Raw genomic sequence first — 72,089 nt, 5'->3', positions numbered from 1 at the left:
TTCCCTGACCAGCAGCAGCTCTCTCCCTAGCGCCATCCAGACAGAGAATGATACGAGCAGCACGGGCAGGGACTAGTCTATTCCAGGGTCACCTGATCTGGCCAGCCAACCACTGCTATCGACGTGTAAGGGTACCACGTCATGCTGGGTGGAGTGCAGAGTCTCCTGGCTTGTGATTGGCTCTGTTTCTGGCCGCCAAAAATCACAACGGCGGGAGATGCCATTTTCTCGAGCGGGCAAAGTATTCGTCCGAGCAACGAGCAGTTTCGAGTAGGCTAATGCTCGAACGAGCATCAAGCTCGGACGAGTATGTTCGCTCATCTCTACTAAAGTTCTAAAGTTCTAAAATATAGGAAGCATGTGCATGTTTGGTGTCTTCTTAATCTGCTAACATACAGAATACATTTTTTCATGCTTTTTTATTGAATTGTGTCAACAATTTAATTAAAAGCAAGTGGTGGAATAGCTTTTAACAAATTTTGATCCGTAGCTATTGTGAGACACTGAAGGGGTTAACTGTGGATGGGCGGTATGTTTCCCCTAGGTTTTGCTATTATGCAAGGCCTTAGTGCTGAGGTTTGTGTCCAGCACCTTGGACACAGGTGGTGGGAACAGCCCAATCAGGCTAATAAAGCCGCTCAGCAGAGCTGGAAGTGTTGTCTCTCTGGAAGGAGGCTGGAGAGCACGCAGCCTTGACCTCTGTGCCTGGAGCAACAAAAAGTGTTTTGTTAGTGGTGAGTCAGAAAACCATTGTTTAGTTAGTACCCTGACGGGTAGGATATTATTTTGTTTTTGATGCCTGAATGTGAAGGCTGTTTTATTTTGTTCCTGCTGAAATAAAGGCTAGACCTGTTTTGGACTGTACTTTGGGTGTCACTGTCGTGAACTGCATCACAGCACCCCACTACCACGGTCTCTACAGGGCACTACATCCTGCAACAGTGCATGGCCTGGGTGAAAGCAGCAGGCAAATTGCAGGATACAGCCAAGATGGAGGACTTTATTAAATACCTGCAAGAGGAGGCCAGAGCTAATCGTCAGCAGCAGCAGGCCATGCTCCAGCAGCAGGAGGAGAGGTCCCGCCAGCAGCAGGAGGAGAGGTCCCGCCAGCAGCAGGAGGAGAGGTCCCGCCAGCAGCAGGAGGAGAGGTCCCGCTAGCAGCAAGCCATGTTTCAGCAACAGGAGGAGAGGTTCCGCCAGCAGCAGGAAGAGTCCCGGGCTGATCGGCAGCTGCAGCAAGCCATGCTCCAGCAACAGCGGGAAGAGTCCTGAGCCATGTTCCAGCTGGTGATGGAAAAGTTTTCTGGCGTTATGGCGGCATACTTACGACTACTGAGGGGTCCCATACTGGTTTGCAAGGGTACCCGGTTGTCCAGCATTCCGCACGGGCTGCAGTACAAAAGGCTTTACAAAAGATGACGACGACCGACGACGTGGAGGCGTATCTCACTGTGTTCGAGCCAGTAGCTGAGCGAGAGGAGTTACCAGCTGAGCAGTGGGCAGATGTCCTGGCACCGTTCCTGACAGGCGAGTCGCAGAAGGCTTACTACAACCTCAGTGAAATGTAGGCCCGTGAGTACCCCCAGCTAAAGGCGGAGATTCTCGTCTTGGGGTCACCGCTCAAGCCGGGTCCACCAGTGGGCTTACTCAGAAAAACTACCCCCACGATCCCAAATGTATGACCTGATCCATCTTGTCCGGAAGTGGCTACAACCAGAGGACTGCACCCCAGCACAGATGGTAGAGAGAGTGGTTCTCGACAAATTTACCCGTTCTCTGCCCTCTCGGCTCCAGCGATGGGTTGGACAGGCCGGTCCCACAAAAGCTGTGGAACTCGTGTCCCTAGTAGAGAGGTATCGGGCTACGGAGGACCTTCTACTTACCTCTCCCACACGAAGCAGTGCCAGTGACAGGGTCACCAAACCAGCTGGTAAGGCTGCTACTGCGGAAAAGGGGAGACATGTCAGGTTGGGAGGGGGTTCATTGGGGGGCATGGATACCCAGAAACCCAGTGAGGTTCGTGACAGAGGTCATGGCCGTATCCAGTGCTGGCGGTGCCATGAAATGGGCCATATTGCTGCCAACTGTCCACTGTCAGTGGAGCCAATGGACTGCAACCAGACCCGGCGAGTGTCACTGTTTGCCCGGCCGGTTCTGGCGGCCGAGTCAGTCACGGATGCAGAACCCCAAGTGTGCATGGTCACAATCGGTGGTCACACAGTGGAAGCCTTGCTAGACTCAGGGAGTCTGGTCACCCTGGTGCGGGGAACTTTGTTTGATCCTGGACTATACAGTGGGCGGAGAGTGGGAGTGTTGTGTATACATGGGGACACTCGCGAATATCCCACTGTCATCACCTTACATACCCCTTGTGGTACTATTGCCCATGAAGTGGGGGTGGTGGAGACCCTGTTTCATGAGGCTACTATCGGCAGAGACTTACCGGTGTTTTGGGACCTCTGGAGACGAAGACCCACCTCAGGTGCTGTTGCAGATAATGGACATCAGGTATGTCCGGCCTTGGCCCCTGAACCCTTTGAGGCCGATGTACCCACACCAGCAGTAGGGGTGACCCCATGTGATGAATTCTCTCCCCTAGAGGTCCTAGCTGGTGAGGTCGAGGGCCACGAGGAGGTGGCCGACATGCCGGACCTTGAGATTTCCCGTGAAAATTTTGGGGCTGCACAGCTACAGGACCCTACCTTGTTTAAAGCACGGGAGAATGTTAAGGTGATAAATGGGGTACTCCAAATACCAGGGGCTGACAAAATATACCCCCGAATGGTGATTGTTGGGGAACTGTTGTACAGGGTCGACCAGACACGGGGTGAGGAGGTTGAGCAACTTGCAGTACCCCAATCTCACCGTAGGCTGGTGCTAGAGTTGGCACACAAACATGTGCTGGGAGGGCACTTAGGTGCTGAGAAGACCCGAGAGAGGATCCTGCAGCGATTTTTCTGGCCCGGGGTGTGGGAGGAGGTAAACCGGTATTTTAACTTACTGCCCCGGTCTCCCACTTCAGGAGTCCTTTGGTCCCGCTACCAATCATAGAGGTGCCATTTGAACGGATTGCAATGGATCTGGTTGGCCCCATAGTCAAATCCTCAAGGGGCACCAATACATCCTAGTTATCCTGGACTACGCTACGCGGAATCCCGGGGCGATTCCATTAAGGAACACCTCCTCCAAAAATATTGCTAGGGAGCTGTTCCAGGTGTTCTCACGCACAGGCCTCCCCAAGGAAATCTTGACTGACCAGGGTACCCCATTCATGTCTAGGGTAATGAAGGAGATGTGTAAGTTACTGCAGGTTAAACAGCTCCGCACCTCTGTGTATCATCCTCAGACAGATGGCCTAGTCGAGAGGTTTATTAAGAGGCCCGTTACCTGGGGTACCGTATTGGGCGAGGTGTCATCAAACCCCAAGTAAATAAAGTAGAGGCGATCCAGCAGTGGCCACGACCTATGAGCAAGAAGCAAGTGAGGGCTTTCCTAGGCATAGTGGGCTATTATCGCCGATTTATCCCCGATTTTGCTACCATAGCGGCACCCCTAACTGACCTGACCAAGGGTAGCAGGGCGGTGATGGTAAAGTGGAGTGAAGAGGCTGAGGGGGCATTTCAGCGACTTAAAACGGTTTTGTGCGAGGGACCGGTACTGGTCACCCCTAACCTCACCAAGACCTTTATTGTGCAGACTGACGCTTCTCACGTGGGCTTAGGGGCTGTCCTGTCCCAAGTAGTGGAGGGTGAGGAACATCCTGTGACATTCCTGAGCTGCAAGCTCACACCTCCTGAAAAGAACTATAGCATAGTTGAGAGGGAGTGCTTGGCGATAAAATGGGCTCTGGAATCCCTGAGGTATTACTTGGTAGGGTGACAGTTTACACTAGTGACTGATCAATCTCCCCTCACCTGGATGAGTCATGCCAAAGAGAGTGGTTCCTAATGTTGCAGAATTTCAAATTCACGGTGGAACATCGAGCAGGAAAGCTGCATGGGAATGCCGATGCCCTGTCTCGTACCCACTGTCTGATGGCCAAAAGTGTTCGCCCCCACAGGGTCAAACAGAGGGGGAGGGTATGTGAGACACTGAAGGGGTTAACTGTGGATGGGCGGTATGTTTCCCCTAGGTTTTGCTATTATGCAAGGCCTTAGTGCTGAGGTTTGTGTCCAGCACCTTGGACACAGGTGGTGGGAACAGCCCAATCAGGCTAATAAAGCCGCTCAGCAGAGCTGGAAGTGATGTCTCTCTGGAAGGAGGCTGGAGAGCACGCAGCCTTGACCTCTGTGCCTGGAGCAACGAAAAGTGTTTTGTTAGTGGTGAGTCAGAAAACCATTGTTTAGTTAGCACCCTGACGGGTAGGATATTATTTTGTTTTTGATGCCTGAATGTGAAGGCTGTTTTATTTTGTTCCTGCTGAAATAAACACAGGCTAGACCTGTTTTGGACTGTACTTTGGGTGTCACTGTCGTGAACTGCATCACAGCACCCCGCTACCACGGTCTCTACTGGGCCAAATCCTCCACACTATTTTTACCCTAAAAATTAACCTATTGGAAAATTCAGCTCTTACTGAAGAAAACAAGCCCTATTATGTCCTTGTCAAACAAAAAATAAAAAACATATTCCTGTAAGAAGTTGAGCATGGAAAAACATAAAAATCACAATACAGTACAGTAAACATGATAACAGAAAAGAAAGTCCCAAATCTTTTCAACAGATTTCAGTAGAATTTTTTTTAAATGCATAAAAACATAGAAGCAACAAAATTAATTTGGTATCTGAGATTATACTGATCCAAAGTATAAAGTGGAGGTGTCGTTTGGACATTATTGAATGCTGTAATAACAATGCCACATTTTTTAGCCAGTTCCATCCTGGAAGCCGATTCAGTAGAAGGGATGGCCAGATCACTGCTGCACCTACAAGCTTGTTTGCTTAGAGAGATAAAAATATATGTGTTGGAAAGACGGAAAGGTGCATCTGAAAGCAAGAATGACGTTACTGATGGGGTGTACACTTGCACGGATGTGGTTTAGGGAGGTGCAAAGTTAAAACTACTGCTGGGCGAGAAGGGGGGCTTATGCGTATTTTGCGGTGTGGTTTTGGACCACCATTACACCATGGTTGCACCATTGTAGATCACTAAAAAATACTTTAAAGATAAGTTAAGATAATCCTTTATTAGTCCACAGTGGGGAAATACCCAAAGTTACAACAGCAGAGAGAGTACAGAGAGTACAGTACAAACAATGACAGAATAATATTAGGGATAAATAAACAAAAAAAAAGTGATAAAAAGATATAAAAAAGAAGAAAAGCAATAATTGGCAGTTTGGTAATCAGTTTGCGGATGGGACCAGCAGGGGCTGGTTAGGTGGGGGCACAGCTTACTTCCGCCTGGGCCTTAACAGAGTGATTGCAGCAAAGAGCAATGACTTCCGATACCGCTCCCTTTGAAATTTGGGGTGAAGCAGTCGGTCACCGAAGGTGCTACCCAATGCTACATGACTCATGCATGGGATGAGATCTATTCTCTAGAATAGATTTCAAGCATGGAATAGGTCTATAAAGGATGGTGACATTAAGGTGTCAGCACCACATTTACCTTCTTAAATAAGATTCTAAATGTCTCCCAAGAGGAAAACTTGACAGCTAGTCCCTAAACCTTATTATTAGGTAAATCCACAAATGCATCCTAAAGAGTAATGGAATAATTTATGAATGTGGTTTCCTAAGTGTGAGGTCACATTATGTGATCCGGGACACATTCAGTCTTCAGGAGCTGCACATACCCTCAATTTTTTTAATATAATTTTGGTTGATAATTGTATTAAATCCTGCACTTTTGGTCGTTTAATCCTCCTCTATTCAAAGCAAACATCATTGAGACAATTTTTGTCAAAAGATAAAGACAATAAAAGCTTTTTAAATTTTTTACTTGACTGTTTTATCTGCCATTCACCTGCAGTGTTACAGTATATGACTATTCAGACTATTCAGGAAATATTGTGTGTACTAGAATTGCCTGGGGCATCTTTATAGCGAGTCAAACACAGATTCAGGACATGAATTAACCAACAGTGTGCTTTAACTTCTCTCCTGGTGATAAGATAATTTTTTTGTTTCTGCCTATGAAATAGTATATAAAACAGTTGAAAATCAATTATTACTAATAATAATACAATTTTATACTGATTATAATAATTATTGGTAGTAGTAGAAATACAGGGCGACATTTATCAGGGCTAGTACCAAACAAGCCCTGAAATAATCGTAACGCCTAGTATACCACCACTAAGTGGTCATAGAGGGGCGTGGCCAATGGCAGAACACCCTCTCCTGTTGCACAAAGCGCCGGCATGTAATAACAATGACAGAATTAATATAATTATAATGATAGTGATACTGTTAATATTATTACTGAACCTAATAAAAATTAAATGATTAAATTATAAATATTTGCTGAGATACCAGTAACCTTGAGTTTAATACTGGTAATTTTTCTTATCCAGGGGTCCCCATAACTAAACATCTCCAACTGTTCTGTACATTTTATGGAAAAGATTTCTTTGTGCAGTTTTCAGCATCTGTGGGCAAGTTTGAAATCTATGATGAACAAGTGATTGACTAATAGTAATAAAAATGTAATAATAGAATGTAAATAATATAGTATAAAACACTACACTACTATAAACTAAGACTTATAGTAAAAAGTTAAGATAAACTAAGCACAATAATAAAGGTATCAATCAGAGGAATAACACCAATAGCATGATAGAAATCATGTTTACAACAATAATGGTAACAATATTACCGTATCTTTCGGACTATAAGGCGCACCGGATTATAAGGCGCACCATCAATAAATGCCTGCTCAAACGTCTAGGTTCATAAATAAGGCGCACCAGATTATAAGGCGCACTTGATTATGAGGATGAATGACCAGCAGATGGCAGACCTGTGCAAGGTTCAAGGCAGCTGTTGTCTGTAAGTATGGTTCATATATAAGGCGCATTGGACTATAAGGGGCACCTTTGATTCCAGAGAAAATCAAAGGATTTTTTGCGCGCCTTATAGTCCGAAAAATACATTAATTATAATGAAAGGACAATTTAAGTGTTTTTACTAGAATTGAGCTTCCTTGACTTCTGCAGCAATTCCAAATACAATTTAATAGAACCTATGGGCCACATTTATCATTTTAAATGTTGTCTAAGATGGTTGTTATTTTACGCTACTAATCACACTGATGAATTTTAAAAATTTTTTTCATAATCTAATTGCAAAGGTGTTTTTATGTCATTCTTGCAAATGTTACTAGGGAAACTCATTTATCATGGCAATGCCGTGTAACAGTGGATGTATCTTTGCAATTTTTAAAAATTTTGCACAAAAAAGTCGCAAGCTCCCGTCCTGGCGTCTGGGCTGCTGTGATTATTTTACTTCTCTTGCAATTATTTTATGATTATATAAAACAAAATGTATTTAAGGGCCAATTCCACTTTAATTAATCTGAGGGGCAGCTGAGCTCCAAACGCAGACATAGAACTATCGCAAGGAACCGCCTAATGATAAATGTTCCCCTATGTGTTTATAACATGCTATTATGTGACACTTTATCCTAGTTTATGCCTTGTTAACAAATGAAGTATTATCCAATGTAGCAAACGTACTGAACTATAGTGTACTAAAGTTATCAACATACTATAGCCGGAATGATGGAAACTGCTTACATGGTATTGAAGGTTTCTATCACAGAAGACAGACTGGTGTATTGAGCTAGTCAGTTCCAACATGGAGGTTAGGAGAAAGCTTGGAGATGATCATGTGAAGAGGCAAGAGGAGAGCAGCAATGGAGGTCTGTTGGGGAACTGAGACCACATATTGGGAGGTAATGATAGATAAGATCATAGATAAATGTTGGGGACATCAACACTGTTAATATTCTGAACTAATTCTCTGGGTAGTGGACAGTCGTTGGAGGAACTGGTAGAGGAGAAAGGCCAAATAGTGAAGAAGGATAAAATGGATTGATAAAGCAGCAGAGTTGACAGTGGTTTGTTGGATGGTTGCAAGCGGTGTAGAGGAGAGGCTACAGAGAAGAATGCTGCCGAAGTCTATGCAGGAGATGAGTTCATCTTTGTTGAATCAACTTTAGAAAATAGTGTTTTTTGAGTTGACAGGAAAATATAACTGGTAGACAACACAGGTTTTGTACAGTAGGGAGGTAACATTTGGGCTAGAGAAGTACATTTAAATGTTCTCTCAAGTGGTTATGAAAGCCATTGTAACCTGCAAGCTGTCCGAGGGAAAAATAGTAGCACATGATGGAAGGGAAGATTTAACAAGGATTAAAGCCGGTCTACTATCCCTGAAAAACTAGGGCTAGGAATTGATACTCACAACCCCAAGTGAGTGGGGAGGGGCACACAGTGGACCTTGCCAGGCTGCACATTAGATATAGACTGCAACAGCTCCTGATGAACGTAACAGCGCAATTCTCTGCACGGTGAGCACCCAGATATACCAAGATTATATACAGTACTAAGTGCACCTGCAGGGTTGGAGGAATGATGGCATACTATAGTTATCAGTATATAAATTATGCAGCCATCTTTAACTTGATGTCAGATATCAAAAGTTATTGAAATGAAAGAAAAAAGGGCAAGTTAAGATTGGTTGCAATATTTTACATAATTCGTTTGCTGTCAAATTATACTTGTCTGCATTTGTATGTACAGTTGTTGTGGTGGGCTAGAGCATAGTTATAATGGATGGAAAGGGGGTAGCTGCATTTGTATCCTGATGCTTATTGCACTCTCAATCCCCATTGTCACATAAGAAGAAATCAGTACAATAGGTAGCCCATAATTACACCTCTGGTCATGTTGTCCATGTTATAGGGTATGTGTGGGATGACAAAATCCCTTTAATGGTCTGTTCTAAGTAATTTGTATCCCTTGAGATCAGTTGCAAATTTGCAAGCCTGTTGTTATAACTAGAGTGTCAAGAATCAATGAACAACAATGAGTGAAACAAACATGTAAAAAAATGCAGAAACACCTCTGATATAATTATTATAAAAAATATAAGGACTAAAAGACATATTTGGATCAAGCTTCGAGTGACGGGGACAATTAGACATAAACAAAACAGTTTTTGCACTGGGTTTGAAGTCAAATTAATTATTAACCAAATTTTCCACCTCTGTTCTACCTCCTGTTAAAATTCATAGCGTCTGCACTCATCAAATATTGATTTTTTTTCTCCCAACCAACGCGGATGTCTTCTCCCTTCAACATTATTATAATGAGGGATAACAATCAAATTGTCCTTGCTGAAACTCAATCATTTCCCTATGCCATCTGCATTGATCTTTTTTGGTAGCTTTTACCATAAATTATTCCATTCAATTAAGTGAACCTGCTCCGAGTGGCATTTTGCAAACTAAATAATTTATTGAGTGTTTTGGAGCAAACAAAAAACCGATCTGCTTAATGCGTATGTTTCCTACAGGCATTAACACCAGTGTAAGTAAGCACCTCTGTGGACATTTGTCGCATCCTTGGGTTATGGAAGGAAATCACTCAAGGATGGGAGACACCAGTGATTAACAAATTAAGGGAGTATAATGATGTCATCTCGAGAAGCTTCATTACTGGCATGAAGACAACTCTATAGTTAAAGGAGGTAGCAGGGGTTGGGTCCTAGTTCAGGTATGCCGAACCCATAATTTTTCATCAATCTGTGACATTTGTAGATACATGTGTGACTGCTGTAGCCATTTATTGTCTACATGGTCATATGTCCGTGTTGGAAACTCATCACTGGAGTATATGGTACAAACAAAGAGACAGGGACTTCAGAAGTGCATGTTAATGAGATGGTAAGCTACATAGGGCCTGATATGGCCACCAAAAAATTAGGTATAGCTATTACTTAGAAGAAGCATAAGTTTTCTCTGGGGTATTGAATGTAACAAGTACCTACCAGCAATGCCTGTAATAAGTGGTTTGACTGACACTAGTTCAGTATGAGACACTCCCAAGGTTACAATGCCTTTACTTATCCTATTGCTCCTGTCAAGGAAAGGACATGTTAATAAAATAGTGAATTCACAATATTTAGTTGAAGGCTCACAAGGGTTTCTGACCACATAAATGGCTCATGTCAGTATAACTAGCAACATTTCTAGGGCCATCAACAGTCTAGAGTTTGTAAAAATCATGTTAATGCTATGCGCGGATAGAGATGCTGGCCTAGTCTCAGACACAATAATGTTGTGTATTACATTAACATACACATAAACATATATAAAATAACCATAAGTGGTGTTATCCTCAGAGCCATGGGTAGCCTTACCTTCACTCAGTTTACACTTCCCTGTCCAAGATAGAGTGACATGTTTGAACCCTTGAGATTCTGAAGGTATTATGAAAGTACATTTCATATCGGCCCCACTCCTCCAGTTATGCCCTTATATTTGTTACTAGAATATTGTAAAAATAAACCACCAATAATAAAATGTTATATACAGAAGGGTTTGTGTTAAACAGAGGCAAACTGATCATATGGCACCCAAGGACTTTAATTCTGTCCATTACTTATAGAAGGCCTTGTGTCTTAAGTTCTCTTCCTGGTCATTTTGGAAAACCTTAGGGTGGCCTGGACAGGGGTAAAATAAAAAGAACCCCTGCTTCAGCTGACTAGACACTGGCATAGTGGGGCTCGTTTATTAAGGGTCCCACGGCAGCATTTCCATCAGGTTTTCCGACTTTTTAGGGATAGCACCGCCGGGACAGGGATTTAGAAGGGCATTGTGTTGCATGCGATCGGATTTTGGCGCAATTCCGCGGGCTTTCATGTGACGCAAATCGGGGGGCGGGCCGCCGGACGATCCGACGGATTCGGACAAACCGCGGGATTAAACTTTAAAATTGTGTTACAGCCCAAGCACTTACATGCACCGGAAAGAATATGGGGAACTCTGGTAGACCTGAGTGGGGATCTTGGCAGAGTGGGGATTGCGCAGGGACCGGGTAAGTAAATGTGCCCCATTGTCTGCTTCATCTGTTTTCGGATTCACTGTAAGGTCCCTTGTGCACAAATGTATGCTCATCTGGGCCGTAACCCGGGTGAGTATACACCCACTTATAGAAGAAAGCGCTACTCAAACCCTCTCCATTGTAAGACGATTAGCCGGCGCCATGATGCAGCAAAATATAGGACATGTCACGTGGTAAGACAGTGTGTGCTCACTACACCATGGCAGTGTGCCATAGACATCTATGGGGATCAAGATCCGTCTGCAAAATGTGTGGCCGGATATCCCTCCCCCTCACATCTGTGTGTACGGGGCCTAACTACAGAAGCACCTGTTACTGCTTCAACCATTTATTGGCCTCAGCAGTCACCTGATCAACGTTGATGTCACTTCTGAAAGGCATTGGATGGAATTTATTAACACTGGCGCTGTGAACTCCCCTGGCATACTACAGGCCAGATATACTAGGAAGCACTGGCCTCTTCATATATCTCGGTGTGATCTCCTCCAGTATTGACAGGGACTACCCTGGTGGAGATTTCAGCTACAGTCTCCACCGCTTTTCCATAAACTGAAAACTGGTGACCAATTGTTTTTTCCCATGTGACCACTGTATGAGCCAGTGATTGGTTGTAGCAGTCATGGGAGCTTCTGACACTTCTGGTCAGGCCGCCAACATGAACAGGCAAAATTATATTGGAGCCAGGATATTTATCTTTTATTTTAGCCCTACATTATTACAATTAGAAACCCTCTTTGAGTGGTAAGCAAAATCTCACTTTTGTGCATTTATTTCCCAATATGGAGTTTTCTCCACCACATTCCCAACATGGAGTTTTCTCCACCACATTCCAAAAAGGGTGCCTCATTAATAATAAATGAATTTTGCTTTAATGCTATTGTAAAATATATCTTAAGATATATAAAATATCTCTAAAGCTGCACATGGGATAAACCATTGATGCGTACATTTTTTTCTAAATTGTTCTAATTTATATACTTTTACAAAACATTTCCATCTTCTGCAGGTCAGGGTGAACCTCCACAATTTTTTATGTATCATTTCTTTTCTATTTCCCCTGAGAAGTCTGGATTTATTAGGTGACTTTTTTTTATCACCTGTGGAGATTTCTACTTATTCATGCACATACAGGGACAATTTGCCAGTGATGGGAACATTACGTCTTGTTGATGACCCTATGGTGACACCAATGTGTAAGGTGAACCTTGCTGATGTCAGGTCACTGATGACCCCAAGCCTCTATCTATGAGAAGGTAGAGGGTTTCATTTCACTTTCATCTCTGGGCATTTAACTGTTCATTTCAGACATGAAAGGCAAATAGAGTCTCCATTTGTGTATCTGGAGTTAAAAAAAGGATTCCTTCCCTCTCTGGAGTGGAGGATTAGAACAATTCTTCGAAGGAGATTGACAGCCCATTGATGTCCTCTGCCTTATGTCCCAGTTTTTTTTCTTCCAGGAATTCTTAATGATGCCTTATGCTAAACAGATTGTTTTAAGTTTTAGACTGTATCCCCCCATGGAAGCTATTATCTGGAGCTGTTACACCTTAAAGACTAATATGTAGGAAGATGCACTAGAAAGACTATCTTACATCATCTAAATGAACCGACACATCAGTCAGAGATGAAGGAAGCTCTGATGCAAATATTTACGCAGCATGCGACCCGTGAGCGTGGGTTGTCACGATTGTACATGAATGGAACTGGAAGATGTTTTTTTTTAATTTTATGGATGGAAGTGCTGTACCTTATTCAGAGTAGCTTGATAGTTCTTAACGGATATCACTACAGATGGGAATATTATCATAATAATAATAATTTGGATTTATTCCCAATTTTTTGGCTGTTACTACTATGTGTCAATCATGGTTAAAGGCAGCTCCCCTCCAAGTCTCATCATGCTGTGAAAGTTTTACTGAGCTTGGCTACAAAATACTTCATGGCTAATGGGAAGAAGCATAACCTGCAGCTTCTGCTTCCTAATGCTAAAGCTGCTACATGGTCCCAAGCTACCATACAGTGAATCAATAATCTACTCATATTAGGCAAAAGGACATTTTGGTTTCACCTCGGCATCAGGTTTTCTATAGCGCTTTCAATTAATAAGAATACAATGGAAACAAAATATGGATTAGATCCTCGTAGGGTTCATTGCGCAGTAGCATAGCTTCCATCATGTTTCCGTTTTATTAGAGCAGATAAATACAGGCTGCTGTGCTATTCTCTCTATAAATAATATGAACTTAGACATAGACTTAGAGTATTCATTCCTAAATTTATATAAACTGGCATTACATCTGAATTGTGTTGTTCTACAGGAATGTGGATAGATGCCATAAATTGGATTTTCAGGTCCCGGTTTAGATCTAGCTCAACCCCACCGCCGGTAACGTGGGTGGTAACATCTTAAAAAGAACCTGTCATCAGAAATTGGCCTAATGAACCACTACCAGTATGTTGTCAAGCAGCTGAGCAGCTTCTAGATGATGTGTCTTTCATGGCCTGGTGTGGTGTCATCATCCAGAAAATCAATTTTGAAGTGACAAGGGGTTTTATGAAGTCAAGGAGGTGGAGAGTTTAACACTGGAGTCAAGCTTTTTCCTCCCTTAAAATGCCCCTTCACTGTACTTAAAGTCCTGCATAGATAGCAGTGATAGCTTGACTTCATTGTTAAATTCTCCACCTCCCTGACTTTATACATCTAACTTACATCTCACTTCAAGTTGATTTTCTGGAAGATGCCAACATGCTGGGTCATGAAAGAAACATGACAGAAGCTGTTTAATTTCTTGACAACATACTGGTAGTGGTTTATTAGGCAAATTTTTTAAGTACAGGTTCCCTTTAAATTCTGCCATCAAATCCGCTACCGGCATAGATCCTCCCCAAAATGGCAGCATGCTGAATTGATTTAAATGTTGGCAGCATTTAAATAATTAACATCTGTGATCAGGGGCGGCACTGATTGTGGGTATTACTGGGGGTGTCACTGTTGCAAACCTGAACCTGGACTCGAAGAGATTTTCAACTCTTATGGGTCACTTATGATTAGTAAACCCATGGGATATAGGAATTCCGAATAGCAAAAAAAATAGATACTCTGTTCTATCTTCCTTTTTCCATGTTGCAGCCTCTGTTCTGGGCCTGTTTAGCTGGAGGAGCTAAGGAGTCAATGACTGCTTTGGCTGATCAATGCTCCAAGCTGTCACACGAGCCATTATAGCAGCGATGGTTGTCGTAGCACATATGGTCAATGGGAACCCAGAGCGGGTCAAGTATATTTTACCCTTGTCCTGGCCTACAATATACCATAAACGGTTCTTCAATGGGTCACCAATTGGTTGGGATACCATGTCTCATTTGACTCCTCTAAAAAGTAAAGGACTGGTAAATCTGGCAGCAGTCTCCATATAAGTCAGGTCGTTGGTGAGTAAAAGCATTAGCTTCACAAGCATAATCTGATATGGATGTAACTAAATAATTAGAATCAGTAGAGTCAACTCTACTCAGAAACTATAAGCTCTTGTGAGCGCCCTGCTCACTCCTGTTGTTCCATATGACTGTTATTACTCTGTAATGTATTATTATAATTGTATATTTCCCCTATGATTTGTAAAGTGCTACAAAATATGATGGCGCTATATAAATAAAGATTATTATTACTATAATTACATTATTAATAAATATATTATTACAGTCTGACAGACCATATGGGGTAATCAGTGTTATACTTATGGGACCTGTGTATAGAGTGGTCCGCACAGACCACTAAGTGGCTTCTAAGTCTATAAAGGTCCTTTAGACACAGTTGACTGCATTTAGCTCCCAGCTCTACTGCTGTGTGTGGTAGAGGCCAGCAGATGAGATATTCTGGGTCCAATTGCTAAGTTTGCTATTGGGACCCAATAAATTCTAGTTGCGCCCCTGAGAACAATTGTCTTCTCAATGCCAGACTGTGGGCCATAAAGCAATAGTTAGCATTTACATTTTTAGTAAGTTTTATATAAGTTTTATTTAAATATTCCATATACAGTTATTGTCAGTTCTTATAATATTAAGACCTTTTGGAAGTTGGATCTTCTCAGTTTGTAAATCCTCCTTTTAAATCAGTATATTCCGATATTGTTAGTAAGCAGCGGAAGATGAAATTCCCTGTAAAACCTTGATTCTGTAATTTCAGTGCATGAAGTAAATCTCTTTATAAAAATCAGCAGTATAACCAATCACCAGCGATTAATGTCGGGCGAAAGCAATCAGCCTTATTGCAGGAGGACGCGCGCTATTTTATATTTCTTAAATAGCGCAGAGAAAAAAAGAAATGTGGTCGCATTATGTATGAATGGGCAGGCAATTATCTGGGGAATTGCTCAGATTGATTTCTCAATGAAGGGATGTGCTTAGTGCAGACGTTTAATCTCGTGTTACAGGCTATATCATGAGACATACAGATGCCTTCCGAATACTTTATTACAAGAGAAATAACCAGCAGATTTTCTTTGATCTTTTCCTGCAGAACTTGAAATTGTCTCCTTGTGTCTCTTTCTTTTCATTTGACTCCACAGGTTAATAACAAATATTTATTACTCAAGGGAAATCTCCCTAACTATGTAAATATGTATGCACTAGATAACACATTGGATTAGAGCCCTCTTTAATTTACATGAAGGACCCAGCAATGTACAGAAGGGATGAAACCAATATATATGTACAATAATGCACAAAAATATGTATAATAGAGATAAAAAAGCTAAAATCAGTTCAGTTGATGATTGTGTTGTCTAATTATCATATTATTGGTATACAACATTGGCCAAACACAATGGGGCTCATTTACTAATGGTCGCGCTGCTTATTTATTAAGGGTCGCCTTTTTGGGGGATTGCACGGCTTGTATAGGTATTTAACAGGTGTCTGCGCTAGGATTTTGGTGCACATGACTGCTTTTTGGCGCAACTGCGCTGGCTTCCATGCGACACAAATTGGGGGTGGGCGGGCATGCCATTGGACCATCCGACTGATTCAGACTGACCACAGGATTTAACTTTCAAATTGTGTCGCAAGCCCAAGCACTTACATGCCCCACTAAAAAGATGGTGAACTCCGTTGGACCTGAGTGGCGAAGCGACACATTCATTATATCGGGCGCACAATCTTAGTGAATGGCGCCTCAGTGCATTATCGTCGGACATCGGTGAACTCCATCGGACGGGTAAGTAAATGTGCCCCAATGTAACAGAAACAAAAGACAAAAGCAATGGGACTGACTGACTGTGGGTTATTTATCATATGTAATATGATGTTATATGTCACGTCATGATACGTCACATTAAAAGTTGCTGGCTTTTTACTACTGACTGATAAAAAGTAGCATCAAATGTATGTAAATTTTAGGTGCTGGATGGTATTTTGGGACGTTTTCTGACTTAGGTAAAAAAGAGTCTGGCTTAGTAGGATATAGTTTGTATTTGAATGACACATTTTTGAGCTAAAATTAACAAGTTTTGCACATAATAGGCCTACCAATTAATGTTAGAGGCAGTCAGTGCGCTTGATTTATTGTACTTTCTCTGTCCCTAAATCCACAACATTTTCATACTGCTGAACTGAATTGACACTTTCCATTATTAAAGACGTTTGGCAGGGTTCACAATATTGATTACCGCTCCATAAGGATAGATCATGAATATTTGAGTGGGGTGCAACACTGGCCCCCACCGATGTCCACTTCAGTAGACAGAGCCAGAAGTAAAAATCATTGTTCTTGGTTTCTGCTCCATTTGAAGTGTTTTGGGGTTTGGAGGCAAGGAGAATGTTGTGTTGAAATGTAAGTGTAAGAAGGGGATACGTTTTCTAAATTAAATGGTGATGGACTTTTCAGACAGTTAGGTCCCTGCTGAACAGCAGATCTTAGGGGTAGCTAAAATCAGCCACTATGAATTTGGTGATAGCAATGTTTAATACGTTGGACCCTATGGTGTCTGTAAAATCAGATTAATTATCATTGATTCTTAATCATTCTCATTATTTGATAATAATTATCAAGTTATCTCAATGGGACCTTTATAGCTCTAAAGTATGGCTTGCAGTGGTATGTCTAATTCATGTAATCTCCTCTTTAAACTTACAATAAAATACAAATACATTAATAAATAAATAAATAAAATTATTAATCTTTGCTAAAAACTGAAAATAATTGTCCCGCAGAGAAAGGTTCTGCTTAGTAAACGTCCTCTGGCCTTGTCTAAATCTATCTTATCCCTGTCTACAAATCTTTCGCACAGCCACTGTGTGAATACAAATATTTCACAGTAGCTTGGCGCACAGCCGGTGCTGTTTTTGGAATTGAATGCCTCATGGATGGATGAATGGATGTCTCTTGTCCAAATATTTACTTAGGCCCAAATTAATCCCATGTCTGGAGTCACTTCCATGCACTAACATCTGGCACATCTCTTTTTAATATGTATAAGATGAACCTCTCGAAGACATTTGGGCCAAAGAAATGTCTTCCTCTAGAGGGAAACCCCACTGGAGATACATCATTTTCTATACTGCATTGTTATTTATTGGGATGTAACACTCCCTGTGATTTGCCGGCTGCTATGTGCCTTCTTCAGGTCTCAAGTAGAATTGGTTTCATCTGGTTTACAATACCATTTTTATTCAAGGAATTACAGAATTTAGATTTTTTAGAGGGGCTTTCTCATCTGATTTGCAAAGAGTCTTAGTTGAAACTTTCAATAAAAAACTGTATAGTGCCCTATTCTATGTGGTGGTGGTGCAGGGAAACTGAGCACTTGCTACACCAAGTTGACCTGTATATTACAGCTGGTTGCGGTTGGTGCATATGACCATCTTTTTCTTTAGAGATCATATTGCAAAACTGAATTGCCAAAAATAAACAGTTTCTCAGATTGGACCAGGGAAAATGCAACATTCAGGAACATTTAGTATTTTTTTTCACATTACATAGAATTCACTATGATAGATAGACTCTTATATGCAAGCCAATTCAAGGGCCATCTGGTGTAAATGCTCTTGTCAATTGAGGTTGTATAGACAGGTAATTGTGATGTTGTATCTTAGGAGCCCACATGTAGTATTCTGGATCTAATAATGTTGTGCATACCTCCCAAGTTTTGGAAAGGCAAAAGAGGGATAAAAATTGTGTCCTATATAGTATGTTGCAGAATCTTTTTCAGTTCACAATCCCCATCCCTAGCCTCACCCTCTAAGGGTGCATTCACATGCTCTAAGCCCGCCGTGCAGGCATACCCCCGTGTGCTGGAGAGAAGGAGGAGGTGACCCCCTCCTCCCTCTATAGGAAACAGCGGTGCACAGCCGCACACACCAAGGAAAAGATAGAGCATGTTCTATCTTTTCCGAATGTGCAGCGCGGAATGGTGCCATGCCGCCATTGCCATCTATGGGGGCGTATATGCGGCCGCAGATTTTCGGCCGCATGTATGTCCCCGCAGATGACTGTGTAAATGCAATACCAATAGAGGCATCTAGGACAACAATCAATCCCAAACACAGACCAAAGACCATTTGTTGGGAATGAAATAACAACAATCTTTATTATAGACTATATACAGCAATCAAGACACATAATGTTAAAAACATATAAAATAGTCCACAAGACACAAAAGAGTGTGGTGGTGGTCCAAAAGTCAATCAATGTAAATACATCTCCACTACAATGGCCCAATATATAAGCCAAATTTCATTCCAAATACATATTACCCACCCGGGCGTGACATGATGAAACAATGCAGGAGAGAGGCTTGATCACCACCACAGCACCCCGACGCACGTTTCGCCGTCGAGTAATGGGAGACATTGAAAATTCGGGACTACCTTGCTCAGTCAGCAAGCTGGATTACAATCACCATGGATTCTGCACGGACAATCATTAAAGGGAACCTGTCACCAGGAGACCCATTTTTAGCACTCCCCCAGTCCCCACAGAGCATAATACATACACTGCCAAAGTGTTTTTGTATTAAAAATTGGTTTTACAGAAAAAAAGATATGTTATATTGTACCTTTCATTAGCATCTGCTGTGTGACTAGGCAGTTGCCGTTTGGGAGGAGCTGAAAAGGAGCAGTTCCCCCCCACCCTTGGGGAACAGCTTCTCCATGTGACCTTTTCAAATATATGAAAACACCCATCACTTGGCTTAGCGACACCCCCTGCTCCTCTACAGCCAATCCCGAGTGAGGGGAGTTATTCATATATTTGAAAAGGTCACATGTTTCCCAAGGGTGGGGGGAACTGCTCCTTTCCAGCCCCTCCCAAAAGGCAACTGCCAGTCACACAGCAGATGCTAATGAAAGGTACAATATAACATATCTTTTTTTCTGTAAAACCTATTTTTTATACAAAAACACTTTGGCAGTGTATGTACTATGCTTTGTGGGGACTGGGGGAGTGCTTTAAATGGGTCTCCTGGTGACAGGTTCCCTTTAAATTATATTTGAAATTTCATATAACTCATCAAATAAAATAAAATTGAAAACAGCATAAATCACTATTTTAGTGAGTGTCTTCCAGGGGTGGACATTGTGGTGAGGCACACAAGCTGGATCTGGGTAAATGGTTCCTTCAAAGTGTACTGGCATTGTTTGATTGGCAAGCCAGGGAATGCCATCCCTATTTTGCTGATTGTCCCCCTATCCTGGCACTTAACGGTGATTGTATAATATATATGATTTAAATAAAGCTGTGGCTATTTTGACACTGTATTTTAATGTGTTTCGTGCATTTAGTCCAGAGTCAATGTTTAGTTTGTGTTGTTTGAAAGTAGAGTAGGAGGGGGGCGTTCCATATCCAAGTCATGAAATTAATATCTATTTGAATATTACAGAAGATAAAAGTTTTTTGTTTCCTAAGAAATTTATTGTCCATTCTGCACTGTAAGTGCATTTCTAGGTGATTCATTCACTACATTAAGTCAGCAATCCCTGATGTCTGAGATTTCTTAAAATTTATGTGCAAACATAGACAGCCTGTACAAGGTTACAAGGTCGCAAGTAGCAGTCTGGTAGTAGAAATTACTACAGAAAAGTAAAGCTATGATTATAGTGGTTTGCTGAAGGATTTTTAGCAGTGTGTTATTTGGAATTTCTAAGCCCCGAGAGCAAAATCGGTCACAGTCCTCTATAGTAATGCCTCTGAAGTTTTTTCAACAAAGTAAATCAAACTTTAATCTGTGTAAGTCTCTCTGTTCATGAATGTGTCCAATAGTGTGCCACAAACAAGGGACCCATGATCTGTTGTGTGTTTGCCCCGTGTGCCACTCCTACGACGATCACAGTAGAATAGACTGCCGGAGCCCAAACTCGACCAGGAATAGGTCAAGTTCCATCATTTTAGGCCCGGCCCTGTGCATGAGCCCATAGAAATAAAAAATGAGCGATCCTCACCTGTCCCCTCTCCATAGGAAGCTGTGCAGCCTGGCCTTGCTCTATCTTTTTTCCAGCGATGGCATGGTATGGTGACACGTGTATGCTCATTTGGCCACCAAATACGTCATGTGAAAGGGGCCTAATTCTATCAATAACTATAAAACTTTGCTCAATACCTGTTCTTCCAACCTCTGACAACTTTGTATGTAAACAAATTGGGGCACATTTACTCACAACAATGCAAACTGCACTAAATGCAGTGTGCAGGGTGCGCCAGATTGAGGATTTCTGGCGTACATTCTAAATGAATCTGGCACCCCCTGCGCTGCCCCGACAGAGTGCACCACTTTTTTATTGGTGCTCTTTTAATGACTTTGCATGTAAAATCTCGTGCCTCATTTGACTGAGCTCTGGAACACCCCCTAATTTGTGTTGCATGACATCTAGTGCAGCTGCGCCACTAAAGGGTCACGTGTGATACAAATTTGGCGCAGGCACTTTTTAAATACCTGTGCAAGCAGTTTACACAGTGCAAAGTCCAAAAGAACTGGTGAACTGAGCTTAGTAAATGGGGCTCATTGTATACTGCCCATGTATAATTTTATTGTATGTCAACATGGACATGGATTTACTTTTTATCCATGTGCTGTCCATGACCCACAAGCATATTGGCCAGGAGAGGAAATTCTATGCCATAAATAAAGTCCCCCATTTCAGGACACAGAAGAATATCTCAGCTTCAGTACCGATCTTTGATAGAGGAGAAGGGGGCTGTGACCCTTGGGTGATTACCATCTACTATGCATTGGAAACATAAAAACATAAGCAGGACTCAATTTATTGAGGATGACTAAAGACAATGGGTCTGTCTTTATTGAAGAATAAAAACCCTTCTCCGGACATATTATTTTTCAAAGAACATTTATAGAAAAAAATGAAGGTTTTATTTTACATTTCATTAAATGCTTGTGTGTATTTGGATTTTGCTAAGTCCATATATGTTTGGTTACCAGTCGTATATCTCTGGCACTTATTGTCACTTGAGACAGAGATAATAAACAGTGTTAGATGAGAGAACGTGCTGCTGGACGTCTCTGTCATTCTGTTGACTGAAAGGTTATAGGGTTAATGGTGTGGCTGAGACATGTTTGGGCAACACCTCTCACTTTGTCACCCTCTAAACCAGCAAGTGTGATTGGGAAAAAGGAGCAGTGGTTACCAGATTATAATGTATCCATCACAATGTTACCAGCATTAATTACCCATGTAGGTTACTGTATATGTAGATTGGAATTTTATATGTTTCTGTCTCACATAACATTTTATTCTATGTTCATAAAATAGTTAGACCGATAGGAAACAATTGTTCACCATGATTCTGGGTATAAAGATAGCCTACAGGCAGCACACAGAGTTTCATGCTAGAAAACAGGAGTGCTCTTTCCGGTACTTTCTGGAAAGGTGGTGATGTGTAGGGTATTAACTCCATTACACATTATAAGGTGGAGCAGGACAAAATTGGAGGAAAAGGTAGATATAGAAAAGGCCCTGTGCAGCATGTAGTAATAAAGGGGATTTTCCATCTTATTGATATTGATGGATCCCATCAATTAGCCTCTGGCACCAGGATCCATATAGAGGATGGAGCCAGAAGGACAGTACCATTCTCTTGGTATTGGCTTAGCTGGTTTACCAGAGTGGTGTGCCATGGAAACCTGCATCTGATGGGTGTGGTGTTCACGAAGGGGGTGTCCATTCAGTTAGTCCCCAGATTCGCTGGAAGTCCATAGGAAAAGGGGCGTCACAGGAAGTCCCAAGTCCTGCTGCCGGTGGGTAATGTGCTCCTCGACTCCTATGGACAGAAGCAGGGGCGTAACTTGAGGGGGTGCAGAGGTTGCGGTCGCACCAGGGCCCAAGAGGTTTAGGGGGCCCTTGTGGTGTCACTTTCCCATATGAGAAGACTAGTACTATACACCATACATTATAGTCGGGGGCCTGGCACTGACTTTGCACTGGGGCCCATCAGCTTCTAGTTATGCCACTGGACAGAAGAGAGAGTTCACCAAGGTACGTACAACATAAGGGCAATGTACTTACCCTGGGAACTTTCTTATTAGTCACAAACCTTTTAAAAATAGACATAAGGCAAGATATAATGTAATGATAAGGAACCTGTATGGTTAATAGCGATTGGAAATGTCTATCGTTAAATCATCTGTTTTTCTACAGCTTTAGAATGGCAAAAAAAAAGGGATAAACTCAGAAAGCAGCAAATTAAGCTCTTTTTGTAAGAATCCACAGTAAACCAATGAAAAGGATTATTCTGAATGCGAAAAGCATTTTACAAAAGTAAAGAGTTCATATAATTATGATTCTACCAAACTCATGCACCTTTTTGTGCTTTTTCCTCTAGGATTTAAAGAAAAAACAGCTAAGTGACTGAACATCATGAATATATCACAGTTAAAGATGACTATTAACTGGTTAGACAATGGTTTTGCTGTGTAGATTGAATGGCAATTTGAAAATAGTTATTTGAATAGGGATCATTAATTTTGGAAAGAAAGAAATGTATAGAATGGTAAAACATAAGAATCAGTACATTTTAGGTTTTCATGCTACAAAATTTAAATAACTGCAAAAAAGTGATAAAGACACTTCATACATTGATTTGAACATATTTAAAAGCCTAATTACCTTAAAGGAATTGTCCATGCATTTCATTCATGTCGTACCCTCGGAATAGGCAATTGATATGTGATTGATGGGCAGCCATGACCCTACCCTTACTCCTAACCATTGTTTGCCCAGTAAAACACAGAGCAGGCAGCGGGAGTCTGGTGACATCCTGCTGTTAGTGGTCTTTGTTGTATCTTTAGGCCTGGCTCCATTTCAAGCCTGCAGTTACAATGCCTGGCCACAAGAAAGAGCATGGAGCTAACTTAAAGAGGGAATTCTATCAACAAAAACAACTTCTTTATTGTTGGGGAAGAATTACAATGCCTTTTCCACCAGTTTTCTGGTAGAGAAGGCATAAGACCCATCTCCATTTATTTTTTAGGTCTTTCTGCCCTACATGCCACTTTTGGTGCGATGGGGCTGAGAGCATGGCGTGAAAGGTGGGTCGGGGTATGCGTGTGGACACCTCAATTTGCCATATTTTTGACAGTCTCATCTGACTCCAATGTACCCAGTACAAACTTAGGATCAGGGCGCCATATACCTAAATCCTCATTGTCCCCATCCAGCACATCACTTCAGAATACACATATACTATATATACCATACACACAAACAAATATACACATACACTATATATGCATATAAACATATACAGGCAGTCCCCTACTTAAAAACACCCGGCTTACAGACGACCCCTAGTTACAAACGGACCTCTGAATGTTGCTAATTTACTGTACTTTAGCCTAAGGCTACAATAAGCAGCTGTAACAGTTATCACAGGTGTCTGTAATGAAGCTTTAGTGTTAATCCTGGTTCTTATAACAACCCAACATTTTTAAAATCCAATTGTCACAGAGACCAAAAAAAATTTGGCTGGGGTTACAATTATAAAGTATACAGTTCTAACTTGCATACAAACTCAACTTTAGAACAAACCTACAGAACCTATTTGTATGTAACCCGGGGACTGCCTGTATGCACTTGTACACAATTTACATCCTACCATTACACATACAGACAAATACACTATAACATATATGCTACACACACATACACCGTAATGAAAAAACAAGGAAATTTTAAAAATTAAAGACTTCCTTGGTAATTCCGCCTGGTTCTTTGTTCATTTCCTGTACTGGTTTCCGTTGTAGACCTCGTTTCAATCCTGTGTTCGAAGTCCCACGGAAAACCTATACAGAGTTTATGTACAAATAGTGTGGGGTAAAGAGTAAAAAGCCTTTTATTGTCATATACGTACAAAAGTGGGTTAAAAGCGCTTGCATCATAAAAAATACACAAAGACGGCAAACACCTCACTTGACCTAGGTTTTGCCCTCTCTGGCTTCTTGCTGAGAAAATCTAAGGATTTTTTGTGCACCTTATAGTCCGAAAAATACGGTACCGCGATTCACTAAGATCGTGCGTGCAATTTCCTGTATGTGTTGCTTCCCCGCTGAGGTCCGCCGGAATTCATCTTCTTCTTCCCGGTGCATGTGAGTGCTGATCTTACGACACAATATCATTTTTAAATTCCGCGGTTTGTCCGAATCAGTCGGGTTGTCCGACGGCCCGCCCCCTGATTTGTGTCGCATGAAAGACGCCGCCGATACACCACAATCCGATCGGGTGCACCAAAAACCTGTGGTAATTCAGTGCAAAATGAAAAAATTGAGGAAACCCGACGAAAATGCTTCCGAAGGACCCTTAGTAAATGTGCCCCATTGTGTAAATGGGGCGAAATATGGCATTTATTCCATTGTTCTTTTCTAATACCCAAAAAGATATTTACCCAAATAGGTCATAATACCCTAAAAGCTCTATAATAGCCTTCAAAACAGATATTTAATTGAGAAAGGTTTTTAGTTCAAAATCAATATTTAAGCCGTGGGGGTGCAATGTTCCCAATTGGTATAAAATCCAAAAACCCTCTCTGGTATTAAGTTTTTTGTTTAAATCCTCACCCCTCCAGTCAGATCGAACTATTTCCGGCCGAAAGAAACACAACCCTTTGGGGTTTTGCATATGTTTGTCCCTAAAATGGGCGGATAGGCTATGGGTTTTCAATCCCTTCTTTATGTTTCTTATATGTTCCCCTATCCTTATCTTCATGAATATATATACCCGCACCTCATTTATAAAACCAACATACCTTTACAATATTACAAATAATCTAACTATGAATACATAACACATATAAATATGTACAATCACGGAATACTCTGCACAAATGTCTATAGTGTCAATAAATGTACTGCACTCCAGGGCTGCTATCAGACAAATATAGGTGTCACTTATTCTATAAATTAGTTGTAAATGCTACTTCCTCTCTCTGTGCAAACCTGTCCATTTTGGTCTTAGTTCTAGTGAACTCCTCACATCTAACAAGTCTTCTCCATTAGTTGTAGGAAAAATTCTCCTGGCCTTGATTTGTTTCTGATAAATGTGTCTCCCAGGTGTCTTCAGTTCCTTTCAGTGACTGCACACTGCGCCCCTAAAGATACCATAGTCAGTCACAGTATAGTGCCTCTAACTAATTTATAAACAGAACCAGCGCATCCTCATTATTATGTAGCATGACCCTGCTTCATATGTAGCAAAACTTTCCATAATCAAACAGTATTTAGCACTACAATCCCATTATTTCATATGTAACACAGCATCTCCATCTCTCATTGAAATTTAGCAGAGCACCCTCATTGTTATAAAAGTAGCACAGCAGCTCCCAACCTCATTAAATAATATGTATCTCTAGCAATTAATAGCCGGCTTCTAGATGTAGATGGCCTCAGACGCACCCCCTGTGACTGGGATGGTTACACCCCGACATCTCTTGCATGAATGGGAATTTATTATGTGGAATGCATGGGTTTTTTCTGCTTTTTTGAAACATTTGCTTAATTAAAATCATGTGTAAAACCATATGTGAAGGTTTATGAGAAATAGATGCTGTCTGTAATGTTAATTTATTATAGAACCTTTGTCCTAGACTAATAGATTAATATTAGGTACATGCACACACCAAGCTGTATTGGCCGAGGTCTTGATGTACTCTGTAACACGCACCTTTGGCATAACCTACCTATAAATTTTTCAGTTGACGAGAAATACACTTTGACTTGTAATGTGTTGTGATCAGCGATCAATATCTCTTTACAGTACATTGTCCGTAGTCTCTGCTGAGCTTTTTTATAATAACAGGCAGAGCTTCATAAATCTTTCTATACTTGAGCTGAGAGTGAAATGTGCAGCGTTACTGTGACAGCTTCTTAGTGTTTAGATTGGAAACGGACTGTTTATAATAGAGCGGCGGCCGAGATAAAATATTTGGCAGATGTTTATTAACTACATTGTATACAAAATAGTGAGGACAGGTAATAAAATTCCTGAGGAATGCATTTATTTTATGGAATGAGAGGGTCCATGTACTTCCAAATGGGCTAGGAAATATGGAAGAAGCTCAGTTCATTGTATTCCTATCATGATTCCTAGTGTTTGGTGCAGAAATAGCAACACAACAGCCCACTTAAGTCGCCAACGGCATTTCATTCACTGTGGCACATGCATGACGGTACTAATCTGCCAGCATGTGGTCTGCGGCCATTTTAGGGAAAATCAGTGCTCCCCATGATGTCCCCATGGTCAGTGCAGATCCTACCCAAAATGGCATGCCCCGTGAATTAAAATGTATCCTGTGACTTTGCCGGCAGTATTTAAAGAGTTAATAATAATAATAATTCCTTTATTTATTATTCTTTTACAGATTCCGCAGCGCTACACAGAGCTTGCCAAATTAGTCCATGTCCACAATGGCAAACGTCTGAAATTGGGGCCAGCACTAACCATGGGCATTACCGACAGGAGTTTGAGCAAGTTTGGGGCACCCGAATTATTGGTACAAATCCAACCTTGGCTGTTTGGCTCTGCTCTTCTCTAGTTATGTCTAATATTGTAGCTCGGTTTTATTGAAGTTCAGCTGTAGTGCCATGCACAATATGTGGATAGTTTGGTCATTGTTTGTAGAAGACATCTTGTACAACCACTTATTTCCCCCGCTCAATAAATGCAGGTTCTCTGTTGTCGTTAATGGTGTATATTGCATTAATTACATATCCACATATGTCTGAAATATACATGTGTCTCTTCTAGGGTCCTCAACTTGGGAATAGGAATTCCCTTACTTCAGTCACGCAGCAGGAGTCAGTAGTAGGTGTGGTTATGCATATGTTACTTTCTCCATTCACTGTAGTTGTAAAAGATTCCTATAATAGACTCTAAATGCATTAAAACAAAATAATAGATGGTTCTCACCTTGTTTTTCATTCATGCAAAACCAGCTTTGGAGTTCTGCCAAGGCTCCAGGTCCTTGTCACAGTGTGGGAAGTGGTCGCTGTACACACTGGTATATACTGGTTTACATTGCCATCCCATAATGTTGGTAAGCCTGGCATGTGACACCTCAAATAGTCAAAGGGGTTGTCCACTTTCAGCAAATAATTGATATTTTCCAATCTACTTTTTGTATCAATTCAAAGTTTTGATGTATCCCTACTTGCTATCATACAACCGGAAGCCTCATTGTTTACTTCCTATGTATAAACACTGGTCCATGGTCATGAATAACCCTATTGTTCCAATATGACTGTTTGTACTTTGTATATATATATATTTAACTCACATGCTGCCCATTTCCTTCTGATCCTCCTTGAGATGGTTCTACTTCTTCATTGGAGTCCAGCTGTGCTTCATTAAACTGATTGGACTTAATTAGGAAAGGCACACATAGCCCTGTCTATATAAGAGCACATAGTACATATCAGAGTACCTGTGAATCATGAAGTCTAAGGAACTGCCCAAGGAACTCAGAGACAGAATTGTGGCAAGGCACAGATCTGGCCATTGTTACAAAAGAATTTCTGCAGCACTCAAGGTTCCTAAGAGCACAGTGGCCAGGGACAGATTTCTATATACAGAAAGTAAACAATGACAATTCCTGTTAAATAACAACAAGCAGAGATCTAGGAAACCATGTAGAATTGATACTGAAAGTATATTGGAAACTTGTACAACTTCAATATCAATTATTTTCTGAACAAGGAAACACTTTTAATAGAAATAAAAAAATACATAGCTAGGTTTTCTTATGATAGGAGAGTGGGGGCCAAATATGGTTTCAACAAGGGCACCCACCAACCAGGCTTTCTTACAGCTATGCCCTTGGAAATACATTATTTTGATGTATTTAGCCACTAATATGATTTCAGATGTCCTGATGATGTCACTCATCGGTGGTTTAATCAGTAAATGTGCCGTGTCTGGGTAGTAATAGCAGCCATGCCCTATGTAGAATCCAGGTAATTAATCAGTGGTTGGAGTGATCAGTCTATGGGCATCAAGTCATCAATCAGATATATACAATCTCTGGTCATGGGGAAGATTCATGTTATTTGTTGTAGAAATGTCTTACTTACGACATGAAGTCACTCTGAAGGCTTCTCAGAGCAAATTACCGTAAATGGAGATCATTGTGTCATATAAGTGTGTACTAGTCTATGAAAAACAAGCACAAGAAGACAAGCTACAAGAAATAAGTAATGTATTGGTGCAGATTTACTGTAAAATTGCAGTCAAACACATTTTATTTGGTTTTTATTTTAGAGGGAATCCATCAACACAATTTACCTGCCCGATCATGTTATGCAGTGCTATGCCAACACATGTCACCCATACCCTCATTTTTATTTTCCAGTATTTTCTTTCATGCCAAAATGTCATTTTAGAAATATGCAAATTATATTGAAGTGCTTTGGAAGTGCCTCAGGGCTCCACATTTTGCTAGACCCAGGAGTGACGTATCTGAAGGGGGAAGGATGAGAGAAGCTCTTAATGATGGAAGTGCAGCCGGGGGCATTTTTATTGGTACCCTTAGGCGTCTGCTAACACCCCCTTCCTCCTCCTGAACCCCTTGTGCTTCAATTGAAGTTTTGGTAGAGAATGGAGATGGAGAATAAAAACAAAGTAATGGATGGCATGTTTGGGCAAAGCCTTACATAACATAAACCTTACTTTAGATAGGTAAATCATGATGATGGATAACCTTTAACTTAACCTTGCAACCCCTTTTTTTGCATTTCATTCAAAACCCATAACTTTTTATTTCTGCTTATTGCCTGTGGTAGTTTTATGGTTTTGATTGTTCATTCCAAAAACAAATCCTCTTTATTGTTTGGGCCAGTACAATGGCAGGGATACCAAATTTATATACCAATTTTATACTTGGCTTTAGTAGTGGAAGCACTATTGAAAGACCAGTAGGTGGTAAAAAAAAACAACACCGTTGTATGAAGTCAAACTGCGCAAACACCTACCACATTGCCTCGTGGCTACCTTAATAGACTTAAAGAGAAGAAATGAAGAATAACAAAATATGATTTATAAGATGACAACCACACAATGGGAAAATCAGGGCTAATACCCGCAAGAGGAAAGTTGCGCTCAAGTGGGCTTTTGACTACATTGTAAGACAGCCCCCTTTACATATAGCATGACTTTTACAGAAATTCTTCCAAATGGCGTAGATATACTGGTTTGGATAGTATCACACATCAGAATCCCAACTGTGGACTGCACTGTTTCGATGTGGTTGCATCTCTTTAGCACAGTTTAGGGTAATGGTTTGGCTTAGTGAAATGCTTGTGAGTTCAGGGATGTTTTTGGAACAGTGCCTCAAAATGTGCTTTCATGCTTGAATTTCTAGGTTGTGTCCTCCAGAATTGTCACTGACTAGACACCTAGTAGAAAGCAGAGGTTAAAATAAGAAAGGTTACTGATCAGTGCAGTGATCACTAACCACTGCATAAAGCAAAATAAAAGACAGCTGAAAAGTGAAGACAGGACATGGGTCAGAAGTTCCAGCTATATACCACATGAAACTTTAAAGGGGTTTTCCCACGAAGACAGGTTAGGCCCTATAACTTGCTGATCGGTGGGGGTCTCAGTGCCAATCGCGAAAATGTGGGGTCCGACCGACCCCTCGCCACTCCTCAGACTAATGGAGCAGACGGTCGTGCATGACCTTTGTGCTCCATTATTCTCTATGGAGCTGTCGGAGATCGCAGAGCACTGACACCCCCAACTGTCAGCAAGTTAGGCCCTATCCATGGGACTTGCCTTTGAGGGAAAACCCCTTTAACTCTCTCTTTATTAACCCATCCTGTGTACTCCTTGGTATTTGGTGTCCCCTAGACATCAAATACCAAACTACAGGCTTCCTTGCAGTCCCATTGACCTTGGACTCTGTATATAAGATGGCGGCTGATGACTGGTTCAAGTAGCAGCATTTTAATTTCTAATTTTTATTCTGTTCCCTTATAAAGAATGGTTGGACCATTATACAAGCGCTTATGTAATCCCCTTCATCCTCATAGACTGTAAGCTCTTGTGTCCCCCTCATCCTCATAAACTGTAATCTCTTGTGTCACCCCCTCATCCTCATAGACTGTAATCTCTTGTGTCACCCCCTCATCCTCATAGACTGTAAGCTCTTGTGTCACCCCCTCATCCTCATAGACTGTAAGCTCTTGTGTCACCCCCTCATCCTCATAGACTGTAAACTCTTGTGTCACCCCCTCATCCTCATAGAATGTAAGGTCTTGTGTCACCCCCTCACCCCCGCTTGTGAGCAGGACCCGCACCCCTATTCAGGGCCGATTCTAGCTTTTTTGCTGCCTGAGGCGAAAACTGAAATGCTGCCCCCTCCCCCCCTTTAAAAAAAATAAAAATCCTAGCCCTGATCTCCTTCTATATACCGCCCACTGAATGTACATACGCAACTTAACACTAGCGCTGTGTTTACTAACATAGCACTAGTGTACAGAGGTGGGTCTTGGCCCGATCACGTATACGTTTCTATGGAAACGCATGCGATCGGTAACCAGAACCCGGTCTCTTGCAATAAAACAATACAAAACTAAATTAATTTAAATAGTAATAGAAATTAAATAGTATTTACACTAAAAGTACATAAATACGCGAAACATTCTATCTGTACATATATATATGTACATACAACTTACTACATTAACATTCCACATTAATAGACATTTTTAATCTATACATACATCAGCCATATATATGAAATAAACCACTACTCCTATAATGATCATGACTTACCCATTTTTCTTCAGAGGATCTTGCTGGTACATCAGCAGGTGGTAGATGGCGGGGTCAAAAGAGTAACTGAGGGGGTCAAAAATAAGTAAGCAGGAGGACCATACACAGCATCACATACCGCAGGCAGCAGCATACACACCGCATCATACACACACTGAATATACATGCAGCATACACACAGCAGGCAGCAGCATACACAGCATCAGATACAGCATCATACACACAGCATATACATGCAGCATCATATACAGCAGGCCGCAGCATACACTCCGCATGCATCATACACACACAGCAGACAGCAGCATACACAGCATCATACACACACAGCATATACATGCAGCATACACAGCATCATACACACACAGCATATACATGCAGCATACACTCCGCATCATACACACACAGCAGCATACACAGCATCATACACACACAGCATATACATGCAGCATACACAGCATCATACACACACAGCATATACATGCAGCATACACACAGCATCACATACAGCAGGCCGCAGCATACACTCCGCATCACACACACACAGCAGACAGCAGCATACACAGCATCATACACACACAGCATATACATGCAGCATACACACAGCATCACATACAGCAGGCAGCAGCATACACAGCATCACAAACATGAGGAAGCAGCATACACAGCATCATATACACACAGCATATACATGCAGCATCACATACAGTAGGCAGCAGCATACACAGCATCACACACAGCAGGCAGCATCATACACACAGAATATGCATGCAACATACACACAGCAGCATATACACAGCATTATACACAGCATACATACACACAGCAACATGCAGCATACCTGTAGCTTACACACAGCAACATGCACAGCAACATGTACAGCATACACCCAGCATACACCCAGCATACACCCAGCATACACCCAGCAACATACCTGTAGCTTACACACAGCAGCACACATAGCTGCTGATGAAGTTCAGGAGCTCTGAGCTGGTGGGCGGAGCTTGCTCATCGGAGCTTCTACAGCAGGAGCAGAGAGCTCAGCGGAGGATACTTTCTGGCTGCCCGGCTGTGGTGGAGCAGCAGCAAAGTGATAACTCTCCATCTGACTGCTGCTCCACCAGCCAGTGAAGCCTCTGCACAGGCTTCCCGTCTCCTTCATCAGCCCACCGGGAGCCAGCCTTCCCCCTCCTCCTGCCGGCAGCGCTGCTGTTCATGTGCGGACCTGCCGCTGCCTTGATTCCTCACAGTAGCGCTGATGGAGGACACAGGCGGCGTTTGATGATGTCATGCCGCCAGCGTCCTCCATCAGCGCTACTGTGAGGAATCGAGGCAGCGGCAGTTCCGCACTGCTTGTGGGTGATTCGGGCGAGTGCCCAAATCACCTACAGCTGTTTCGCCGCCTGCCTCAGGGCTCCGCATCTGCCGCCTGAGGCGAAATTTTCATCCCGCCTCATGGCAGATGCGGCCCTGCCCCTATTGTTCCATATGACTATGTTTTTTATTTGTATTCTCTTATTTTATTTGTCTTTGTCCACCATGATTTAAGAAGCGCTAAGGAATATGATGGGGCTATATAAATAAAGATTATTATTATTATAAATAGAGAAAAGATTACTCTCCCCCTAAATGTTTTCCTTTTATTGTCTTAAAAATGGTCTACACAATTCATGTCCAATTCTGTGTTTTTATTACTATAGAAGGCAATTCCTCTCACTTTGTGTATTATAATCATCATCAGAAAAAAAAAAGAAATTAAAAAAAGATAAATCTCCCCCTTAATCTTTGTCTCAGGTTATGAGTTGCAGGAACAGGAAAAGAAAAAATGAGCACAGAATTGGACAGATCTGATGTGTCGAGGATGAGCAAACACTTCCAATCAGTGGAAGAAATCTGGAGAGTTCTCTCTGACAAATTAACAAATCAAGAAGGGGCTGGATAGAAGTGTCACGCAGAGTGGGAGCGCTACCGTCCTCCCAGAATCAGGAGCGCACTGTGCACTTGTGCCCTGATTGGTTATGTATACAGTATATAGAACAGGACATAGATAGAAATCACACACTTGTACAGGAACCAAGGGAAACATTAAACCTAAGATGAGTTACTGAATGAATCATTAGTTAAGTTTCACGTTAAAATTTTACATTCTTAAAGGAATACTTGAGAGTGCGTTAACCAGTATTAGACTAAGTATAAGGAGGAGGTATTCAAGAATATCATTGGTTATTGCTGTAATGAAAAACGTAGCTTGGCTTGCTTTCTGAAGATGCTTCTAACACTCACTGCAGGCTGCTTTGTTTTCTTTGCGGAGAAGTCCACGAGAAAAGCCTTTATGGCTCTGCATCAAATTCAAAGATGCTTTATTGGCAGGACAGGTTAGGATTGCAAAATGCATTTATAAAATATTGGATTGTGTGTAATAAGGTGGGGTGCAGGTGATGGGGAACAGGATGAAGGGGGACATGGGGTTTTGGAGGTCATTATAGTGTATGGTATCATATCTCTCTGACATATTTTGCGGCTATGGCCATTGTGGTGTCTTCTTCCCCCAACAGGATGGAGATGTTCTCCCCCTCCTCCATGGAGCAAGAGCCAGGAAGAAGATCTGAGAGTCTCCTGAAGTGAGTGTTGGCACAGTCTGCTCTTCCTGGGCTTGTAAGTCTGTCTGTGCCTCCTGGACTCCATGGCCAGTTTGTGGGAGCACAGTCTGTAGAGGCTCAGGATCTAACTGTCTCTGGGATGACTCTATGATGGTCCTCCAGTCACTGGGACTCCCTACTGCTGCTAGTTGTTACAGTGAAAGGAATTTGACCGCTGTTCTGTAGGTGAGCCAGGAATGATAGTGCCCTCTTCTGGACTGTAATATGTAAAGGGAATCCGCCAAGTTCTCCTCCACAGCCGCTCTTTGAGGTTCTCCGATGGACTTGGAGAACGTATTTTCAAAACTCCAGGTGAATTATTTTGGTTGGATTGGAGTCCCACCTTGACCAGTCTGGGTATGTGTGAGGGCTCCAGGTCTCTCTGCCATACAGTAGGATCAAGGAAATCATGCTGTCAAAAATTTTTGTCCAGGCTGTCACCGGAGGTTTAAGTCCTATCCTGATTGCATGATAGGTTCTGCAGGCCTTGTCTATGGGCACCTGGATGGTTTGCTTAAAGCTTCCCTATTGGTGCATTTCCAGGCCCAGGTAGGTGTTCCTTTCAGTCACTGTCAATGGGCAGCTATTCACCGTAAAGGAGGGTAGTCCACCCACCCTTGCGTTTCTCCTCTGCAACACCATGATATTGTTTTTTTTTAGGTTGATGGGTAGTGCCCAGGGGGTGCTAACTTTCTCCAGAATTTCCAGGTTGTCGTGGAAACCTCTTTCAGTAGGTGACAATATTAGCAGGCCATCTGCAAATAGGAGAAATTTCACCTCTTTGTCATGTAGGGTGAGTCCGGGTCCATAGGAGGCCTCCCAGCCAGCTCATTGATGTAAATGTTGAAGAGTGTTGGATTTAGGCTGCAACCCTGTCTGACCCCTCGTGTTCCTTCCTTTTACCTTCACTTTGCAGGGCATAGAGGTGGTCAGTGGTGCTACAGTTTGGCATGAACCCTGCTTGGCTCTTGCTGAAAACCAGATTGGTACCAGATGTTGCCATTTGGGATATGGAGATTGCTTTCCTTCCCCTCACTGCCCATATGGTGCCATAGTTCTCAGAATGTGTTGTCCTGGAGGGCAGCTCGGTGGAAGTAGGTGAGCTTGGTGGGGATGTGAATGTATTTCTTTTTCTGGAGTATGGACTTGTATTGATGTTGTATGCTGTTGTAGGATTGGCATTGTTTGGGTCTCTGTGTTTCTTTTTGGAGTTCGTTCAGAAAACCTTCCATAGGGATTTGCACGTTTGCCCTTTGACCTCTTGTGGTCGTGTCTCCTTACATCGCACATTTCTGCCATTTTGTACAGTATATGATTGAGGTCTGTCAAGGCTTGATTTATCCCTTGTGGGATGGTTTGTTGGTACACCTGATGTATAGAAGCAGCTGGTTGTGATCTGAGAGATGTATTTGCGGGGTGACTATGAAGGCACCAATATTTACAGTGAGGCCATTTAATATATGGTGGCCGAGTCAAAGGCATATGTTAAGCAGTTTTCTGTGGTTACTTATTTAAGTGGTTTTATTGTCATTCTGATAAGAATGCAGCTTATAGTAAATCTACCACCAGGATCAAGGATTGTACAGCAAGCACACTGACATACTGGTGCATGATCCCTCTGGCAGGGTCCGCTCTTCTGCTATGCCCTTTACAAAAAAAGGCTTTTCAATGTATGCAAATAGCTGTTAATTGATCTGGGAGCCCCTCAGTTAAATTTGAATAATTTTGAAAGCCATTTTTTTTTTTTAAAAATAGGCATAAGAAGCTAAAGGAAGAGTTTATCCTGACAGGGGAGGCACACACCAGTATGTCAGTGGGCTTGGTTTACAATCCTTTATCCTGGTGGTAAATGCCCTTTAACTTAGTGTTTCTTAGGACTTATAAAACACAAATTAGAGAAATTACACCCCTTCTTGATTTGATTACAGACTGCTTTTTGGATGTTTCTCTACTAAAGTGGAGAAGAATCATCTACAGAAGAAAAGCCAAGCTTTTTTAATGAAAAAGTGTCAGGGAAATCATTTTTAAATAAATGAAATACAATAAAATCAAAAACCCTTCCATAGGTCTAAATAGACTTGCAACTTTTTTATTCCGGAGATTGACTTCCAGTAAAAAGTGGAAGCAAATAAGCTATAGGTGGCACTAGAGAAACAGAGGTAGTTTGTATACTTGTACCCATTAAGCATTGCCATAAAAAGGAATCTGTAACCAGGCGAATTGCTTTGAAACCAGATTAAGTATCTTGCATGGCTGGTAGCATGTGTGCTGGACATGTCTTTATAAAGTGAGACTGCTGCCTGCAGCCAGAAAAATGTACTTATATTCAGTCGGTGGGTTGGGGTTCAGGGCATAGCAGTCAAGGCGGCATCTTTACATAACGGAGCTCCTTATCTCCTTGTAATCTCCGTCTCATCTCAATTGTCGGGCATTCTCTGGTCATCTCCAGTCGGACCCTGCATGTACGCATAGGGAGAAAGGTGTATTGCACATGCGCGAGAATTGAGACGAGGCTGCGGCAGGCCAAGGAGAGGACAAGAGGCTAGGAGGCAGGGTGCAGTTATGTAAAGATACGGCCAAGAGGGCCAGCGCCTCCTTGACTTCTGTACCCGGAAATCCACCCCCCTGACTGAAAGTGGACCATGAATATAAGTTAATATTTCTGGCTACAGTCACCATTCTCACTTTATAAAGACATGTCCAGCACACAGGCAACCGGCCATAAAAGGTACTTTCATAAGGTGGTTTCATATCGATTTTCCTGGTGACAGGTCTTTAAGCTCCATACAAAAGCCACTAAAAGATTTACTTTAAAGTAATTTTCTGGAAATATTTAGTAGTTCACCATTTTAGAGGATAGCACCAAGGACTGAGTACTTGATTACTGTAGTACTTTTGACCTTGCGCTATACATCTTGGGCAGAGTTACCTTTGAAATAAATCTTACAGCATATGTTTTACCTTTTCTTTTTAGATTCCACTAAACAATGGATTTATTGACAGCTGCTCTTGTCTATTATGTTTGCAAAAGTATTTTGCCTGGATAAATTATTCTGTGCACCATACAGGCCAAACAAGGGAATCTGTGCCTACATTTTATTATGTGTGCCTGATTTATTTCCCATCCATAGGGAAGCCATAAAACAGCTGTTATGCCGGGGTATTTAAAACACGAAAAACAGTTACTTGTTTTATGTGAAATCCCAACTCTCAATGCTGGATTGAAATATTTATCTAGATAGTCTTCAAGGGACGTGATGCCTGGAGGGGCGGGTTTTAAGAATGCACATGATCAGACGTCTCAGCAGCTTAATCAGATATTTTCACTGCCCTAAAGTTTCCAAAGTAATCAGAATAAGCTTCTTCCCTAGATATCAGCCCCTCTGAACGGATCCGTCTCGCTATAAAATTGACTTCACAGCTGGCATCGCCTATACCATCGGGAATATATTTAACACTCACTAAATACTGAACCTAACAGGTGTACATTTTATTAGCCTTTTTATACAAAGTAAATTAGAGCAGTGAGACCCTAACCGCCACCTGATGAACAAAATAATTGAAATACACACATAAAAAGTAATTCAGAATCAATAAACACGGCTCTAGTTGTAATATTTTAACATAAATATGGAGATTTTACAAGCTATTAGAAAGATTAGAAATAGTAATATTTTGACGATTTTTTCTTAGTTGTATAATAATAATAATTATTATTTTATTATTATTATTTATTTATAGAGCACCATTAATTCCATGTGCTGTACAATCAGTAAGGGCTATACATACATTACATTAAGACAAAAACAGGTACAAGTACAAAATACAAAACTAAAAGGATCAGGAGACATGTAGAAGGAGGACCCTGTCAGTAAGGGCTCACAATGTATATGAAAGAGAAGATGGAGAAATGAGGTGAGGGAGCAGAGCAGTTATCGTGTATTCTAGGGGATCCTGAACAGGGGGGTTTTCAGGTTATGTTTGAAGGTTTGAAAAGTGGGGGACAGTCTGACACATTTTGGTAGAGAGTTCCAGAGTATGGGAGATGTATGGGAGAAGTGCTGGATGTGGTTGTGAGAAGAGCGGATGGTAATAGAGTGAAGCTGAAGGTCCTGTGAGGAATGGAGATTACATGATCAGGGATATATGTAGGGGACGTGTTGTGGATGGCTTTGTAGGTCATGGTCGGTAGTAATAATAATCTTCATTTATATAGCTCCATCAAATTCTGCATTGCTTTACAAATAATTATAGAGAGGTTTCACTAAAAAAAATGTAACAATTTTTGAAAGTAATTTGTATTTCACAGTATATCTATTCCAGAGGGAACAGATTCCCAACTGCAGAGCACACTGTTTGGACCTGGTTGGGTCTTGTAGGCGTGTGGAGACTTATAGCCATTGACGATATACTGGTTTGGTCTTAATCCCGCATCATGTCATTAGGCTTCCTGAAGGTCATGCTTGATGTCATTAATGCTGCTTTACAAGGTAGATAAAAGAGGCAGGATTTTTGCATTACCTATTTGCATATTTACCCCAAATCCCCCTGTGCAGTATCAATAGCTTACTTCCAGACCCCAGCCCTTACTATGCAGTGGAAAACGAAAAAAAGGGCGATGCATACTCTCTCCGTGATAGCCACTAACATGTGACAAGGACATGACTGCATGAACAATAAAATATAACTGCGGAGTTACCTTTCTTGTACTACAATGTATTTGTTCCCCAAACAGTAACATTATAACTTCTTCTAATAGATTTGAAGCTGAATGGTTAACGCCATTCACAATGTCCACTGCTTGATACATGTTTAGCAGTTTGCATGGACAGTTTAGCTCATTTTCATTTTATTAACATCATTTGCATTTAAACCCCTTCCTGCTGTCGCTAAATCCGCCCATTTCACTTGTTGTGAATCTATGGTTGTACTGGGGGCAGTTAAGTAGCGGCCTCCTTCTGATTTTTATTGATTATATCACTAATTGCATCCTGAATTTGCACTTGTTGTATCAGACTCAATATATTAGACATTTTTTATGGCCCTAAAGCACTAGATAACTCTAATTTGTTCTATGGGGAGGAATTTGGATTCAACTATAAATGTGGCGGTAGAAATGGTATGGCACAAATATAATTAATATATAGCAAAGGCTTTGTAGAAGTCCTGAGTGTGAAATAAAAGGACAGCAGCTCATTTCTTACTATGTAATGTGATTAGTTCTGTCTTCAAGATATTGAATGTGAAAGATTATGCTCTGTGGAAACAAGAGTCTTTTGAAAAACACACAGGTTGTTCTTATGCTGGGACCCCATAATCATTAGCTGTAAACTCAAATGGAAACTGACTAGTGTATCATTTTCCAACAGCGCCTCCACTGGGGAAGTAAATAATTACTTGTGTTTTTTTTTTTCTTTTTAAAGCATAACTGTCAATTGAGATTGGTACCTCGATTTGTGCTATACAAGAGACCCCCCCCCCATCATATCGGGGTGTTTATATAGTGCAAACAGATTACCCAGCACTGCACAGAGTTTGCAAAATCAGTCCCTGTCCCAAATGGGGCTCACAATCTAATCAACCTACCAGTATGTTTTGGAGTGTGGGAGGAAACCGGAAGAAACCTATGCAAACACAGAGAGAACATACAAACTCTTTGCAGATGTTGACCCTGGGATTTAAACTCAGGTACCCAGTGCTGCAAGGCTGTAATGCTAACCACTGAGACACCGTGCCGCCTAAACATAATTTGAGATATATTTCATTAAGAAGTTCCGCTTGAATTATAAAGAAAAAAAGTGAAGGAGTTAATCCTCACTGCTAAAAGCAGTGTAAACCAACAAAGGCAGTTTATATGTAAGCTCATAGTCAGCTCCATAAACATACTCTATACAAGCTGGAATACAGATATCTACAAGAGGGTGATCTAAAGCCAGATTTTTTTCAATCTCAGCTGAATTTTTAATGAAGTATTTTAGAAAACTATTCATAATAGCCCCCCCCACCCACACAAAATATTAAAAATTAACTCACATAACGATTACACATCAATCAATAAGCTTTCAAAGGTGGAAAGTGCTGAATCCTCCAGACAGAAAGACACTCTTGACTCTTTTCTGTGGTTTGTTCACTGGGCTGGACTTTTTGTAGTCGGTCTGGGATGTGTGCTTATGTTAGGACTGAGTTCTTAATTTCATAGTAGCCTAGTGGATAAAGTTGCAAATAAATGTAGCTCAAGTTCAACTTATCTGTGTTAGTCTAGAAGCTAAGGACTAGTGGTGTGTCAACTACACACTATGCAGCTCACAGGAGAAGATGCCACATTGGTTTTGATGAGATAATGATAATATGGAACAAGAACAACTTCAATTACAGAACATGTCACCTGTTTCACTGGATTTATGGAGGACTAGTCCAGTTTCTGACACATCCTTGGATTCCCCAAAAAGTTCCCATGTAGAATAGGTCTAATTGGCAATTGAATTTTAACATTGCTCTTGCCAATGAGATTTCAATATGTAGGGTTTAGTTTTGGGACAAGGAGAATGACAACGCTGGAACCAAAATGTGTTTGAAATAGTCATACCATGGCCAGACAGTGGTGAGAAAAAGGATATCTTGGAATATTCATAGATGCAGGTCCCACTTCTGGGACCTGAATCCTAAAAGTGTTGGACCAAATTGATAGTTGCAGGTTCAGGAGGGTCACGGACGGGAGGTGCATAACAAGACTGATTTTACTCCAAAAGTTTAATTAGTGTTATAAAAGACTATAACAGCTAATCACAACGGGTTTCAGGGAACGGGCATCCCCTTTTCAAGTTCCTATCCCAATGAAGCAAACGCTGTTGCTAACACCCGCGATCGGTGCTGGCCCAAAGGGTGTCAACCCTTTGATTGCCGCTGGCAAAGCTGCCGCCGGCATTAAAGAGCCGCCGCCATCTTGGCTCCAATCTTCGCTCCCCATGAAATCATCGGAAAGCAGCGATCTGTTGCCATGACAGTCTCGGGTCTGAGGCTATCACGTTTTAGGCTATATATTACAATGTGCAATTTGCACATTATAATAGATAGTGTGCAAAATCCCCATATACTGCCATACTGTAGTATGGCAGTATATGGTAGGATCAATCAGACAACCTAGAGTTAAAGTACCCTAGGAAGTCTGAAAAATAGTAAAAAAATTAAATAAAAAAAATAAAAAATTTATATTAAAAAAAACATAAACACATTAGGTATCACCGCGTCTGAAAATGCCCGATATATCAAAAGATAATAACGGCTTTTCACTGCGTTTAACCTTGTAACGGAAAATAGCCGGAAAAGTCGCAAATGTCATTTTTTGCATTTTGTAAAATATAAAAAATTCTATAAAAAGTAATCAAAAGGTCCTACAGTCCTAAAAATAGAAGCAATAAAAAATGTCATCAAAAGTCGCAAAAAATGACCCCACCTACAGCTATGTACACCAAATTATGAAAAAGTTATTAGTGCCAGAAGACGGCAAAATGAAGAATTTTTTTTTGGACAGGAGATTTTAATTTTTGTAAATTTATGAAAACATTATAAAACGTATACAAATTTGGTATCCCGTGATCATATTGACCCAATGAATGAAGTAGACTTGTCTTTTGGGGTGCTCAGTGAAAGCTGTAAAAACCAAGCCCACAAGAAATGGCACAAATGTGTTTTTTCATCTCTTTCACTGCATTTAACATTTTTTTCCCGGTTCCCAGTATACGGCATAGAATATTGAATACTACCACTATGAAGTGCAATTTGTTACGCAGAAAATAAGCCATAACACAGCTCTTTATATGAAAAAATAAAAAAGTTATAGATTTTTGAATGTGGGGAGTAAAAAATAAAGACACCAAAGTGAAAAAGGGCCTGGTCCTTAAGGGGTTAAGGTTTAGATGAAATGCAAAATTCTATTAAAAATATCAAAACATGACATCCGGTATGAACAGGATCCATTTCTTTTTAATTTGAATGCACTTGGGAGGAGAGGGGACTTTGTTATCATTTTGCTGTCTCAGTGGACCACCCAGGAAGGCCAATTAATATCATTTCTAAATGATAAACTATGCTCGGATTGAAGCATTGTCAGGAACGTTTAACCTAAATGTCCTAAACCAGCTAAATAATTTGAAACATTTTCCATTCCATTAAGCAAGCAGATAGTAATGGCTTTATTATCTCGTACCTTATAAATGTCTCATGGGATATTCTATAAGTTTATATCACTCTCTTGGGTTTTATGTTTCTTTTTTACTATTATTATTTCCTTTTTACCAATCTACTTTCTTATTTTTATGAAGTGTCAACTTCTATTTATTGGCAATAAGGCAGAGGCTACTAAAAATTGTAGATAAGTAAACTGCCCCAAGGCAAGTGACTAGTCACAGACCCCAAAAATGGACAGATCCTATAAAGCATAAATCTAGGCTTACATCAAGATATCCATTTACATAATTCAACTAAGTGTGCTCTGTCTGAAAGGAAACATTAAAATTTGGAAATGTATTATACACAACCTTGTGACAGACGCGATTATATATAATGCAACCTGAAGAAGGTGATTTCAGACAAGCCGACTCTTTTTAATCTACTTTCCTTGCTTAGTAATAAATTAGAGTCTGAAATGTCAGCTAAAATACCCTTATTCTAATAGAATAAATAATAATAGAAGAAATACAATTTTCTAAATAAAATTTCTGAACAGCAGCTTATACAGATCAAAAAATGGAAATGACATTAAAAACAAATAGTCCACAAGTGTTACTGACACCAGTATCGTCTAAAAAATTACCATAGGCATTTGAAGATTGTGGACCTTTAGTAAAGGTTTCTATGATCTGATACCAACTACCTAAATATGGAATCATATTCAAACATACTTAATAGATACAATACAGGAACCAAGCTTATTCCTAACATACAGTTCTAAAACCAAGCTTACTAAATAGATACAATATTAGAAACAAGTCTACTATATACAGTTCCAGAAAAAAAAGTGTTTACTGCATGGATAGAGTACCAGAAAAAACGTACACATACATATTGTATCAGAACCAATCTAACTACGCAGATATTTCTAGAATCACATTATCTATTATCTAGAATCACATTACGCAGATATTTCGAGAATCACCTTGTTAAAGTTCCAATACTAACTTTACTGTATTTATGCAATAGCAAAGCCAAGAATACTACTTCGATAAAGTTCCAGAACCAAGCTTATTAATAAGATACCATACTAGAATCAAACTCACTTTATAGATACTGTCCCATAATCAAGATTACTACACAATTACAATACCATAACCAAGCTTACTGTATGAGTACTATACCATTAGTCAGCTAACTATATAGATATGCGAGCAGTACCTTACTACATAGATATAGTACCAGTGCCATGCTTCCTACTAGAAACTAAACCAAAACCATGCGTACTACATAGACAATGTTATCAGAAAAACATTTACAAAATGCTTTAAAGATATTAAACCAAATACATATAAAGTATTTAGATACTTAACCAGAAACAAACTCTTTTGATATACAGGATAATAGAAGTCGGTGGTGCCACATGTACAAGATTAGTGGAATTATACTGGACACTGTCTATACACATACATACAGTATCTCTCTCTTCTACATGTATAAATATCTATATATACATACATACAAGGGAGAGTCCTGAGCAGCACAGATGAAGCAGTGAGTGCAGTAACCGATGATTCCTTGGCGGAGAATCCCAAATATATCAAAGTGAAGAGGCAGCACTCCAAGTAGTGTTGAAAGGGGGTGAACCTTTATTCCATGAACCCATCGTTTCGGTGTGAGTTTACACCTTTCTCAAGCATTGAGAAAGGTGTAAACTCACACCGAAACGTCGCGGTTCATGGAATAAAGGTTCACCCCCTTTCAACACTACTTGGAGTGCTGCCTCTTCACTTTGATATATATACATACATACATACAGTATACACACACAGGTGTATAGAAGTTATACACGCAATACTCTTGACATAGAGAACTAGAACTATGCAATGCCTGTATTTACTTTATTACAGACTTGGTACCGTTAAAAAACTGTAAAAAAAAAAATAGTACAACAATTATTAAAGCTTTAGTTTCTCAAAAACAATATTTATGGCCTGCTTACAAGCCAAAGTATTGTGAATCAGGTCAATGGGTTTTAAGGAGGCGTGGGTAACTCTCATCATTATGGCGACAGGGTGTGCCGCTGCAGAATTAATAAGTTAATGTTGTCAGAGATTTTTATCTGGGGCTCAAACCTCCCATTGCAAGGTGACTTTCAAATGAACTCTTTCAGGGCTGCCTGGTACTGGGACGATAGCACAAACCCAAGACTCATCAGTCTCTTAGTGAATGTAGAATCTTCCTCCAGTCTATTAGTGCCCAGTTGCATATATCAAACAGAATATCATCATCATCAAAGGGGCGTGAACAGAAGATATAATACGTCAATACTATTGGCCATAATGAATTTAGCAGGACATTCTCCGAAAAAGTTAACTATTTCTTCTCAGAGGCCTTGTTTGATACTAATACTTCTCGGGCAAGTAAAAACAGGAGATATGCAGGTGCTGGAACAAAAATATAGGACAGAGTGAAGGACAGACTTACTTCTTATTAAACGTCAAGGAGAAGCTGGCAAGCGAGCAAGCAGGTTACATAAAAATGAAGTTTGAATCATGACATTAGCTGGACAGTGCTTGACCCCCGGAATCACCCCCGGCTAATATCAAAATGGTTGCTTGATCCAAAATGGCCGCTGTTTGGTTCTCTTGGTCGCTGTAGAGGAATATATCACTAGCGATGTACATATAAATGCAAACACATAGCAACATAAAGCAAAGATGTATAGCACTGAAATAATGATGCAATTCACTACTTTAATAATTACTCTATATTAGTGTCTACAAACTGAGGTTCTTGGATTACTGTGGTAAGCCCAAGGTATTATCCCTTCTGCACTCCCTATAAAATATACATAGATAGATATCAAAATAAGTTGAATTGGGCCTCTAACAAACACAAAATCCCTTGCTGTGCCCGTCTTACATGGACAATGCTGTCAATATTGTCTAATAATTAGAATAAGTAGATCATCTTTACATGGAAAAAAGGTATAAAAGCAGCAAATCCCCAATGAATGACATGTCTTTCTACGTGAATTTCTGCAAAAGGGGATAGTTCAAATTGAAGTGCACGGAATAAGCAAGAGACCAATTACCGGGGCTCCATCTCCCCCTGATCTGTTTCAGCCAAGATGACACTAGAAGTCAGGAGGATAATGGAGCATAGTCTTTTATTTCCCTGAATAATGAAGCAGACAAAGAAGAGATTTTATATAAATAGGTGATACCCAGAAAATGTAAATCCATCAATTAGTGTCCTCCTCTGTATAACAGCCTAATGAGTCTTCCACATTTTCTAGGTTGCTATAGGGAACAGCTGAGGTCGCACTGTGGATAATGCATCACTAATTTGCTAACAGAATTCTGTCATTTTCATCTTCCCTAAAACTGTACAAAAATACAAACAATTACTGGAGAAACGGCTTCATAATAACTAAGTGTCCAATAGATGACAATATGAGTCCAATCTGTGAATTATTTATTAGCGTATAATTAGGTAGACTAAGAATCAATGATGGATTTGTGCAATTCTCATCTTTAGAAATCCATCAATCAATAATTCAATCAATCAATCAAGCTGTTCAGCAAATAAAGATTTCTTAAGCTTTCCATATATCTTAAGGCTACATTCATACCCATTTTCTCCTCTGCTGTAACTATAAATTAGGCAAGTTCCTGACGGGGTCTTACAACAGAGAGCCAAAATGTATCTCACTCTATACACATACAATGGGATACGTCATCCTGTACATCTCCCTCCCCCTGAAAGTGGAAGGAGGAGTGAACATAGTCAGTAGCCAGAGATTCAGTTATGTCACTGTCCTCATATATATACAGTAACATCACTGGAGACCTTGCTGTGCTCAGCAGAGGCCAGGGGATGGATGCAATGCTTTGCATCTGTCTTATATTGCCTCCAATGGCCTCAACTGAGTGTATTCAGTACTCAGCAGGAGGGAACTGCACGGATCATCTTTCCATCCTGTGTTTCCCACTGGATACCACATATAGTTGTCAGACCAAGGTAAAGATCATCAGCCTCCATCAGCCAGTATTTGTCCTCAGATATGCTCAGTCTTTATGCCAGGAGCGTTCCTGGCTTATGTGTGTTACAAAAATGTGATATAAATATAGCATAAGCTGCACTGCACATGCCTCAAACCCTTGTCACATGGTACATCAGACAAGGCTTGACAAAGATTCATGGCGAATCGAAACATTGCTGCTTTTTCTATGCTGGTGTGAATAAAGGCTTAGTGCCTTCTTCAATTTCATCAGATGCTGTAGCTTTTTCTTGTTTTGTGAGTATCACGGACCTCGTACACCAGGATCCTGGGCTGCGTGCATCTTCCATACTATCGCTCAGAAGTTATACAGGTTGCTGTCTTTTCTCATCTTTTTGGATAATAATAATCAATCATCATCATCAATAATGACTAATTAAGACTAAAAAGTTAAAAGCAACTGAAATTAATTATACAGAATACCAATAAGGAATAATTAGGTGTTAGGTTGATGTCAAATTGATGTCAAATGTTACCACATATATTTATTAGTAGTAGCAGTATTACATATTTGTTTACTAGCAGTAGTCTTAGAGAAAATAAAGTTAATATATTAATATAATTACATATTAATGTAGGTCAAAAAGATAGCACTGAATATGCACCAGTAGTAAACATGATGTATAACAACAAATAATAATATCCACACAACATTGTACATGACGAGGGTTTTTCTTTTTCCGTTAGAGATTAAAGAAAAAAGCGGATGTCCATGTACAAATAACTAACATTTTATTAATTCATATAAATACACAAAGTAGAAACATAAAAACAATTAAAAAGCACTGAACGTGCATACAAAGTACCCTAGTCCCCAGTGCACAATAATGGATGGATATAGAGAGGTTAATACAGGTTATGAAGCGTAATAGTCAAACATGGTAATCTGAATAAATAGTGTGGAGCATAATATAGTTCATATAAAATCCATAATATAGTAAATAACCTGTAAATTACCTAGGTAGGGAGTATCAAGTAGTGACACTGGGGGCACAAGTAGGGTTTTTCTTTTTCCATGATCCTGATTTTCTCCTCCTGTTTAGACTCTGATTTGAATCAGCCTTTTGGTTGACTGCACATCTCCTCTAGTCTCCATATAATCAACTTGAACAGGCATGAACGTTACATTTGCACCCAATCTACCAGTTGATTAGTGCTGGAACTAGACGCTGCACCTGTATGATTTGACCTCTCCGTCCTGACTTGATGTTATCATCATCTGCCGCGGAGAGCGGGATACGCCATCCAGGCTGCAGCAGATCTGATTGCTATCTTTCAATCCAAGGATAGGTCTTGACAGTATTATCTGAACAGCAAGGGTCTTACTTTCCCGGATACTTTAAGAGCACATTTAAGGTCACAGTGGAAATCATTCTACATTATTAAATCTCTAAAGTGCCATTATAATGTTGAAGAGTATTAATATAAAGCAGGATCAAGGTGTGAGAATATGATCAGCCTTCTTAGTCATGAAAGCTACTTGTGTCTTTAGAACAGGGAACAATCTAAAATATCATTCAGACTGCAGAGATTTTATTTTGCAAAAGGGAATTATTTTTTTCGTTACCATAAATACTCAATTATACACAATGGGGCTCATTTACTAAGGGTCCGTGGAGCGCATTTTCGTCGGGTTTCCCGACGATTTCCGTTTTGCGCCAAATTGCCCCAGGATTTTGGCGCATGCAATCAGATTTTAGCATGCAACAGAAATCAGGGGGCGGGCCGTCGTAAACCCCGACAAATTCGGACAACGCACAGGATTTAACATTTAGAATTATGTTGCAAGACACGCACTTACAAGCACCGGGGAGAAGCAAGTGAACTCCGGCGGAGAAGCGAAGGATGCAGGAACGATCTTAGTGAATCGCGGCAGACCCCAATCCTTGTGCCGGACAACACACCGCAGGATCGCGACAGGACCAGGTAAGTAAATCTGCCCCAATGTTTTAGCTGAAAAAGCCCAACTTGGTTTGTATTTTGTTATAAATAATATTGAACTCTGTACTCATCTTTTTGATGCACTCCACAGTGTGTGTGGGTCTGTATTGGCTGATAAGTCCATAGATATATGAAAGGGACAGGTTGGGTTTTGGATGGCTTTGTAAGTCATGGTTAATTTTTAAACTGAATTAGCTGTGCAATGGGTAACCAGTGAAGAGACTGGCAGAGAAGATGAAAAGAAGTGAGGAGACTGGATTAGTAGAGTTTAGGACAGAATGGAGGGACATTAGAGACTTAGATTGGAGACCGCAAAGATGAATGTTGCAGTAGTCCAATTAGGAGATGGTCAGGGAATGGACTAACAATTTTGTAGACTGAAGGTTGAGGAAGGGTCGGATGTGAGAGAAGCTCTTGAGTTGAAAGCTGCAGGTTATAATAATGGCCTTGATGCAAGGCTTATTGTTGAATTATTTTGCAGTCACTATATACTATTGACTGCTAGAGGAAGAAGAAGTCTGACTAAGTAACCTACTGGAAACTTTGGTTACTGCTCCCAGAGAGGGAAGTAAATTGTCCGACTGCCAATGGGTGCAAAAGATGTCTGGGAAGTTTTTAGAGCACTAACGGGGGACATTTATCAGTGATTCTACGCCAGTCAGCCGCTCAACAGGTACACCAGGAGGTCCAAGCCTCTTGATGAATCCAGCAGAACAAGGGGGTGTAGCCTTTATTGTATGCATGAGCGTTGGTGTAAGATAAATTACCCCCTATTTGTCAGAGGAGAAGACAATATTCACAGACCCCAGAGAAGGAAGGAGACTGTTTGGGGAAACACTGCAAACTATATTTAAATATCCCAGAGGGGGGAGAAGTGTCCATATTTACAGCTACTAGAGGGGGATGGATACTGACTGAAATATAGTGCAGGCTCTATTCACTGGTGAAATAGGAGAACAGCAACAGTAAGAGACTTTATTTGTAGTCAGTAGAATAGTTATTAATGAGTTTCTATACATGTGATTTGTATTATTTATGGAAAAACAAAATAAAATAAATAGTTTATGTAGATTTATTATGTTATAGTGGACACAAGTATTTAGCAAAACAGACATCAGCAGAATGTACATCTCCCTTTAAATAAACACTAATTTATCTTATTACATTGTGTTCCACCTATAAAACAGAGAAGGGTTTATCCTCTTAAAATGAATATTGATACATAAGTGTTACACATTATTCTTAACATTTACCCCAAAGACCACAGTCTGAATGGCTCTACAGGAATCTGTATTACTGCTTTGCTCTGCCAGGGATACATTACAGGTAGGAATTACTAAGTAGTCAGAGACCATCTGTCCTCTCAGGGAAGTAGGAGCGGTCCTGATTGACTGACATATGCTTGTCAAGAAGAGCCTTTTGGGAAATTTGTGTTAGGATCACTGAACCCTGAGTAACGTTAGCAGCATTTGAATCTCTCTCCACACATTTTAGAAATTTCTCCTTCTGAAATGAAAAAAATTACTGTGGGTAAACATAAGTCTCCGATTAAAATATGGGGGAAGAGTTGGGGCAAGAAAAACTGTACCTGCAAAAATAAACAGATAAAAAATGCAAATGTACATTACATAAAAAGAAAATCAAGATATGTCTTTATCTCTCTCATCTTATTCCTTGTGATTCTCAATCCATTATCTATTGTCTTTTTTCTTCAGTTGTCCTGGAATCAATCTGTCTGTCTGTCTGTCTGTCTGTCTGTCTGTCTATCTATCTAAGGAGAAAGTCCAAACAGCACAGACACAGATCCAAAATGGTGGGTGCACGCTCAAAAGAACCGGGCTTCAGGTCCTCCATAAATATCCAAAGGAAAAACAGCACTAGCACAGGCAGTAGTAGAAAAGAACATGAGCCTTTTTCAAGCCTTGAAAAAGGCTCATGTACAGGGCCGAAACATTGCACTTTATGGAATAAAGGATCCCCTACTTTTCTACTACTGCCTGTGTGAGTGCTGTTTTTCCTTTGGATATCTATCTATCTATCTATCTATCTATCTATCTATCTATCTATCTATCATCCCATTTATTTATCAGTCCATTATTTATCATCTATCTACTTGATCTATACACTTATCTATATTTCATTCTACGTGCATCACAGTTTACACGGTAAATATATGTAATTATAACACTTTTTTGGGAGGAGTTAAATGTAAGTTTTTTTTGGGGTGTTTGTTCAAGGAACAGAAGCTGTAATGTTATACATATGCATTGTGTGATATAATATTATTAACATATGTGTGACATTTTATGATATGAAAATTTATATAAAGAATTTATAAAAAAAAAAAATTATTTCACCCTCTATTCTTCAATCTATCAAGCTATTACTGTATCTGTCTCCGTGTTAGCCTTAGAATTATCTCCTTATCTGTATCCCTTATCGATCCTTCTTTGTATCTATCTTCCTATCCATCTATCATTCCATTGTTCTATTGTTACATTAATACACACTGTAAATTCATATTTTCAGAAATTGTGCCCTGTATGCAAAATGTCATTAATTTTCAAATGTATTCTATACTTCAGGAACCAGATATTACACAAATTCTCATCCCCCACCTCTAAGAAGATCAAGGGGAATATCTGCTGGGCCGGGACAAAACATCAAAGAAACACCCCAGTGATTTTTAATTTGTAGACATAATGTAACCTGTCTGAAAGATCTCTTTGGAATTATTTTGCGCTGCACAATATTTCCTTTAGGGTAAACAATTAGTTGTCTAATTAATTTTCATATTCATTATTTCATTCTGTCCTGGGGAGCAGTGTTGTGGTTGATTTGTCGCTGGATGGTCCCGGAGCCCCTTTGTGATTTATTAGTATAGAACCTTTCTCTTAAAACAAAATGCTAAATATATTATTTAAAGTTTACTTACATGGAACATGATTTACTGTATTTGTCATTGTATCGTAAAACTACACACATTAAGAAATCTTAAGAAATTACAAGAAAGGGTGTTTTTAGAAATCAAATGTTCTAAAGGGAATGTACTATACACATTTATTATATTTCATTTATCAACTATAGAATGTACCTGTGGTTAGGCTAAAGAAAATAAATTATATGTACTTAGACTTCCTTGGTGTCTGAGGTAGAAGAAGACTACATTAGTTGGTCATAGACCTAATGCATAGGAATAAGTGGAACCGAAATGCAGTGTTACGGTCTGTGCTGAACATTGCGAGTTTGGTTCCCCCGAACCCGAGCCTGAACTTCAGACAGATCTAAGGCCAACGGCATTGTACCTTGTCACCAGCCCTTAAAAGGTTAACACTGATTTGAATGAGCCCTTTCAGGTACACAAACCAAAATTTCATTCAAAGTTAACCTTAAATTGGCCAACTCCAACTTGAACAGGTCCACTCATCACTAGTAGTACTCACTCCCAAGTATATTTAGGTATCTGTGCCAGCATCATCCTCTATCAGTAATGTGTAGCTTAAGATACGCTTATTGTGTCCTTGTGTTTCACTCTGACATTTGAACCACACACATCTATCTCCTGCAAACTTTACTCTGGTTTTCATTGAGTTAGTCCACTGTGATTGATAGAATTACTCTCCATTCAGACCAGAACTATAGTTTCTCGAATAAGCTCCTCCTGGTCTATTCTCTTTGCAGTTCTAGAGATAGCTCTTGAATATCCTATTATTTGCTCTCTGTATCCTGGTATTTTGACCCTTTTGCCCATATTCAGACTGTCCTTTTGCCTTGTGAATTTTTACTGAGTTTGCCCTCTTTGTTGTGGCCCAGCTCTGGAGACTATTTTTCCTGTTTTTGTATTGTCTTTTCCTTGCACTTTGGCGTTGGAAGGACGTGTTCTAGTTATCTACTCCCTTCCTAGGGTATGCCGAGCAATCACTTTCAAAATACACAATCACAATAGATGAAGTTCAGGCCATATCTCTGATATTTTGGGGTCTATGACCATATACTGAAATACTTTTAGGGTAATTTATCTGCATTACAGAATTGTGTCTTTAAAAAGTTGTACAATAAGGAATTTGCAACATTTTGTGCTGTCTTCCACAAAAAAATGTAAATGTACACTCAATCCAGTTCTAAAAAATGGGTATGGATAGCCTGAGAACTACAAAAACGTACTGTCATCATACCAATAAACAGGTGCCGATGTGCCAAAATCTGATCACGTGCTCCAAAATCCCCTGTTAAATGCGGCACAAAACAGAAATCGTTGGGAAACCCGACGAAAATGCGCTCCGCGGACCCTTAGTGAATAACCCCCATTGTGTTTGTTTTCCTTAGCCTTAACCGCCTTGGTAAATTTTAATAAATTTGTATGGAATACCCAACTTACTCAGACCTTTTAGAATTGAATTTTAGAATTTGTAGCTTCGTGATTGTAGCTCTTCCCAAAACAACTTTTGTTAAGTGTTTGTTTTGGTCACATAGAAAGGTTGGGAGTGACATTTACCAACTGTACCTCACATGTGCCGTCTCCGTTTCTCTTTTCTCTTTTCTCTGATAATTTTTAGGGCAAAAAATTCCATGATATTTTTAATGTACTACCAGAAAAAGCCTTGACATTTGCATGGATGGCCGCCATCCATAACTCAGTGTTCACAGGAAATTCTTGTTTTTCCTGTTATTTACAATTTTTTCAGTTCATTAACTATTTACATATTTTAATAAGGAATACATACTCTTGCTCTTACATACTGTACTCTGTTTAGTTAATCTATTTTTATCAAAATTTTATAAAATAATTAAATAATATAAAGCAATAGAGATTAAAGAAAAGCCCACTATCCATTAATGAAGAGGTCCTACTCCAAGTTAAGTACCAGGCCTACCATGAACACTGAGCCAATTCTTTTGAATCCCAGATTCAATCTGTAAAATTGTAAGAATGTGGCAGAATCCAGGCTGGTCCAGAGGGAAAAAATGAAATGCCCCCCCCCCCCTTCATTTTCCATTTAAAGTAAACCTAGTGCAAATAGAAGCCCTGCACATTCCCCTAGTATACAGGTAGTCTACCACATTCCATGAGTATATAGATAGCCCCTCCCCCAGTATATAGGTAGCCTACCACATTCCCCCTGTATATAGTAGTCCCTCCACCAGTATATAGGTAGCCCCTCCCCCCAGTATATAGGTAAGCCAGGGCATGTCCCCAGTCCCCAGTATATAGGTAGCCCTGCAAATGCCCACAGTATATAGACAGCCCACTACATGCTCCAAGAATATAGGTAGTCCAGCACATGCCACCAGTATATAGGTAGCTCCTCCCCCAGTGTGTAGGTAAACCAAGACATGCTCCCCATATACAGGCTCCCAGCATATAGGTAAGCCAGGGCATGCTGCCAATATAAAGGTAGCCTAGCACCTGCCCCCAGTATAAATATTAGCTTGTACATGCCCTCAGTAAAAAGGTAGCCCTGCACATTCCCTCAGTCAATAGGTGGCCTAGCACAGCAGAATATGTAAAAAATGTACACTCACCTAACCACGCTCCCAGCAGCCTCAACCTTGGCCCGCAATTCTTCACACATGACGTCATTGTCGCTGTCTGTGTCATCGACAGGACACCAGCAGCCATGTCATCACATTTCTGCTCCTGGCATCCTCTCTATGACACAGGTGGCGGTGACAACATCATTGTATAGTTGACCCCGCTGCCTGGGTCGTAAAGGGTGCAGGCAGCGGTAACATCATGCTGCCCGCATCAAGTTATCAGCGTCTTGGCTTGCTGGTCTAACATTAGAGGTTTTGTCACAGAATAGGACATAAATATTGCATCACTAGAGGCCTTACCTCCAGGACCATAGGCAGAGTAATATATACCTTGGCTCTAGGTTGTTTGAAAATTGACGGCCCCCAACTAGTTAATTCTTTACATGATTTGACATGTACTGACTACATGATATGGTAACACGTTTACTTCATATGTAAAAATAAATTCTCTTCTCTTCTATTGGCTTTCCTTTTGCTATTATTTTCACCCATCTACAAAGCTGAAGGAGGGGTCCATGTTTTCAGTGATCGCATGTGGGGAATGTGTTTTTACAAAAAAAATTTAAAACAAGGTAACGTTAGATGGACCTTATGCTTCTTTATGATTATGTAGTAGGTTTTCATGAACATTATGTGATATCACAATGAGATAAGCCCAATGAATCATCTATAGTGCATGTGGCAGACTTGTATGTGTCACTGTTCACAATGTTTGGTGACTTGAAGCAACAATTGACCTCAAGTGCTTAAAAAATTAGATGTGGTATTTTGAACTGCAACAGCACGAGGCAGTGACAAATACGCTGCTGAAAATGTGAGCCCCATATCAATCATCTCGCCTCCCATTATCTTGCCCTTTTCCTGAAAAGATCAATAAAACATTTGCATATTTTCCTATCAATATTTAATGTGATGCAGCAAGACGCTTTTGATGAGTCGGAGTCCTTCTGCGAGGTCCTTTAACATGACAGAGGCTGGAAGCTCGGTGGGAGCTCAGGTGCCGGGGTCACTATGTAGGGATTGTCCCAGTCATAGGATCTGGCTGCCTAAAGACAGGGAAGTGAGCTCTGGGAGAACAGTGATGAATTTTAACGATTTGGGAAGACAAATGAGCCTTGGCTTCACCGCAATTAGTCGGATGTGGGAGACGTGTAGGGTGTAAATGAGGGATATGATCTGCTGTTAACTCCCAGTGTGGTAGGAGCTCCTGTTGTAAAGCTCATAATGAGGAATTTGGATGACACTGTAGACAGGTTGACAGAACAATTAGGGGGGCAAGTGCTGTTGATTCAACATTCAACAACTTATCAATACCATATTGTGGGAGGGCAGGGAAATCCTGGTGCTTAGAAGTGTTTCTTCATGCGCTCCATGTGCCTAAAGTCATGGTCTATTAGAGATGTAGGAGAGCTAGGCTTGATGCATATCTATCTGTCTATCTTTCTATCAAAATCTATCTCTCTATAATCTATCTATCACAAGGTTTATTGTTCTGTTATAATCTGCAATCATTTGCTGTGATGTAGTATAGCCTCTGTGTTCTCACAATTAAAAAGAAAAAGTAAAAAAAAATCATTTTACTAATCATTATCATTTAGAATATATATATATATATATATATATATATATACAGGCACCTATGTACGGGTTACGTACAAGATAGGTTCTGTAGGTTTGTTCTTAAGTTTAATTTGTATGTATGTAAATCGGAACTGTATATTTTATAATTGTAATCCAGGTCCAAATTTTTTTGGTCTTTGTGACAACTGGATTTTAAAAGTGTTGGGTTGTCATAAGAACCAGGATTAACAATAAAGCTTCATTACAGACACCATTAATACCTATGATGCTAGTTTGTAACTAGGGGTTGTCTGTAAATCGGGTGTTCTTAAGTAGAGGACTGCCTCTATATTATATATATGTTATGTATGAATAGGAACTAAAGGTGTCTGATGAATCAGGCAGATGGACTTCTGTTATATTCATTTTATAATAAAGACTTTCTTTATTATTTTTGAGCAGGTCTCCTAAATCCTATTGATACTCCCATTAATAGCAACTAAATGCATGATATTGACACAGCATATGTATCATATTCATGACTAGATACAGCAGGTTAAAAGGAAACCTGATTACAACTTGTGTTACTTTATTCTAATCTGTTTTTATTTTCTGTTTGTAAATATTTTTTGTTTTTCGTTCCATGAGTATGTGCCATGTTCCCTAAGCGCTGGTAACAGCATTTAGTGATGTGCTTTACAGCAGCCTCATGGCTATAGCCATCAATGGTCTGGAGCCAAGTTATTAACGGGGTTGCGGAAATTATTAGAATTCGTAGAAGGGATGGGGAGTTCTTTTTAAAAACATAAGCTCTACTCACCTTCTATGGCGCTCTCAATGGTCTGCACCGAGGTCCGTCCGTCGTCCTGTTTGTTTAAAGGTACACGGCAGCTGCGCTCTGGCAACTTCTGTGTGCCTGGCACGCTCACCTGTCCACGTGTCCCAGCACTTTAGCAGGGACGGACAACCCCTTTAAGATCCTTGGAGAGTTCTAGGTCTGTTCTGTGGGCGGGTAGATATGCTGCAACATCATCTATTGTCTGTAGGGATCTAATGATGTTTTACAAAGAGGATTTATCTTTTATTGTTATCCTGTCTGTGATGTAAATGGGGTAACTGCTGCAAAGAAAATATCTACAGAAGAATATAGTATTAAATACATTCAAGAAAACAGAAAAATAAAAAACCTATTAAGAGGCATATTAATAATAAAAAGATGGTTAAAAATGTCATTTTCTGGTGACACGTTTTATTTGGTTCTTTTGATACATGTAGCCCCCTTTACATAAAGCTCTAATTGAAAAAAATAATATTTTCTACCCAGATAATGCTAAATAGATAGAGTCCAAAAGAGCCGAAATAGATATAAGAACATATAAGAACATATAAACTACATCTGTAGTATCTGGCACCTACATAGTGTCTGTATATGATTATATTAGTATATCTCAGGGGCCTCCTTTGTTGTCTCCCCCTGCATTTGTGTTAGCCAAGGACACTGGGATTCCTTCAGGTCGCACATTCTCGTATACCAGCATCCTCATTTTGGTATGACAGCTGGAAGCGGTGAGTGGGGGTGACAAGGCTCGCTCAGCCCATCAGACCTCTGGGATAGAAATAAAAGCTTTCTTAGAAAACCTTGCGAGTCTCTATTGCCCCCCGGTCTAAATTATTTCTCTGTACTCTGCAGTCAAGCTCCAACCTCTGTCTAGTGTCCCACTGGCTTATTTAATGAACAGTCATTGGTTTAGTGGAAGAAAATCTATACCTCTGCTTGCAAATCTGTCTTTCTCTGCTAAAATAAGGACAAACATGTATGGGCTCTGCAGGAGCTCTGATTCAGAACAATAGCCTAGGAGAGGAATGATGGCTGTCTCTGGAAAGCTCCTGCTCTGGGAGGATTCATGTACCTTCCTATTCCTCATTCACTCCTGTGTAACCTCAAGGAGATGGTCTTTCGATTTAAAGGTGTTATTAGATATCAGCACATCGTCTTCACTAAAGCCCTCATATACTGGATAAGAGACAGCCTGAAGGGGTTTCCAGGAATACATACTGGTACCTATCCGTGAGATGGGCAATCAATGTGCAGTCTATGAGGGGCCACAGAACAAAAGGGCGATGTTACTCACGAGAGCTCTGCAGCACCTAAACACTCATAGAAGACAAATTAGAAGACTTTGTACAATATCATGCAAACTCAGACTGGCCAGTATAATGGTATACAACCTACTGCATATGCCAATGTTTTGTTTCAGTTTTGATACACAATGGGGCACATTTAATTACCCGGTCACTGCGCGATCCCCGATCTGGACTGTCCGACGAGGATGAATTCTGCCACGATTCATGAAGATCCTGCGCCCGATATCCTACATGTTTCGCTTCCCCACTTCCTGGTGTATGTAAGTGCATGGCTTGCAACACAATTTTTAAGTTAAATCCCGTGGTTTGTCCGACAGCATGTCCCACGATTTGTGCTGCATGAAAGCTGGCGCATTTGCACCAAAATCCGCTCGCGTGCGCCAAAAACCCCTTTTAAATCCCTGTCCCAGCAGCGCAAACCGGAAATCGTTGGGATGTCCGACGAAAGTGCAGGAAATCTACCATCAAAATCCATCATGAAAAACTGAGGGCGCTTACTCATAGATCCAGGCACCGTGAATAGAGATGAGTATACTTGTCTGAGCTTGATGCTCGTTTGAGTATTAGAGTACTTGAAACGGCTCGTTGCTCGGACGAGTAACTCGCCGGCTCGAGATCGGGCATTTACTTAACGAAACACAGTGAAGAACAGTGAAGAATACAATTAAAACAGTGAACACAGGATCATTTAAGTGAAAAACACAGTGAAGAACACAGTGAAGAACACATTGCAGATGTTCTGTACATCTGCTAACTTATCGGAAGACACGCGTGCCGAACGGTGTTCTTCACAATAGTATGTGAAGAACAATGGGGTCATTTACTAAGGGCCCGATTCGTGTTTTCCCGATGTGTTACCCGAATATTTCCGATTCCCTGTATTGCCCCGGGATTTTGGCGCATTGGCGCTGGCATGCACGCGACTGAAATCGGGGGCATGGCCAAACGAAAACCCGATGGATTCGGAAAAACCGCATTTAAAAAAAAAAAAATGTGTTGCGGGACTCGCGCTTACCGTCACCAGGAATAGGATTGTGAACTTCAGTGCATTCTGGCGGACTTCAGCGCAGCAGCGACACCTGGTGGACGTCGGAGGAACTACCTTAGTGAATCCCGGCCGGACCCGAATCCACCGCAGAGAACGTGCCGCTGGATCCCGAATGGACCGGGTAAGTAAATCTGCCCCAATATGTGTGAAGAACACATTGCAGATGTATGGAAACATCTGAAATGTGTTCTTCACACATATTGTTCTTCACATACTATTGTGAAGAACACCGTTCGGCACGCATGTCTTCCGATAAGTTAGCAGATGTACGGAACATCTGCAATGTGTTCTTCACTGTGTTCTTTCAATGTGTTCTTTCAGTGAAAAATGCTTGAGTCTCCCATTGACTTCAATGGGGTTCGTTATTTGATACGAGCACTCGAGCATCGGGAAAAGTTCGACCCGAGTAACAAGCACTCGAGCATTTTTTTATTGCTCGCTCATCTCTAACCGTGAACTGTGGTCATCTTCTTACATTTGTTCTTCATGGACAGCATTCTGGTAAGGACAGGAAGTGGAGGGAGAGAGGACTTCCTGTCTCCTCAGGCTGAGATGTGAAGAGACATTGGGCTGTCAATAAATACAATAAATAGAGGGAGAGGGGGAATCACTTGCAGCCTGGAGAAAACATGACTCTGCTCTTCAGAAATTGACTCTTCTCTACTCATTTTTAGATCTGATAATTGGCTGTATTTAGGGTACAGCGCCCCAGTGGCAGATAATTTGGGTGATATGGGGAGGACTGTAACCTTTACCAGCAGGTATTACTGGTGTGAGGGGTAAAGTTATGAGTAGTGTGGGCAGTAGATAAAGGAGAAAACAGGTGCAACAACAGGTACAGCCACTAAGAAGCTCTGCACTATCATGAACCTGAACATTTAACATGCAACTGAGGCCTGCCATGGACATTGTAGAGATATAATTGTATTCTGCATACTCCCATTAAATGGCCTGTCTGAGCCCAGGCTGCAATTCTCTAAACAACCACTAGTAGATAAATGGACGTAGTGTTAGCCAGTCCCTGGAAACAGCTGACCCCCTCCGATTTGAAATTGATTTGTCCTGTAAAACCCTCTTAAACCCCTCCTGCCATACTAATGGATGGATTTAATCTTGGAACAGGAAAGCCAGAATTCACACATTTGTTAGTTTGAAACCTTTCCCAAAGTGAGTTATTGTCTTTGTATTGTTGTGTGCACATAGTGAGCTGCATTGTCCTTTTGTTCTGCTTTATACACCTGGGTTTATATTCAGTCCCAGTCCTGCCCTGAAGATGAGGAATTGAGCTGCCTAGAAAGCTGCAGTAAGTGAGGAGGTGCCCTCTCTTGCCCCCAACTTACATCTGAGATGTTAACACAGCACATGCTGGAATCTTTATGAGACGTATAGCCCCGCTACATATTTTATTTATGTTTAATATGTATTTAAAGCAGTGGCTTCACTTCTCATTTTCTCATACATCTTCCGTTCCCAGCTCTCCCATGTAACCTCCTATTTGTCCACATTAGGATGTCATCTTGTTTTTCTTTACTGAGCTGTCAGCTTGAATGAGGCCGGTTTATTGCCCAGTGCTACTACTACTCACATGCTATTTTCATGGTTGAGTCTCAAATCTGTTTCCTGCAGGCTTACTCCTCCAGGGTATTGGTGATAGGACAGAGAGGGGCATATCGTGCTGTAAAGTAAATGCTTGTTTTGTTTTTGACAGTTCATTTCTGGAATATGAGGTCCTTCATATGTCACCCTAGGCCTATGTACAGAGTGAATGTTACACATGAGGCCTTATCAAATGTCTTATCTAAAAAATCTCAAAACATTATCAAATATTACCATATTGAGCCCTAATAATAATAGTAATAACTAAACAATATGCCACAGAACGTCCAGGAACATGGTTAATAGAGTGTTCCAGCAACAAGAATTATATGGGTTGTCCAACTATTTAAAAAAACTTTGCTGGTGGGTTGTGGAGGGCTAAAAAAATTAAAGCTGTACTTACAGTGGGTACGGAAAAGTATTCAGACCCCTAATATTTCACTCTTTGTTTCATTGTAGCCAATTGGTAAGATTAAAAAAGTTTAGAAAGACAGAAAAAAACTGAAATATCCATATCCTAATTTATTAAACAGGAAAAACTTAAATATCACACGATCATAAAAATTCAGCTCCTGTGCTCAGTATTGAGTAGAAGCAGCTTTGGAGCTAGTACAGCCAGGAGTCTTCTTGGGAATGATGCAAGTTTTTTACACCTGGATTAGGGTATATCCATCATTCTTCTTTACAGTGTCAGGCTCCAGGGGTAGTGAACGTAACGTAAGCCGACACCTGGGACCGGAGTCTAAGTGGTACCCAGTTCACATGAGCCCTCCGCAAAGCGGGTTGGACTTACTTCGTCGTGGTTCCACCAGGTCGTTCCACAGGCGTGACTTTTTCCGCGGTGGCGACTAAGGCGAGGTACAGAGACGTTGAGCAGAATCGTAGTCAGGGACAGGCAGGAGGTCAGGATAGTCAGCAGGAGATCGGAGTCAGGGATGTAGTGGAAGGTCAGGACAGGCAGCATGAGATCAAATCGCAATAACAGCACAAGGCATAGGAATAAAGTTTTCTCTAGGGCACAAGGCATGAAGATCCTGCAGAAGACATAGAAAGGGGCTGGAATTTAAAGAGAATGGGTGGGAGGCCAGCACCAATAATCGGCGTATCTTCCCTTTATATCTCCGTAAGCCGGCGCTCGGGTGCTGTCTTACGGAGACTGACTACCGGAGCCAGAGCTGGATCGAGGCTATATTTCCGTCACATGAAAGCCAGTGCAGCTGTGCCACACTCCCATCATGTACGACACAATCCCTTGTTAAATACCTCTCCCAGCCGTGAAAAACCCGAAAATGTCGGAAAGTCCGACAAGAGTGCGTCCAAGGACCCTTAGTAAATAAGCCCCATTATCCCCACTGCTGTTCTCCCTTACCTTGTGTCTTGATCCACCCTCCCATATAGATTCCACATGGGAAGGGACCTTTTTCCACTTGCATCAGTTTAATTTAGTTTTAAGTCTTTTGTATTGACCCCTACACCATGGAAGTTATGGTGCTCATTATATAAATAAATATACTACTACTACTACTAATAATAATAATAATAATAACAATAGTGTTAATCTTGCTATATAAATAATAATAATATTAATAACAATAATAATAACAATAATATCAATAATAATAATAATAATAATAACAATAATGGCAGTGCTCCATAAATATAAAAATAATAATAATTGTGCTATATTAATAAAAATATAACAAATAAATATAATAATATATTAATATTAAATATAGTGCTCTATAAATAATAATAATAATACAGTAGTATGTAGAGTTGATACAGTATTTTGTAAAATATATGCATAACATACTCTGTACTGATGAGAACAATAGGCAAGCACTGTGGATTAAAGCCTAATGTCTCTGTGACAGACAGCAGACAGTCATCATCCCTGTGTGTAAAGGGATTTATATGTTATATCTTGTATGCTAAAATCTAGATTAGTGAATGTGAGAAGGTGAACAAAGTATCTGACAAGTCTCCACCCTTCTGGATCTATAATGTACCAGGAGTCTTGGGACAGAAAGGAAATGATTACATTAGCATAATCTTGTATAATATCGCACTGGTATAAATATACTATAGTACTTTGTATTTTCAATTGTTTTAGGTATATTTATCTATATATATACATTTATCCATCCATCCGCTATCTATATATGTAACTATTCAAGAACACTTGTTTTTTATTCTTCTACCTCATTTTCTTACCATATAAACATTAATAATCATGGATAGAATAAAAAATCAAGTTACTTTATTCTCCAGTCTTTTTCTCTCTGACATGAAAAATGTGTCCAATAAATAAGACAAAACTCTCAAATTGAAAAGAAATGCTGCTTTTGTTATTACAGACAAATGTAGCTTGCAGAAAGCATATGTTTCTGTAGTGACCACATGCCGGCATAAGGGAGCTGATGGACCTCACTCCAATCACCTACTTCAAACAATTGTAGAGGAACCACCTGGGACAAGGCCCCAGCTATTAGCGGAGACTCGTGGAGATTCTTAATGCCACCAAAAAACCCAAAGGAACAGATGAGTCAACTGAGAAAATGTCACAAGGAAAAAAGCCAAAAGGATAATCAATATCCGGCTCAAGCTTTTTCTCTCACACATTTTCATAGTTTACAAAAATTTGAGGGTCTGAAGGACTTAGGGCCATTCATGTCTGGAGAAGAGGGTTTACCGGAGACCTTTTTATGTTGCAGCAGCTAATGCAAGGATTACAATGAAGGCTGATCTCAAGGATCTGGATTTTCAAAGAGAACTGTTGACTATTGATCTGTAATAGAAATGATAATGAGGTTATTTTGTGGTTAAGCTCGGTAAATTTACCTTGTGAAAGCTGGAGACTTCAAGCGATGATATGCAGTGATATCTGTCATAGGGTTTCCAGTGAAGAAGGGGTTATAATTTCTAGTCACACATTCTTAGCTAAACATACATGATCGGAATACCATATATGTTGCCAGATACATTGTTACTGCAGTGCATTGTGGGAGTACAATTGACCTACGCAGCTAGAGGATAGGTCTGACAGATGGAAGAAACCATACTGCTGTATGTTGCCAACCATGAGAAATGTGATATATAAATTGGTATGCATATATACAGTTATGAGTAGAAAAGGTACACCCAATTATATAGTTTCCAGGTCCCAATAAAAAACAAATATCTACTCAGAAGACCTTTAACCCCTTAACGACTTGGCCTTTTTTTTAGTTTTTTCACTTCCATTTTTCACTCACCAACTTCAAAAATCTATAACTTTTTTATTTTTCCACATAAAGAGCTGTATTACAGCTTATTTTCTGCATGACAAATTTCACTTCATAGTGAGGGTATTTAATATTCCATGGCGTGTACTGGGAAGCGGGAAAAAAATTCCAAATGCAGTGAAAATTGTGAAAAAAACACATTTGCGACGTTTTCTTGTGGGCTTGGATTTTACAGCTTTCACTCTGCGTCCCAAATGACATGTCTACTTTATTCTTTGGGTCGGTACGATCACGTGGATACCAAATTTGTATAGGTTTTATAATGTTTTCATACATTTAGAAAAAATTAAAACCTCCTGTACAAAATATATTTTTTTTTATTTTGCCATCTTCTGGCGGCAATAACTTTTTCATACTTTGGTGTACGGAGCTGTGGATAGTGTCATTTTTTGCGAATTGTGATGTCGTTTTCATTGCTATAATTTTTGGGACTGTGCAACCTTTTGATCACTTTTTATGAATTTTTTTTATATTTTTCAAAATGGCAAAAAAAATGCCATTTTCGACTTTGGACGCTATTTTCCGTTACAGGGTTAAACGCAGTGAAAAATCTTTACTATATTTTGATAGATCAGGAATTTTCGGATGCGGCGATACCTAATGTGTTTATGATTTTTACTGTTTATTTATATTTATATCAGTTCTAGGGAAAGGGGGGTGATTTGAATTTTTAGGTATTTTTATTATAATTTGTTTTTAAACTTTTTTTTATATTTACTTTTACTATTTTTCAGACTCCCTAGGGTACTCTAACCCTAAGTAGTCTGATTCATCCTATCATATACTGCCATACTACTGTATAGCAGTATATGTGGATTTCACTCCCCATGCATTACAATGTGCAATTAGCACATTGTAATGCATGGGTTAAAACGAAGTAGCCTCGGGTATTCGGAACACCTGAGGCTACCATGGCGACCAAACGCCGCTCCCCGTGACGTGATCGCTGTGAAGCCGCCGGCAGAATTGCCGGCGGCGATCGAGGTGAAAACACCCGAGATCGGTGCTAGCACTGATCGCTGGTGTTACCGGTAAGCCTTTGCTGCAATTTGCAGCAAAGACTTACCGGCTATGGAGAGGGCTCGGCCCGTGAGACCTCTCCATGCACCGGGACCCGGCGTCCGCCGTACTAGTACGGCGCGCGTCGGGAAAGGGTTAATTTAGATAGATAAACAAGAACAAATTGCATCACAAAGTCATTTTATTTATTTATTTTTTTGCCATTCAAGTTGGAAGAAAGGTCGGGGGTTACGGGTTGGTGTATGCCGAGTCTTTTTTTTATTTTTTATAAATACAGACAATTTGAAATTGTGATACTAGTGTTATATAAATTTTTTAATATGTTTGAATAATTGTAAAATAACTGAAAAAATAATTTTCTATAAAAAAACCAGACACTGTCGGTGCTTACCATGTCCTTTAATTATCGTATATACTCAAGTTTAAACCGACCCAAGTATAAGCCGCGGTACCTAGTTTTAACACAAAAAACTGGAAAAAATTATTGACTCGAGTAAAAACCAAGGGTAGGAAATGCATTGGTCTACCCTCAGCATACAGCCAGCCAGTGCATGCCCCCCAGTATATAGCCTGCAGCACCTGTCCCCCAGTATACAGTCTGCAGCCCCTGCCCCAGTATGCAGCCTGCAGCTCCTGTCCCCCATTATACAGCCTGCCAGCCCCTGTCCCCAGTATACAGCCTGCAACCCCCAGTATACAGCCTGCCAGCCCCAGTCCCCCAGTATAGAGCCCCTACCCAGCCTATAAGGAAAAAAAGGTGTACTTACCCCCCCACCCCACCCGGGAGGTCCTCTTCAACAATGCTCCGGCTCCCTCTCTCTGTGCGAGCTGTGACGTCAGCAGCTCGTTCTAATTTGTGCGCCGCCATCGCCACACACTGTGATGTCAGCGAGCTGCTGATGTCACAGCTCAAGCAACAGCAGCGCACAGAAAGAGGGAGCTGGAGCATCGTTGGACAAAAAACGGACCTCCCGGGGGGCATCGGAAGGTGAGTACACTTTTTTTTTATGTATAGACTCGAGTATAAGCCGAGTTAGGGTTTTTCAGCACATTTTTTGTGCTGAAAAACTTGGCTTATACGTGAGTATATACGTTATTCGGTCATCAGCAGGTTTTACCACTTCAAAACAAAGGAGAAGTTTCAGCAGTCTGTAGTTCTGTACTATTCATTTATATGTTAACACAATAATAGGGAAGAAAGAGATCAACATTGTTCTAAGAGGAACGGTTATTGCTACCCAATACTCAACAGGGTGGGAAGGGTTATTAGGCCATGTTCAAACAACATTGAAAAACTTCCACCAAATGGATTTCCCGGCACAACTGAGCTACAATTCAGACACATACCTCAGTTGGCAAGTTAAATGTTCAAGTTCATGAAACTGCAATTAGAAAAGGAAAAATATTGCTTGTTTGAGTTCATTACCAGGGGAAAGACCCTTCTTTCTGAAAAGTACATGGCTTTGGAATGTCTTGAACAATGTTATGTGGCCAGAACATCTATCCCAATGCTTTTCATCCACTTTCAGCTGTCCCTCTTGTTGCAAACAGGAGAATTAACTATAAACACATGTGATGTTATTTCTCAGAGTGTGAACCTTCCGCGCTTTGTATACCAAGTCCTGCATTAAATTGTTCTCTAAAATAAATACTCCCATGCATTATTGTGAAGGAAGTAAATGATAGTGCCATGTTGTGTCTTCAGCCGAGCCCTGAACAGTTGTGCTGATCTCTAATGGATTTATCTCAACACAAATTGTGTTGCCAAATGTTTCAAAATTCTGTCATCTGCAGTTTTTTCCCCCATTAATGGCTCCTAAAGTGCTGCAAGAGACATTGTTTTTCTAAACCACATTCAGTGCCTGGAAACACATCCTCTGTTTAAAGAAATACCAGAAAATAATATTGAATTTTGTTTAATAACAATTTTAAATTTTACCCTTATATATACATGGGCAATAAGAAACGATGACTTATGTAGCCATCGGGGAGTAAGAAATCTCCTTACAGAGACTGCCAATTAAGGCCACCATGTAGCCGTGTGGAGTCTTATAGCCATGGATGCTCCACTAGGGGGATTCTGGAAAAATATGCAAAGTTTTCCAGGATGGGATAAGGAAAACCACAGCTCTTTGGCTACCTTGTAAGGCAACTCCCCTGACATCAAGCATGACCTACAAGAGGCCTTATGACATGATGCCGGATTGAAACCAAACCAGTAAATCTATTCCAGAAGGAACAGACTCCCAACTGTAGACAGCGCTGTTTCAACCTGATTGGGTCTCCACAGTACAGCATAGGGAAGTGGTATGGCTGGAGGAGAGGCTTGTGACTATGATCGGGAAGTAAGAGTTCTCCTTACGTAGAATGCAAATTAAGGCCACTATGTAGGCGTGTGGAGTTTTATAGCCATGGATGCTCCATAAGGGGGATTCTGAGAAAATATGCAAAGTTTTCCAGGATGGGATAAGGAAAACCACGCCTCTTTTAGTCACCTTGTAAAGCAGCTCCCTTGACGTCAAGCATGACCTACAAGGCCTTATGACATTATGCAGGATTAAAACCAAACCAGTATATCTATTCCAGAAGGAACTCCCAACTGTAGACATATGTAACCAGCGTCGGACTGGCCCGTCGGGGGACCGGTGAATCCCCCGGTGGGCCCTGACACCTGCCACCATGTCGGCGCCCTCCGTTTCTATCCATAGGAGGCACCTGCCGGCGATCGCAATAGAACTCAATGCGGCCGGGAACCGGCCGACTGAGTTCTATTACGGCTGCTAACACAGACCGGCACTGTTAGCTGCCGTCTGTGTGAGTGAGACGTGGCCGGGAGAAATCCCCTGCGCACGCACTTTGACCCTGGATGCGCGGCAGCGCGGTGACATCATCACGCTGCCGCGCATCCTTTACCAGTCAGCGCGGGCGGCTCCAGCAGCAGCAAGAAGATGGGAGAAAGGACAGGACAATGGGTGTCAGCGATAGGTGAGTTGAAGAGGGCAGTATAGAAAATGCTGGGGACCGAGAGTGGGGGACCTCCTGTATATAAAATGCAAGGACAGGATAAAAAAATGCAGTGTGAGGGGGCCCAGTATGGAAAGTACAGATGGGGGGGGGGGACCGCATGTGAAATACAGAGGGACCACGGGAGGGGGAAGGGGCCCAATATAAAAAATCAGGATGGAAGTTACAAAGGGTGAGGGGGGAGTACTAAACATGCAGGGGAACAGGAGGTGGATTATTCCAGTATTATTCCAGTAAGGTAATACAGGTTGGAAGTAAAGGGGTGCAGTATCAAAAATACATGGTGATGGGTGGGGGCAAGGGGGGTATGGAAAATACAGGGGGACTGTGGGAGACAGGATGGAAAATGTAAAGTGGGGGAGCAATCCTGGGAGAGGGGACATTACTCCACTGAGGAAAATAGCTGTGGGAAGAGATGTGGAGGGGCAGTAAGGAACACACAGAGGAGGCACTATAGAAAATACTGAAGGAAGAGGGTGCCCAGGATTAAAAATACTGTGAGGAAGGGGGCACAGTATATAAATTGCAAAGGGGTGGGGACAATAAATAAAATGTATTTTATGTAAATAAACAATTAACCCCTTAGCGTTGCAGCGTTTTTACATTCAATTTTTTGCTCCCCACCCTCAAAAAGCTATTACTTTTTTTTTCTGTGTACAGAGTTGTGTGTGGGCTTATTTTCTGCATTACAAATTTTACTTATCAGAGATGTTATTTATTATTTAATGCCATGTACTGAGAAGCTGGAAAAAAATTCCAAATGTGGTGAAATTGGCAAAAAAAAACGCATTTGTGTCACTTTCTTGTGGGCTCAGTTTTTACGACTTTAACTGTGCGCTCCAAATAACACCTCTACTTTATTCTTTGGTTTGGTACGATCACGGTGATGCCAAGTAAATATAGGATTTATTTTGTGTAAATACATTTTCAAAAATTCAAACAATGTATACAAAAGAAATAAATTTGTTTCGCCATCTTTGATGCTATTAACTTTTTCTTACTTTGGTGTACAGAACTGATTTAGGCGTAATTTTTTGTGAGATGATCAGCTCATTTAATTTTCATTGCTACCATTTTGAGGATTGTGCAACCTTTTGATCACTTGTTCTTACAATTTTTATGTCATGTAATATGGTGTTTCTGATATTTGGACGCTATTTTCCGCTATGGGGTTCACTACTGGCAATAACCATTTTATATTTTGATAGATAGGTATACGGCGATACCTAACATGCTTGTGATTTTTACTGTTTATTTAATTTTGTATCAGTTCTATTTAAAGGGGGGTGATTTGAAATTTTAATTGTTATTTATTTTTTTTAGACCCTCTGGAGTCTGTATTTCCTTTTTGTATATACAGTATTGTAAAATATGGCATTTTTGCATAGAATTTATTACAATGTGCCATAATCTGCAGAAACCATACAGCCTTGGCAATCGATCGCTGCTCCCTCATGACGTCAGGGGGAGCGGCGATCTCAACCAAGATGGCAGCGCCCATGTAAATGTCAGCGGCAATCAAGGGGTAAACGTTGATAGCGATTGTTGTTTGCTGCAATATGCAGCACCCTGTAAGCCCTCTTCATAAATCCTTAACAGCTTGCTTACTGAAATATCCGTCAGTGAGTGTTAAGGAGCTGCACTGTTGCAGCAAGAAAAATGTTAGTGTAATCCATGTGATAAGGAGCATGAAAAGTCAGGGAGGGGGTGTAAAGTGAAGTTTGGCACACCCAATCCACTGTGATTAATGCCTCTACACTGCCTGAATTTGAGGAGCATTCAGCTCCCTGCCCCCTAACTTTGTCATGCTCCTTACCACATGGATTATACTTACGAACGGGTTGAATGTGTCAAAATACCTTTCATAATTTTGGGGGCTCTATGTTATAATACAATCAAATAATGTCAGGAAATTATGTATAAATTAATAAGTAGGTGATTGGAGGGCACCACATTTTAATTTATTAGGGGTACAGTATAATTTATTCAAGGGCTATAGAGTAATGATAAATTCAGGGTCGCAATATAATTTTTGATATATGCAGGCGGCATAGAGTGGTTTTATTATGGGGGTATATTTGATAATGGAGGGGGCAGTGTGGTCAATTTGGTTATGGGGATAAATATTATCTAGGAGCACAGTGTGGGACATTTCTGTTAGCCAGGTGACATTATAAGTAAGGGACTGTGGTTTTTTTACTTGCACAGTGTGGAGATGTGCTGCCAGAATCTGAAAACATCTGTTTGAAAATTCTGCAGCCGTAAGTCATGGTATTTCAGGACATAAAGTAGAAGAATAGAAGTCCTGTATTTTGTCAGTTAAAAGATCAAACTTCTGCCTCTTTCTGATTATTCCTGTAGTAACTGACTAGACTTTCTAGCATGAAAAAGCTCTTATCATGTATAGTGCTTTATCAATAGAGTCAGTAAGCCAAGTCTGACTGGGTGACTCATACAAAGCAGCTGCGGGATTTGCAGCGATTGATTACTTCTGCCTGTCAGGGACAACACAGTGAATACAGTGTTCTCTAGGACCACTAAGTACAGGGATTTAACAAGATATGTTTCTGCATCAGTGTAGCTACAGCATTCTCAAGATATGTTTGGCTCATAATGCATCAAATCAAATGGTGGATTTAGTGTCATCCATGCAGACTTAGTTTACAAACCAAGAGCCATGCACTAGCAGAGAGGGGAGGAGAAAGCGGAACTTTATATCATATTCTGCTACTTCCCCCTCCAATGCCTATGCATTTCTAGACACCATGGATATAGGTCGTATTTCAATGTAGTAGTAGTAGGGTGGGCCCCCAGAATCATTTTCACCTGTGGGCCCCTGGTACCCCAGTCCGACCCTGCATGTAACCAGAGTGCTGGAGCATCAAGCAGGGTACTGCATGCAAAATTACTTTCAGAGTGTTGTACTGCTGACATAACACTAAGGTCAGGAAGTGAGAGCTGCCCTTACAGGGACTTTTCCAATTAGGGCCACCTCATTGATGCTCCATTAGGGGATTCTGGAAAATATGCAAATAAGTTTTCCAGGATGGGACAAGGAAAACAACTCCTCTTTTGTTACCTTGTAAGGCAGCCCTCTTACCATCAAGCATGACTTTCAGAAAGCCTAATGACATTGGGGGTCATTTACTAAGGGCCCGATTCGCGTTTTCCCGACATGTTACCCGAATATTTCCAATTTGCGCCGATTTACCCTGAATTGCCCCTGGATTTTGGCGCACGCGATCGGATTTTGGCACATCGGCATACACGCGACGGAAATCGGGGGGCGTGGCCGAACGAAAACCTGACGGATTCGGAAAAACCGCCACATTTAAAACAAAAAAAGTGTTGCGGAGCTTGCACTTACCTTCACTAGCAATAGGCCGGTGAACTTGAGCACGTTCCGATGCTTTTCAGCGCAGCAGTGCCACCTGGTGGACGTCGGGGGAACTGCCTTAATGAATCCCGGTCGGACCCGAATCCACCACAGAGAACGAGCCGCTGGATCGTGAATGGACCGGGTAAGTTAATCTGCCCCACTATGTGGGATTTAAGACAAACCAGAAGAAACAGATTCCCAACTTTAGACAGCGCTGTATGCCGTGGTTGCAACTCTTCAGTACAGTATAAGGAAGTGGTTTAGCTTAGTGACCCAGCTAGTGCCACAGGACATTGCAAGCCCAGTTTTGTCAACCATGATAAAAATGTTCTAGAACTATCTTGGAACTGCTTGGCCCCACTTCAAGATTTGTACCAGGCTGACTATAATGTATTCTTTATTGTACTCACTTATTTGCCATTCTCTAAAAATGGAGGAAAGACATCTTATGAGGCCTCTAAGACTCATGGTTAGAGATGAGCGAGCACTAAAATGCTTGGGTGCTCGTTATTCGAGACGAACTTTTCCAGATGCTCGAGTGCTCGTCTCGAATAACGAGCCCCATTGAAGTCAATGGGAGACCCGAGCATTTTTCAAAGGGACCATGGCTCAGGAATAAAATGTGTTATTTAATTGAAAAAGAATGTCTTCTGATAAGTGATCAGATGTATGCTAACATCTGCAATCTATTCTTCACTGTTCCGTGCGTATATTATCTCCCGACAAGTTAACAGATGTGAAGAACAGTGAAGAATAGAATAAAAACAGTGAACACAGGATGATTTAAGTGAAAAACGCAGTGAAAAACACAGTGAAGAATAGATTACAGATGTTCTGCACATCTGCTTACTTGTCGGGGTGATACGCTGTCCCGGGATCCGCTCCTCTTCTTCCACTGAAGTCTCCCCGTGCTGCCCGATGTCTGTCTCCCCCGTGCTGCCCGATGTCTGTCTCCCCCGTGCTGCCCGATGTCTGTCTCCCCCGTGCTGCCCGATGTCTGTCTCCCCCGTGCTGCCCGATGTCTGTCTCCCCCGTGCTGCCCGATGTCTGTGTCCCCCGTGCTGCCCGATGTCTGTCTCCCCCGTGCTGCCCGATGTCTGTCTCCCCCGTGCTGCCCGATGTCTGTCTCCCCCGTGCTGCCCGATGTCTGTCTCCCCCGTGCTGCCCGATGTCTGTCTCCCCCGTGCTGCCCGATGTCTGTCTCCCCCGTGCTGCCCGATGTCTGTCTCCCCCGTGCTGCCCGATGTCTCCCTGCTGCTTGATGTCCCCCCGCTACCCGATGTCTCCCTGCTGCTTGATGTCTCCCTGCTGCTTGATGTCTCCCTGCTGCCGTTCCCCATGTATCTTCCGAC

Source organism: Engystomops pustulosus, chromosome 7 (assembly GCF_040894005.1).
Source record: "Engystomops pustulosus chromosome 7, aEngPut4.maternal, whole genome shotgun sequence".
NCBI lineage: Eukaryota > Metazoa > Chordata > Amphibia > Anura > Leptodactylidae > Engystomops > Engystomops pustulosus.
The sequence above is the reverse complement of the archived record's forward strand: the minus strand, read 5'-3'. Positions refer to the sequence as shown.